The sequence below is a fragment of the Lissotriton vulgaris genome, chromosome 10 (genome assembly GCF_964263255.1).
Source record: "Lissotriton vulgaris chromosome 10, aLisVul1.2, whole genome shotgun sequence".
In the NCBI taxonomy this organism is placed as follows: Eukaryota; Metazoa; Chordata; class Amphibia; order Caudata; family Salamandridae; genus Lissotriton; species Lissotriton vulgaris.
This window is the reverse complement of record NC_141698.1, coordinates 351,791,177-351,863,265: the sequence shown is the minus strand read 5'-3', so window position 1 is coordinate 351,863,265 and position 72,089 is coordinate 351,791,177. Positions and strand designations below refer to the sequence as shown.

Sequence of the window (72,089 nt, the reverse complement as noted above, 5' to 3'; positions counted from 1 at the left end):
TTACCGATCGTGGAAGTTACCGATCGGTGAACGTACCGATCGGTAAACCAACCGATCGGTAAACGTACCGATCGGTAAACCAACCGATCGGTAAACGTACCGATCGGTAAACCTACCGATCGTTAAACGTACCGATCGGTAAAAAACAGTCAAAATTGAAATTGAGATGTAGGGAGGCACAGAAATACCGAATTTGCTCCAAAATCGGTATTTAACATTCGTTAATTACCATGGATTCAAAGCAGGTGGTAACCAGGTGCAGCCCATAAAAAAGGACCCAAAATGCAATTCTGTTTGCACAATGGCTGCATTTTATGTCATTGCAAGACGGCTACGGCTACAGGAGGAAGGAGAGAGGGAATGGCAGAGACAGGAGCAGGTTTACAGGCAGAGGGTGACCCTGTTCATGCTCACAGAGGAAGAGATACTGCAAAGGTACAGGTTGGCTCCAGACACCATCTTGGAGATAATCAGGGACCTAAAACCACTGTTGGAGCACCCCACTCCAAGGGCACATGCAATCCCAACACATGTACAGGTGCTGTGCAGCATCCACCTGCTGGCGTCAGGGAGCTACCAGAGCGTGGTTGCTGCGGTGGGAGGGGTGAGCCAGAGCAGCCTCTCAAGGTTTTTTCAACATTTCCTTGATGCCATGTTGCATAGGATGGAGCATTACATTTCTTTTCCATCCACCCATGCTGAACTGTTTGTAACCATATCTGACTTCTACCAGATGTCAAGATTTCCCCATATCATCGGATGCATTGATGGGACGCACATCCCCATTTGTCCCCCTGCTGCCACGGAATACATTTACCGCAATAGAAAGTCAAGCCACACCATCAACGTGCAGGTGATCTGCAATGCCAAGAACGTCATCACAGACATTGTCGCTAAATACCCGGGAAGTACCCACGACTCATATATATTTCAAAACAGTGGCATCTATGCACGCCTGACTGCAGGGGCATTTGGTGAAGGCTACCTCCTAGGTAAGAGACAGTGTGCAACACCTATTACACCTATTGCAATAAGCAGTACATGTATGCATGTGAGTAAATTGTACCCTTTTCATTCTAGGAGACAGTGCATATGCCCTCCGCTCATTCATACTCACCCCCTACCTCAACCCCTCAACACCCAGCCAAAGGAGATACAACCGGGCACACAAGAGCACACGCAATGTTGTTGAGAGAACATTTGGTATATTGAAAAGTAGGTTCAGATGCTTGCACAAGAGCGGAGGTGCAAGGCAGTATACCCCCATTACCTGCTGTAAGATCATTGCTGCCTGTGCTATGTTGCACAATCTGGCTGTTAAGAAGGGGACTGAGGTGGAGTTATCTGACTATGAGGATCATGACGACGACATTGCTGTGCCTGAAAGACATCCTGCTGGAGTGGCAACACCAAGTGATGGCAGATACAGACGTGATGACATAGCACGCAACTATTTCTGAGTAAGTGAAGACACTGAGCTATAGTGAAAGCACAAGCTTCTGTTTAATTCGATTCGTAAAGTTTTATTGAAGAACAAAAGTGCAACAGTAAGCATTTGACATCAATGCTCACAGTGGGCAAACACACTCAGACAGGTGTAGAATCCACCAACCATAGTTGTACATAGTCACTTGGCTGGTTGCAATGGCACAAATGTGCAAATAACACTGTATGAACTATAAATGTAATGTCCATTGGCAGTAGGCCATCGTTACAGCTGTTCATTTACGCACACGCTTTGCACTGGCAGGGGTCTGTGGCTCATCCTGTTCACTGGGCGCTTGGCCTATAGCCTCACCCTGTCGCCTGCTGCTCCTCCTTGGCTCTAAGCCATGGGGGCTAGCTGTGCTGCTCCTACTGGTGCTAGCTTCAGTGTCCGGCACGTCTACAGCAGAACCTTGTGCACTTTGTGCATTGAGTAGGGCCTCCAGCGCACCGGTCATTCCAGCTATGCCCCTTGTCAACTGGTTGCTATTCTGAGTCAGGACTAACTGACTATTGACGCTACGCCTGCATAGCAGGGATGTGGCTGTAGCCAGCTGCTCCATGGATGTCTCTATTCTCACTGCGCGCTGCCTGTCCCTGCGCCTTGCACCAATATCAGAGTCAAGTTTTGTGCACAGTTGCTGTATGCCTGTTGCCATGCTCTGGTTGACTATCACCAGCTCTTTTATGCCCTTGCTAATTTCTTCCATGTTGATGTTCATGTTTCGCATTTGTCTTTGACAGGCCATGATACCCTTGCCCTGCATCCTCTGAATCCGGACCATGGCTCCCTCCAGGCCTTTGAAGACACTGGAACCCTCCCCATGTGCACCTTCATCCCTTCCTTGCACTGTGCGCCTTCTAGTGGTACCTAGTACAGGCTCTGTGCTAGGCTGCAGTGTGGCAGTGATGTGAGCTTGTAACAAGTGAAGTGAGTCTTCACCCTCCATTTCATCACCACCTGTCTCCATTTCCGGCAGTGGGGGAACAACATGCCTCCTGCCAGGGTGTGCAACAGGTGTTTCTACAACAAGGGATGCATGCATTTCTGGTGATGAGACCAATAGTGGTGACTGCGAAGGAATTGGGGAGCCCTGCATTTCTTCACAGATGTCAGTTTCTTGGGTGGGTGGCTGCCCACTCGGAACACCTGTGTCGTGGGATGCACTGGGCCCTGGCTCCTGACTGCCATCCCTCTGGGGTGCCGCGCCCTCTGCCTCCTCAGACTGCCTTCTGGATGTGAGACCTGTGGACATATGAGTACATATCAGCTAGGTGTAAATGTGTCACAGCCACTACAATTAAACATGTTACATTGCACTTTGTACATGCTGCCTGCCCTTCATTTTGTAAGCATTCATGTGAATAATGTGTTGGTTACAGTGCTGTGTGACATGGTCTTCCAATGACTGACAACATGTATCATGATGCATTGGTACAGTTTTGGACTGGGGTAACTTAGCTGCAAGGGGTGAGGGATGTATGGGGGTGGGAGGGGGATAGCTGTGCATGCATCTTACCTTTTTTTTTTGCAGCTTGCGCAGAGCTGTCCACTTCTCCCAGTCCATGGACACTGTCAGCCTCCAGGGTTGTGGCTACCAGCTCCTCCAGCTCGTTGAGGGGGGGTGCAGTGTTCTTTCCTCGACCTGTTTGCTGTGACTGTCTGTGGCGCTCAGCCAATTTTTTCTTCGTGAGGCTCCTCAGGTCATAGAACCTCTTCTTTAAATCGTCAGTGCGTCTGTTGGTGACTCCCACTGCATTTACTTTATCTTTGATTTCCAGCCAAAGTTTCCTTTTTGTTGATTCTGGCACAGTTAGGGACTGCTTTCCAAAAAGTCTGTGGTGTACCTTTACCACCTCCTCCACAAGGAGCTGTAGCTCCTGTCTACTGAATTTAAGCTTTCTTTTCCTTTCAGCCTGCTCAGTGTCCCTGCTGCTTTCCATGTTGGAGTTTGCAGTGAATACACAAGCTCTGTCTGCTGCTTCTGCTGCTCCCACTCTCTCTGCTCCAACTGCCTTTCCTGAACCTTCTAATTAGTTGCACCTGCCTGTGGGGCCACTCCCTGGAGAGTAGGGGGAGGTGGGTGGCACCTGATTGGCTGTTGTGTTGAGTTTCACTTTTGTTTGTTGTCCGTCGCGGGAATTACCGATCGGTATTTACCGATCGGTAAATACCGATCGGATAATGCCGATCGGTAAATACCGATCGGATAATACCGATCGGATAATACCGATCTTTTAATACCGATCTTTTAATACCGAATTTTAACGATTCGTTAAATAATCCAGATGTTGGTACCTACATCCCAATTACCGATTTTGGAATTCCGATTCGGTAAAATTCGGTAATATTCGGTATTTCAAAATCGGTAAATGTGATCTGGCCCAATTTTTTTTTAAAAAAATCCACAGAATTAAATGAAGATCTTTTGAAAAATTTAAAAATGCCCTCAAGGCAGAGGAAACAAAAAGAAGCAAAGCGACTTACACTCCACCTTGGTAAAGATTTGCAGCAGTCCTCTACTATAAAATCGTTTCAAGTCGCCAAAAAAGCTCCGGGTAAGAAAATGAAATCATTTTTAAAAAGAATTTGCAGACAAAAAAATACCACTTTAGAACATGTTTTAGTGCAGAAGAAGAGAGACAATTTAAAGGAAAAGGAAAGGCCAGTCAAAAAAGTTTCTGCTAGAGTAGGAGATAACCGTGCATGGCAGTAGAAGGGAAAATCAGTTCCGGGACATTCGTAGGCGAATGTTCCCCAACAGGATAATTGTCAATTTGTTAAAAAATATAAAGAAAGGCCAACAGAAAGTGGCATTTTATAAGAAAAAGAAAAATGTAGAGAAAATTATTGATCAGGCTTTCGAAATTAAGCGAAAGTTATTTATTTTGGTAATCAATAGAATTAGGAAACTAAACAAGGTAATTTATGATTTCAAATCAAATAGTAGATGGAAGAGAGTAGTTAATCGTAGTAATTTTTGTGAAGTTTTCTCAGGAGAATGGATGCATAGTTCAAGTAGTGAGGCATTTTTCAATGAGGAGAGTTACTTCCAGGACAATGATTTGGTGCATGCAGTTGACACCAGTGGTCGAGCATATGAGGTGAAAGATGGTTGTCCGGTTGAAAAAGAAAAACTTGTGTCTGCAGATGCAGAAGAGGTGTTAGGTAATGAAGTTTTAGGGAGACGTCCAAAGGGACCAGTGTACACCTGGAAGTGTAGTACTATTTGCAGTGTGCGACAGGATTCCATCAATTTGCTTTATGATTTTGTTTGTACATTTAATAAGAAAAGTTTAAAACAGAAAATGACGTTGTTGCAAGAATTAGATCCTTGCAGAATGAGAGAAGTAACAGGTTTGCATGGGCATTCACTGGCTTGTCTTTCCAGAAGAGTATGCCAGAGTGTTTTTCATCATTTCAGGATGCTAGCAGTGCATCATAATTAGGGCTCCCGGTTTTCCGTTTAAACGGATTTATACATATAAATACAGACGGAAAACTTTTTTTCCTTTGTCTGTATTTATATGTAAAAACGGCAAAATACGAGTAAAACTGAGAATGGATGAGGCTGCCTTCTGGCATGTGCTAATCAGTGAGGAAGCACACCTCGACGCACGTTGAGGATATTTCCTTCTCGGTTATATTTAAGTCTCGATTTGCAAGCTGATCTATAAATAGAGCTCCTCCTGCAGGGGAATCGCATCACTGAGTTGGCCTGAAAGCGTTTTGAAAACCTTAAGGACAAAGAAATAAAGATTAGACTTTGGAGGGCATCTGAGTTGCGGATCTGCAGAGCAGAAGCCGCTGTCGCTGCTTGCAGTCCGAGTTACATTGTTTAAGGGAGTAGGTGGGGGAGCCTTGTTGATGCATACTAATGCACCTCTATTGACTTGTTTCCAGTTTTCAGCAACATCATTACTTTCACGGATGTCTTTTGTCCGTAATTCTGAGCTTCTGGGTATTTTATCAAACTGTGCTGTTCTCCTGCGATAAGCCCAGGAGGTAAAAAGTTCTAAGGGCCAGTTCACACTTTGCACTTCCTTTTGGAACTCCACGGGATGCAACAGCACCTCCCTTCCCTCGCACAGGCAGTGAACAGCCCATTGTCATTCTGACTTCAGACGATTATCACATTTAGAATGACAATGGGCCGTCTGCCTTTAACATGACGTGTGCACTGTAAGGGAGTGGCTGAGGCGAGTGACTCACATAGCGCCAGTAGATTGTAGCAGAAGAGCTTTCCCCAGTCAGCCAGTTTCGGCGTCCAGCAATTAACAAGCTTTGGCAAAGCCAATAGGCCTTGCTTTAAAAGGCAGCGCTATTGGATTTTCCCATGTTTTTGGAGAGAGCTTGAGAGAGGGCAGTGAAAATAACAGGGTGGGAGAGTAAAGAAACACATGTGCACTTAGACTGCTGGTTTTTAAAAAAAAAGTCAGTGAGGTATACAGTGGAAGGATACAACTCACCCAATCAGAACACAGTCAACCCTTAATGCTAGCAGGCAGACTGAAGAATAGGGATAAATACGAAATCAAGACAGCACAACATGAGATAGACCACAAAAGCTTTCAATTACAAGCAAAGGTTTGACCCAAGTGAATGTTATTCACTTAATACAATAGATCTGCCTGCTCACACTCACAGCTGTCCTGACCCAAGACCTTAAAAGGGGAGCAATAATAGGGTGGACAACATGGTGGGTATAGTAGGGGGAGCAGAGAGTGTGGTTAAGAGCGTGCATATTGTGGGAGAGCAGGGAGAGAGTGGGTGCGAAAGGGGAAGCAGGTAGACGGGGTATAAGAAAAGGGGGACAGAGTGAGACTGCGGGTCAGATCGTATGTAAAGAAAGGGGGAGTGGGAAGACAGTGGAGGATACGGAAAGGTGGAACAAAGAGACCGGGATGTAAGTGGCCACAGAAAACGAATCAGGGAGAGAGCAGGAAAACAAGGAGAGACCAGGGGGAGCTAGTAAGAGAGAAGGCCTGCTCCATGGTGTAGCCTCGAAGAGGCTTTTGCTTGCCAAGAGCAGAGGGTTGTTAATCATGGCAGAGCAAAGAGCACACAACATTTTCTCATTATAGTTTGCACTTTTATCCCTGAAATGAGGAACTGGGACAGATCTGTATTATTTCCATACAAGTATTGATGTGTGGACTGTGCACTTCACGGGTCACATCTGACCTTTTACTTCGACAGTGAAAGGTATGGCTTGAGGTGAAAGTTAAGAGCAGATGTGTGGCAGTTATTCACTTTTAATGAATTGAATAATGACAAAATGTGAATCTTAATAATGATGTGGAAAACGGGAATGGAGAAAGTAATGTGATTTCAGTGGTACAAATGTGTACTAATAGGTAGCTGTGGTGTCCCAGGAATGTGTCCAAGGTCACAAAGCCACCACTGTGAGGTTTAAAGAACAGAGGGTGTGATAGCAAAGACAAGAGAACCCCTTTTTGAACCTGACTTGAATGGCACTGAGTGAGCGGCCGTTGGGAGTAACCTCCCAATCATTTGATTGCTTCCCTGAGGGAATTCTGAGAAGAGTGTGGGCAGCTCCATCCATCTATCCATCCACCCCCATCCACTAAGGCTGGGGTTCATGGTGCTCATCATCAAGGTTGACGTGCAGAATAAAGTCGACAATGTGAGAACAACCAGTTGCTGGGCTTGCTAGATGAACCTTGCGGTTGTTGCCAGTGTTTCAATATATTTAAAAGAGAACAAGGGCCCTGAATGAACTTTGGCTATGAAAGCACCGGTAAGGAAACATTAAATAAATATTTATACTATGAAAAATGCAGACGTTTTTACTGTGGGAATTGCAGCTAATGTATGTAGCATGGCACTCGAAAGATGGATCAATTATTACTGTGATGCTAACAATTGCAATGCATTTCTTGTATATTATAGAAATAGTGCAGCACTAAGTTTACTCAATACCTTCAACTTCAAGTGTAGAAAGGCATTTTATTTTCGCTGTGTTTTCAGTTTAAATAAATGTGGAAAAATACTAGCTGTAGCATAGTCTTTTGTTAGTGGAAAAAATAAATGTGGATAAATACAGAAAAAATGGGCAAAAAATAAATATGGATAAATACAGACGGAAATGGCAAAAAAATAAATACCATAAAACCGGGAGCCCTAATCATAATAAAGTGAGGAAATTAGTGAGAATGTTGTATTATGCTAAGAGTCCAGCAATTATGCTTAAACAATTGAGCAGTGCTCTTTTTCATGGTTCAGAACTACATGTGAAGAATATTTGTGAAGAAATTGAGTTCTGTTACTTTGCTAGTAAAGAGAACAATGTTGAAATTGACCCAGTAGAAGAAGGTAATGTGGAGGAGAGTGTACAGATTTCTAATATAGATAAGTTTCACAAGGAAATTTCCATCTTTCAGGTGAAATCAAGTGGGAGGTCTAATTTCACTTGTGTGTGTTGTCGACGGACTTATTATGAGAATCAGACTAAGTTAGTGGATTTATATGCAAAAAGTGAAATGGAAAACAATAGTGAATGGAAGGATTTTGCCACATACTTGATGGTAGAAAATTGTTTTGATTTGGGATCAGACCAACGTATGTGTACTTATTGTTTTAACAAATTAAACCAAAACCAGATGCCTGCTAGAGCGGTTCATAATAATCTGGAATTAGTTAACATTCCTTCTGAATTGAAGGATTTAAATACTTATGAATCTATTTTGATTCAAAGTGTGCATCCCTTTCAGGCTATTGTACGAATGGAGCCAAAGACAGGGAAATTGCCTCCATCAGATTTACAGAGAGGATTAAAGGGAAGAGTTGTTTATTTGCCTTTAGATTTGAAGAAAAACATTAATACAATTGGAGTAGAGAAAGTGGAAGAGGAACCTCTGGTTATCCTAGTTAATGGGGTTCCGACAAAGAGTAAGAAAATCTGACAAGATTTAGTGGATGTTAGGAAAGTCAAAAAGGCAACATTGTATTTGATAAAAAACAATGAGTACTACAAGAATGTATGTGTTGCAGAAGAGGAAGTAAGTGAAGAAGAAGACAGAAAATTGTGTGCTGGACAAATTGAGAAAGTAGAAGCCTCTAAAAATGAAGAAATATATGAACATTATAGTGTTCATCCTTTGCATTCCAAGGAAGTCATGGGGAATGCTATTGAGTTGTTTCAAATGAAACAAGCCAAAGGGAGTCCCATTAGTGTTTCGGAGGAAAGTTTGGAAGCTTGGTGTTTTCCACAGTTATTTCCCACAGGTCGAGGAGGACGATATGAAGAGCGACCTGATCAAATTCCTGCTTCTGAATACCAGACTTTACGATTGTATGCAGAAGATCCTAGGTTTCGTCAATGCATTCCCTAATTGTACATCTACTGTTTGAAAGTGATCTGTCTGAACTGTCTTATGCAGTGAACCACATCCTGAAAAGTGGTGTACAACTGCAAAATATCTCAGCAAGGGACTTTATGGATAAAGTGAATGTGCAAGACAGTATTTTGGATTCTCATCTGATTAATCTGATGGCATGTCAGCGTGGTACTAATGAGTATTGGTACCGTCGTCATGGTGACTTAAAATGTATGCTGAGGAACTTTGGAACTCCCACATGGTTTCTCACTCTCAGCTGTGCGGAGTACGGCTGGGAAGACTAACTTGAATTTCTACGAGAGGCAAATGGAAACATTGAAAATATTGAATTCAAGACACCCGGAGAACTGTGCTCTTTGGATCCAGTGAATGTATGCAGGTACTTCAATCATAGATTTGAAGCTATGATGTCTTTCATCACGAACAAGAAAAGTCCACCTCTTGGAGAGGTGTTGGATTTCTTCTGGAGAATGGAGTATCAAGCAAGAGGTGCTCCTCATATACATATGCTGCTATGGATCAAAGATGCACCCAAATTTGGAACAGATCCGGATGACTTAGTGATGAATTTCATAGAACAGTATTCTACATGTGCTGTTCCAAAGACAAAGGAAGACAAAAGTCTAAGAGAACAAGTTTTACGGTTTCAAAGCCATCGTTGTGGAAAGTACTGTCGTCGTAAATTCAGAAACAAGAACAAGTACTATACAAAATGTCGTTTTGGATTTCCACGATCGGTGATATCTAAAGGAAGAGTGAACAATTTGATGTCTTCGCTGCAACATAATGTGACAAGGAAATCACCCAAAAATACATACAATTTTAAAAGAAACGAAGAGTCCAAGAACATCAACGACTACAACCCAGTGATTTTGTCCATGTGGAATGCTAACATGGATATACAGTTTATGGCTGACAACTGTATGGCTGTGGCTCGGTATGTGACGTCGTACATCACAAAAAAAGAAAAGACAGAACTCAAGGATATGTGGGAGGACATTTCCCATGAAAAGAGCCTCAGTAAGAAGTTGTACAGTTTCAGTCTGAAGATGTTGTCGCATCGAGAAATCGGAGCTTACGAATGTTCTGACCGGTTATCTTCAGCAAGTCTGTATGCCAAATCAAGGAGTATCATTTGGGCAAGTCTTGGTCTTGCTGCAACGCGTAAATGAGTTCTAAAACCTGTACGGGAAATTGAGTATTTGGCCGAGAAGGAGCCAAGCAGTACAGATATTTTGAAGATCAACATGTTGGATACATATTATCCAAATAGAAGCAGTCACCTGGAGAATGTTTGTCTGTATGAGGTTCTACAAAATTACATTTTCAAGAGGAATATCAAAGAAGATATTGATAAAGGAGTGCATGCTGTAATTGGAAGTGAGGGATGTCTGGTCAAGCAAAGAAAATGTCTATTGGTAAATCATCGAAAATTGGATTGCAAATCTCCAGAAAGAAAAGAGTTTTTCTATTTAGCTCTTTTGCAACTTTTCAAGCCTTGGCGTGCAGAAGAGCAACTGCTTGGAGATTTCCTCTGTTACGAAGACTCTTTCAATGCAGCCAAGGAGTCCATAGAATGTCCTGTTTTTCCAAAATATGTAGAAATGTTGAATGCAGAAATCGAGCAGGAAGCAACAATTGCAGCCGAGATTGCTAGAGACAGTTCTCAGGACAGTCAGAGTTCTGTTTCATTGAGTCAGGATCCACTAGGAGGACCAGTTCTCGAAAATGAAGCTGCCACTGCCATGATTGAAGTGGAAAGAGCCATGGCACATGCTCAGGAGGATGCGGTTAACTTAGAAGATTTGGAAAGACAACTCAACGTTGAGCAGAGGAAAATATATGACGAAGTTACCAGCCAAATTGATCATGGATTAAGTCATGAGAAGAAAGAGTGCTCATGTACGTCGTTGAAGCCTGTCCGACTGTACGTGAGTGGAGAAGCAGGAACTGGAAGAAGTTTCCTCATTAAAGCAATTTCATGTTATCTGCAGAAAAGGACTGAGTCATCGCTGTCTTGTGTTGTCACCGCTCCAACTGGACTGGCAGCACATAACATTAAAGGTATTACTTTGCATCGGCTACTGATGCTGCCAGTGGAGCATGATAACAAATTACAATACCACAAGTTATCGGGAGATGCTTGTTGTGAAGTATCTAGAGTCCTGAAGAAGATGAAACTTCTTATCATTGACGAAGTAAGCATGGTTTCCAATGTCATGCTTGCCTTTGTGCATTTGAGAATGCAGGAAGTTCTTAAAACAGAGTATGATGTGTTATTTGGTGGCAAACACATCATTGTTTTCAGGTGATCTTCTGTAGCTGACACCATTGAAAGGACAACCAGTGTTTAAACTGCTTACACATGAAGATACCAGGAAGTGCCTAGGGAGCATTGGCAACGTTAACATATGGTTAAACTTTAATTATGCTGAGCTGCGTGAAAATACGCGTCAGGCAAAGGATGAAGATTACAAGAATATTCTACAAGATGTTAGAATCGGGAAAGTGACCGAGCGTGGAAAAGAAGCTTTACATGCACGATTACTGTCAAATTTGTATCCAGAAGAAGACGTTCTGCCAGAGAATATTTTTCAGAAAATTACTGAGAAGAAATCTGGAATATGTTTGATGCCAACTCTTGCAGAATGTTCCATCTTCAACAACAAAATGTTGAATTTAGAAAACCAAGAGATTTTGAAACTGGAAGCTATTGACAGAATAGAGCATATGGGAGCAACAATTATTTTGTCTGAGAATTTGAAATATACATTGGATTCATTAGAGAAGACTATATCTAAAACTGCTGGTTTTGAAAAGAATCCGAATGTGTGCTTAAATTGCCGTATCATTTTGAGAAGGAATTTACATGTTGAAAGAGGTCTAGTAAATGGATCAATGGGTATGTAAATGTAAATGTATAGGCATTTATATAGCGCACTACTTACCCGTAGGGTCCCAAGGCGCTTCGACCGCTGCGAAACCCTTCCTGGCTTCCCTGAGAGATGGTCCCTTAATGGGTATCTCCAGGGTGAGACCAGGCATCCCTGGCGGGCTGGTGGGGCCGTTAGTGAAGATGAGGCAAGCTAATGCCCAGAGTTGCCGAGTGTGATCGTTGATCAGAGTGGGCACCGAGGCGAGAGAATTATCGAGTCCGCTGACCCTGGTCCAGAAACCTGCCGCGCCGGGAATCGAACCCTGGTCCTGGGCCGTCCTCTGCTCTCGGGTCTGCCGCCTCTAACCAGTGAGCCACACTACTTCACTGTAATGTTGTTGATTTTAAGAAATACAGAAATAGAGATGGAATTGAATTTTTAACAATTAAATTTGATGGCATTGAGGAAGGACAGCTAATTGGGCATTGCACAGCTAGGTTTTTGCTTGTAAAAGACTTATATGTTCGCCGTAAGCAATTTCCTGTTTGCTCGGCATATGCGGTGACAATCCATAAATTAAAGGTTTAAGTGTAGACAGTGCTTTGGTGAATATTGGCAGTTCTGTGCTCAAAGAGGGTATGGCTTATGTAGCATTGTCACGAGTTAGAACTTTATCGGGATTGTACTTGATTGAGTGTGATGTCACAAACATTTGTGCAGATCTAGATTGTGTTAAGGAATACAATAAGTTAAGAAGAGAATATGTGCCACATTTGCCTCAATATCCTTTGTTTGAGAACCGCGTGGTAGGCCGGAAACGAACAAATGTCACCAATAGTAGGACGGTTGTAGCAAAAAGACCAAAAGTCGATGAACCCAAAAATGTAAGCAGAAAGAGAATGAATTCTGTTGAAGAAGTTGTTGGTTTTCAATTTGAAAATAGTTGTGGTGTCAACTGCTATGGTAATGTAGTGGTTAATGTTGTCTTTTCTCTAGAAACTTTAAAAGAACAGATTGTGATCAATTCGGAACAAAGTTTTTGCTGTTTGTTGAATTCTGTGTTAGAGAAATGTAGTGCTGATAGAACAAGAGTAGAAAGTGTGTCTGAAATTCGAAATCTGTTAGACAAATGTTCAGGTCAAACACAATTTTCTCAAAATATTCAGCAAGATTGTCAGGAGTTTTTAATGTATATGCTTAATGTATTGCAAGATGAAGGTGTAGATGTAGATCATCTGTTTGGCCTTTCTTATCAATGGCAGCATGACTGCGAGAATTGTACGTTATCAAGTACTACTAGTGTAGACTCAGAAAGATTTATATATTTAACTTTGCCAGAAAGCATATCAGTATCCTTTAATAAGCTAGTAAAAGCAGCCGATCAAAACATGGAGTGTAGCCAATGTAAGTCTGCAATGCTGTCCACATTATTTATACGAAGATATGGCCAGTATGTCATTTTAATGTTCCAACGATGTAGGCCTGATGGAACAAAATTGACAACTTTAATTAAAAATTTTGTGGCTTCGCAGTTGTCAATATCAGGAAGGACTTTTCTAACTGCAGCATTTATATATCATGACGGTCCTTCAACAACATCAGGACATTACACAACTTATTTGAAGTCTGGAAACGGCTGGTCCTTCTGCAATGATTCTGTTTTAACTTTCAAAAAAAGATTGCCTTTTCACCTTAAAAATTCTTACCTGGTGTTCTTACAACCAACATTTTAGGGAAGGAATCTCAGGGTTTGCTCTGAGGAATTTCAAGAGGTTCTAATGGCTCCTACACTATATGGCCTTGTGGATAACTGTAGTACAGAGCGAAAACTGTTTGTTTTAATAAGCTAATTCAAGCAGCAGATCAAAACAAGGAGTAGAGGTAATGTAAGTCTGCAATGCTGTCCACATTATTTATAGAAACTTATGGGTGAAATGTCATTTTACAATTTCAACTATACAAACCGATGAAAGTAAGTTGTCAAGTCTAATTAAAAATGTTTTGGCTACACAGTCGTCGATTTCAAGAAGAACATTTGTAACTGCAGCTATTATATGACATGATCGTCCTTTGACAACATCAGGATATTACACAGCTTATTTGAAATGTAAAAAAGGCTGGTCTTTCGGCAATGATTACCATTTGACTATGAAGCAATGTTGCCTTTTGACTTGTTTTCAGAAGTGAGAATTTAGGGTAGGTAACTGGACTATAATGATTCTAGGTGTTGATATAATTTAGTGTGCTGTTTTAAATTGCTTTGAATGTCACATTTTTGTTAAAACGATGGAGCTTTTCTTTCAGAAAGTGTCGGGCAGAAAATAATAACAGCACAACAGAGTATAAGCTGTTCATAGGACATCCTTTGACGTCATGGAAAGTAAGTTACTTTTGAGGAGTTATGATTTCAGATTGGTTATATTATATGGGTTTTTTAAACACAATCATTTTGATTGTGTTTTTGTTCCCTGCTGTTATATGATGAATACCTTCATCTCACTGTTTTTAGTGAAATTTGATATATTCTGAGAACAGCAAAAATAAACCATTTAATATGTATAATTAATTCTGTACTTTGAATTGTGATTTTTAATATGTACTCATCTTGTCTCATGCTCACTCATCTTTTACTACCTTCTATCAATTTTAAAATTTTTGTTCTTTCTTTCACAGATTGAAACTATAAAAATAACAAGTGCCTAAGTTAACGTCAATTATAAGGTTTGTTTAGTACTCTTTCCGTTACATCTCTATCACATTTAACTTTTATTAGTTCCACTGCTTCATTTCTTTAACCCTCAGTTTCCTGCCTTTGCTACTTCCCTCATTCCTTTTCTCTCTCTTTCCTTCCCTTAAACTCATTCTTCCTTTTTTAATTTTTTTTTTTTTGTTTCGCTTCCGGTTCGCGTACCGGCGTGCGAACCAGGAAGCGAATCAAAAGAAAAAGAGGTTGCCAGAGTGCTAAACATTCTAGCAATTTTTTATAAATGGGAGGTAGTTCTGAAAAGAACTTTTTTTTATTGTTTTTGTTGTTTTACATTTTTTTTATTTTTATGAACTTTTTTTACTTTTTGTGTATTTTAAGAACTTTTTTATATTTTTTTTGTTTTTTTGGGGGGGGGAACGAAAATCAGTCATTATAAAGGGCTCAACAGGAGCAACAAAAAAAAAAGATAATTTACTTTCTGGGCCGTTTTGTACATTTGTGATTTTCATAAGCTAGGTTGATGAGAGTTATACTTTTCTCTCCATAGGAAATCAATTTGCCGCAAAAAATACAGGTATGTTTCATATCACCAAAGTTCATCTGTATGTTTGGGACCATCTCCCTCGCCTCTGGTCCCGTCACTGCCTGTTCAACAGATGTACTGGCCACAGGAGGGGGGTTTTCCTGTAGGTCACGTACCTGTGAGGCACTGTAATTATTAGGGTGCCACCGTCCATATGGCGATGCATGGTGTAATTGCCATAGCTGTACATTTTATCTGTTCCTCAGGATAGTTCTTTGTCACAGATCAAACATGTGACATAACGGGCATTTACTTTTTCTTGTCCCCGGGGATATGTGAAGAATTGCCAGATGTAATTTACTTTCACATGGGACCTCCTTAGTTCTTCTTGCAAAAACGGTCTGCTCACTTGCTCCTCTTCCTCTTCTTCCTCTTCTTCCTCCTCTTGATTTAAGAGGACCTGAGGAGGTGGTCCATCCTTTTTTGGTGGTGGTGGTGGAGTGGCTCCAGCAGCTGCAGCTACAACACTTTCCATTTTTCCAAATTTCGAAAGTAGGTCTTTCTCTCATAAAAATGAAAGTCAGAGTGAGGAAAAAAGGTGGTGTTTTCATCATTTGTGAAAAAAAAATGTAATAAACCAATGAAAAGTGTTATTTTCAGGTCACATGACCTAGCCTTACATCATAAGCATGGAAGGGTATACTCAGATGTAAGTCCCTTGCTCATTGCAAACGGTGATGGATCAAGGCCTTATCTTTGGACTGGGTAAGAGTGGTCTGCTTAATTCAGACACTCTGTTCATCACCACCCCCTTTTCTGAATCGTATATATATATATAAACATGATCTCAACATTCTCTCACCAGGAGCCCTTATGCTGGATACCAACGGAGCAGAAGAAGAGAGGAAGACCCAGGGTGCAGGTGAGCAGTGATTTTATTCAATAGCGTAGAAGGCCCACCTCAGCATAACGTTTCGACCTTCACAGAGGCCTTGGTCACATCTATATATATATATATTCACTGAAAAAACCATAGGTTTTAGCCCATATATAGTTAGGGATTAGCATTTACAAAACCTTAATTCACTCGCACAAAACCATAGAAATTCGCATATATAGTTAGATGCAATAACTATATATCGCGCACCCGCAACCCACTGCTGATGATGTCACATATTACATCATTCATGACATGGTCAGTGACATCACTGATGACATCACTGATGACATCTCAAATGACATCACTGATGACATCTCAAATGACATCACTGATGACATCACTGATGACATCTCAAATGACATCACTGATAAAATCACTGATAACATCTCATTTGTCATTACTGATCACATCACTGATGATATCATTCATGTGATAATACGATCAACCTCTTCAGACTCTAATATAACCTTAGATACAATCAGTGTAAACAGACTCTCACAGACTGTCACTCATCCATGGAGTTACTCACACACCTAGTCAGTCATGCAAAGAATCAATCACACCTCCATTTTCTCAACTATACAGTTATACACACCTTACTTAATCAAACATATACTAACACGTATTTACTCTCTTATACAATCCCTGATACAAGTTCACAATGATCCATACAGCCACTCACACATTCACTGGCTCTTATGCACAGTTATTTATATATGTCAACTGGTACATGTACTGTGTTTTACATATGTACTTACTTTGACATGTAGCACTGAGAAATCCAATTACTCACCAATGCACTCATGCAGATAGTCAACCGCCCATACATCTGTTTCCACATGCACTTCTGAACCCATACATCTACTGAATCAACTGCTCACACATCTATGCACAGAGTCACACACCTCCCAGCCACCCCCACACACACACTCACTCTCCCATACAAATATTTGGGCAACCAATCAATAACCCATATATTTACTCATATAGCTACTGATCAACACATGCAGCAGTTTACAGAACTACAGTAATAATGATGCACAAATTAAGACAGTTTAGTCACTAACTCATGCACTCAGTGAGACAGATTTAATCATTCTCTCATACAGTCAGTCATGCACCGACTAAATCCTTCATCCAAACACTTATACATCCTCTCATTCTTCAATATGTAAGACATATTTTAACTTTACAGAAACATACAGTCACTGGATGTTGTCATTTGAGATGTCATCAGTGATGTCATTTGAGATGTCATCAGTGATGTCATTTGAGATGTCATCAGTGATGTCATCAGTGATGTCACTGACCATGTCATGAATGATGTAACATGTGACATCATCAGCAGTGGGTTGCGGGTGCGCGATATATATAGTTATTGCATCTAACTATATATGCGAATTTCTATGGTTTTGTGCGAGTAAATTAAGGTTTTGTAAATGCTAATCCCTAAGTATATATGGGCTAAAACCTATGGTTTTTTCAGTGAATTTCAATGGTTTTTTAATAGCAAATATCAAAAGCTGTCAAATGTCAAGTACGTGATAGGTAAAAACATTTTCGTATTTATGCACGCTGATGTGCTTTGAACGCTGCCCCCCCCCCTCTTTTCTCTTAGTAGTACTCTCTCTTTGCAGATAGTGAAGGGTAGTTAACGCAGGCCTTTGCCCCCGTTGTAATCCACCGTGCCTGCTTGTCTCTCCATTTGATTGATTGTTATCCAAGCATTTACTGTTTTAGAATTGATTCTCTTTGGTTCATTCTCTATTTACAAACAAGCACAAAGTCGCAATACTCTGTTTAGTCTTTGCAGATAGTGAAAAATCGTGTAAAAAAACAAAAGTAATCGAGCAAAATCAGTAGGCCACTAATGGGATCTCTTTTTGACCTCGCTAAAATAGAAACATTAGGAACAACCCTTCATGAGAAATACGAAACTAGTGAGATGAACTGAGCTCCACACCATGATGGCTGCAAGACAGCTCGGCTCCGCCACCCACCCCGCCCAAAATAACGATAAACTCTATGCAAATATTATAAATATATACAACACACCAGCAAAGTAACAGGGTAAAACATTTTATTAAATAACTATTTACATAACTATTTTATACTTGTTGTTGCCTGATCCGGCTAGCTCAATCGATCGAGCATGAAACTCATGCACTCTGATAGCAAGCGTTGCTGCTGATGCTATGCAGACAAAAACTGGTTTTCAGTTCGTACATTCTTTAAGATTTTTCCATCCAAGGCTGGTTGAGAGTTTGTAGAACGATGGCTTCAGATTTTCAACATACGGTGTGGTGGCGCGGACTGGGAGGGGGCACTTGCCTCCTGCCCCCTTCCCAAGTCGTGTTACCCTGGTGTGGCCTAAGATCGCCCCCGACATAGGCGGCCGGCTCCCGGGGTCCGGCGGAACATTTTGCCTTTTGATGACTCTTCCATTCTGGACCTTGTCCCACAATCCGTTTGACCTGAAGACACGCTGTAGTGGGGCGCCCCTTTACCGTTTCAGTTGCCATTCCGCCCGCTTTTGCTACACTGTGCCTCTTCCGCCATTCAGCTGTTTACCGCCCGCTCTTGCGACTACAGCGTCTCGCTCACCATGTAGTTGAGTTGCTCCCGCTCTTGCGATGCAGCGATAGGCGGCTGCCACAGGACTCTCAAAATGGCGGCCGGCTCTTCAGATTTGGGCGTGGTCCTCTAAAATGGCCCTGGGACACCTTGGAACTCGGACGCTTGTCTGCTAGGGCTTGGGCCCCATTCTCGAAAGCGTCCACTGAGCCTTGAAGATTCTACAAAAGCCTTGGGGGCCCCCGACTCCCGCAGGCTTCTGGTGGGGAGCGGCTGCCATGATTGCTCGTGGAATGGCCACGACTGAGCTACGAGATGGTGGTGCTCTCATGCTGACGTCAGCTTCAGTCTGAAACATCCAGAAACAAGGTGCGGCTTTCATCGTTTTGGGAAAAAAAAATGTTTTAATCCAATGAAAAGTGTTATTTTTAGGTCATATGATCAAGCCTTCCATCATTAGGAAACCAAAAGTAAAATGAACCAATGAAAAGTTTTATAAACAAGTCACATGACCTGTTATGCTTACGTTACGCGCTGCTATAAAAAGCGTAGAAAATCCGTTGGCACGTGAGGCGGCGTCAGTAGCGGACCGATGTGCGAATAGGCCGAAGGCAGCACAACGCGCCAAGATCCGGATGGAGTCGGGGGCCCCCAAGACTTTTGTAAAATCTTCAAGGCTCAGGGGACGTCCGAGTTCCAAGGTGTCCCAGGGCCATTTTAGTGGACCAGGCCCAAATCCGAAGAGCCGTCCGCCATTTTAAGAGTCCTGTGGCAGCCGCCTATCGCTGCACCGCAAGAGTGGGCGCAACTCAGCTACATGGTGAGCGAGACGCTGTAGCCGCAAGAGCGGGCGATAAACAGCTGAATGGAGGATGAGGCACAGTGTAGCAAAAGCAGACGGAATGGCAACTGAAACGGTAAAGGGGCGCCCCAGTACAGCAGACGAGCCTCCACCTGGGGAGGCCCGTTCACGCCGCCCCCCCCCCCCCCAGGGGCGCCCCACGCCGTTTTTCGGAGCAGCATTGTTGGATGCCAAAACCAGTGCGGCAACTTACTGGACATCACCTGGGTGCCATCCACATCTCAGCGCGTTCTGCTGCCTTGGGACTATTCGCACAACAGACCGCTGCTTACGAGGCCTCCCCCCGCACCCCCCGGGACGCCCCACGCCATTTTTCGGAGCTGCATTGTAGGATACCAAAAACCAGTGCGGCACCCAGGTAACATCACCTGGGTGCCGTCCAGAACTCGTTGTAAATATTTATAAGTTATTAAAGTGTTATAATCCTACTACTTTGTTGGAGTGCTATATATTTTTAATGTGACACATAATTGTAAAAACTTTGATGTACAAAGAGGCATCCCTGGAATCTTCCGCTTCGGGCTCGGACCCACACACCCTCACAGTGAGAATCCCCTCCCCAAGCACAATACAGGATGGTTATCAGATAGTAGGAACGCGTGTGGTGTGACGGATCTCATCGGGTGGGGGCCTTGATCTACTGTAACTCCTTTGAAGAGGGGTGATTCTCTACAGCTGGGGCCATAAACTACATCTGCAGGGCTAGGTGATAGCCTGGGACCGTCCTGGACAATCGGACACAGAGGAAGAGGAGCGTCAGAGGGTGCGGTAGTGAATAGGGTGAAAGGGAGGTGTCGGGCGGGCACAGGGTGTGATTCTCAGAGAAGAACAGCGCAGATGGGAGGAGGTTTCTGGCCCATGCATGAGAGAGAGAGCGGGGGTGACCAGTGCGTGGGGGAGATGCTTGTGAGGGTGGGGAGCCATGCTGAGGATCGGCGGCGTGCAGAGAGTGGGTCTGGTCAAGGCATCTAAAATGGCTGCCGTGCTCAACAAAAGTGTGGCATTGCAAAAAAGGCAAGATGGCGCAGACAATGTTTATCAATAAGGATTAATTTATAACAATTATTTTTAACAAAATATTTACTCGCAGTGCCAAAATGGCGGTCAACAGTTCCTGATTTCCATCGAATCGAACGTTAACAGACGTCACGCAGCAAAAAAAAAAAACGCTCATGCACATCCGCTGGAAGACATGTATCAACATATATGAGCCTCCTCAGCCACTCTCAGAAAACATAAGGGGTCAGGATACGTCTCCCGTACCCCCTTATACCTAGTAATTTAATTAAATCGAAACACAAAATGGCGAATTCACGTTTCACTACCAGTTTGCGACCCAGTTCGCGAACCGAGAAGCGCTTCTACCGCGAAAAATCTAATTTTTATTATTTGCCCCACGGGACCCTTTAATAACCCCAACATCATTCCTAGGGGGTCAAGAGGGGTCTACCTTGCCCCCTTTCATTAAATTCCCCCTTCGTTTTTCTCCTCCTCTTGTCTCTCGATCCTACCGAGAGACAAGATGGCGGCCGCACCGGACTGTTTAGAATGTTCACAGACACCGGAGAGCCAATCAGCTTCGCTACGCAACGCTCCGTTACGCAAAAAGTACGCGATCTGGAGCGCTATCTGGGATGCTGTCACAGATATATCTGTTTTTTTAAACGTTAATTTCTCAAAATCCACTGGAGCACATATATTGAGACCCAGCAAAGGCACATCGGGCTAACAGTCCCTATAATTTTGCCAAGTTTCGTGTAAATCCATTCAGCTGTTCGAGCTAAAAGTGAGGCCAAAGGCCCTATGGAAAAATGAATGGGAAAAACGCGTTTTGGGACCCCCCTTTTTTCTCTGCCCCCCCTTGACGGAACCCCCCCAAATTCTTAGGGGCTGCTCAGAAACAAAATGTGCCATTTTCCTGAAAATTTCAGCCGATTCCGTCCACAAACGCTAAAGTTATTAGACATAGAATTTTCAAAAGTTCCATAGAGAAAAAATCCTAACTATATATACCTACTGCCTATCGCCAGTAGGTAATAGATATATATATATTACACCAACAGTCCTGAATCACAGCAAATACCCAGCAGTCACCTCAGGTACAGACCACAAAAGCACAATGATTTCCACTTCTAGTGCTTTAATTCTCCGTTAGTCAGCATGACGCATTTCGACTGCGTCACAACAGCCTTGTTCACATGACCCCCCGGATACAGATTGAGGGGTCGATTAGGATGGCGGACGGAAACGTGTTCCGTCCGCCATGGTCACGGGAAAAATTCTCCCGACCGCTCCGCGGATAATCCGCGGTAGCGATTAGGATATAAATGACAGCAAACACCGACCGCGGCGGACGGATCACATCAAACACCGACCGCGGCGGACGGATCATATGAAAGACCGCCACAGGCGGACGGTACAACATAAATTCCCTCCACCACGGACGCATACACCGCGGAAACAGGGCCAACCCCGCAATCCCTACGGAACTCACCAGCTCCCACGACTGCCGCGGAATCATCGAAAAATTGAGCATGACTGCGGAAGGACCAAAAGAACACCCCTGCCGTCAAACTGATTAAAAAATGGTGGACGGAAGTAAATAGAAAATACACAAAACAGGACACCCACCCACCTGAAACACCCACCACCAACAACTACACGCCCCAGGCCCCCCTCCCAGTACAAACAAGAGCACCCAAGTCACCACACCCACAGAACACCTGACTGGCAACAACCATTGGGACACAAGAACCACACAGAGTATAAAAGGAATCCCTCCCATGACCACAGTCCTTTGCATCACAGCACAGCTGGAAGAAAAAGGCATAATAGCACAAACAGCAGACACACACAAACACACATACAACCTGAACACCAACACACCTACCACACAAACCCCCACAACACCATCCCTACATACCACACACCTGTACACCACACCCCACACAACCCACACCTTGCACATCACACACCATGGAACCCAAGAAAAACCCTAAGTTCACAGACACTGAGTTGAAGGTCATGGTGGATGAAATCATCCGTGTCGAACCACATCTCTTTGGCAACCTAGCCAAGCAGACCATCTTGGCAACCAAAATAAACATGTGTACCAGGATAGTGATCAGAGTGAATGCTTCAGGGACCGTGCCACGCACCAAACACGAGATCCAGAGGCGGTGGCACGACCTCAAGGCAAGGGTGAAAGGCATCAGGGCCAAGAACCACCTGCGGGCACACCACACTGGCAGCGGCACTCCCCCGGAGCCCATACCATTTGCCGAATGGGAAGAGAAGGTGCTGGGCATACTACACCCTTAGAGACTGGCAGGAATAGAAGAGGGATTTGAGGCTGGTAAGTACAAACCAATGACCACTATCACACAGTACTACAACTCCTAACAGGCCCCCATGTGTACAGAGAGGGTGGGGGGTTGGTCCAGCACTACAACTCCCAACAGGCCCCCATGTCTACAGGGAAGGTGGGGGTGGGTAGGGGGTTGGTCCAGCACTACAACTCCCAACAGGCCCCCAAGTCTACAGGGAGGGTGGGTGTGGGTAGGGCGGTTGGTCCAGCACTGCAACTACCAACAGGCCCCCATGTTCACAGGGTGGGTGGGGGTGGGGGTGGGTGTGGGTAGAGCACTACAACTCCCAACAGGCCCCCATTTTTACAGGGAGGGTGGGGGCGGGTGGGGGGGTTGGTCCAGCACTACAACTTCCCACTGGCCCCCATGTCTACAGGGAGGGTGGGGGAGGGTGGGGGTGGGTGTGGAGTTTGATCCAGCACTATAACTCCCAACAGGCCCCCATGTCTACAGGGTGGGTGGGGGAGGGGAGGGGGGTGGGTCCAGCACTACAACTCCCAACAGGCCCCCATGTCTACAGGGAGGGTGGGGGTAGGTCCAGCACTACAACTCCCAACAGGCCCCCATGTCTACAGTGAGGGTGGGGGAGGGTGGGGGTAGGTCCAGCACTACAACATCCAACAGGCCCTCATGTCTACAGGGAGGGTGGGGGGGTTGGTCCAGCACTACAACTCTCAACAGGCCCCCATGTTCACAGGGAGGGTGGGGGTGGGTCCAGCACTACAACTCCCAACAGTCCCCCATGTTCACAGGGAGGGTGGCGGTGGGTGTGGGTCCAGCACTACAACTCCCAACAGGCCCCCATGTCTACAGGGAGGGTGGGGGGGGGGGTTGATCCAGCGCTACAACTTCCCACTGGCCCCCATGTCTACAGGAAGGGTGGGGGTGGGTGGGGGGGTTAGTCCTGCACTACAACTCCCAACAGGCCCCCAGGTCTACAGGGAGGGTGGGGGTGGGTGGGGGCGGTTGGTCCAGCAGTACAACTCCCAACAGGCCCCCATGTCTACAGGGAGGGTGCGGGAGGGTGGGGGGGGGTAGGTCCAGCACTACCACATCCAACAAGCCCCCATGTCTACAGGGAGGGTGAGAGAGGGTGGGGGGTAGGCCCAGCACTACAACTTCCAACAGGCCCCCATGTCTACAGGGAGGGTGGGGGAGGGTTGGGGGTTTAGGTCCAGCACTACAACTCCCAACAGGCCCCCATGTCTACAGGGAGGGTGGGGGGTGGGTCCAGCACTACAACTCCCAACATGCCCCGTGTCTACAGGGAGGGTGGGGGGGTAGGTCCAGCACTACAACTTCCAACAGGCCCCCATGTCTACAGGGAGAGTAGGGGGTAGGTCCAGCACTACAACATCCAACAGGCCCCCATGTCTACAGGGAGGGTGGGGGGTTGGTCCAGCACTACAACTCCCAACAGGCCCCCATGTCTACAGGGAGGGTGGGGATTGGGTGGGGGCATTGGTCCAGCACTACAAGTCCCAACAGGCCCCCATGTCTACAGGGAGGGTGGGGGTGGGTGTGGGGGTGGATCCAGCACAACAACTCCCAACAGGCCCCCATGACTACAGGGAGGGTGGTGGAGGGTGGGGGTGGGAGTGGGGGTTGGTCCAGCATTACAACTCCCAACAGGCCCCCATGTTCACAGGGAGGGTGGGGTGGTGGTGGGGGTGGATCCAGCACTACAACTCCCAGCAGGCCCCCATGTTCACAGGGAGGGTGGTGGTGGGTGTGGGTCCAGCACTACAACTCCCAACAGGCCCCCATGTTCACAAGGAGGGTGGGGGTGGTGGTGGGGGTTGATCCAGCACTACAACTCCCAGCAGGCCCCCATGTTCACAGGGAGGGTGGTGGTGGGTGTGGGTCCAGCACTACAACTCCCAACAGGCCCCCATGTCTACAGGGAGGGTGGGGGCAGACGGGGGGTTGGTCCAGCACTACAACTCCCAACAGGCCCCCATGTTCACAGGGAGGGTGGGGGTGGTGGTGGGGGAAGGTCCAGCACAACAACACCCAACAGGCCCCCATGTCCCATCCCAGAGCAAGATGGAGTCTGCCTACCATGTGCTGACAACTGCATCTCCCTCTTCAAACCTACATGTAGGTAGCCATCTTCACAGGGGCACCATCCAATAGCAGGACAGGCCCACACATATCAAAATATTGTCTCCCCACCTCAACACCACCATAATGCCCAGTACTGTGTAACACACCAATTTGATGACACCAATAACCATGTCCTGATTCCCTAGAAAATAGAAATGTAACAACAACAAACATGTCATGTCCACAGCATTGATTTTTATATTCTTGTCCCTCAGGTGACCGTGTCTTAACAGGAGAAACCAGCAACCGCCAGCACCAGTCACCCCCTCACAGCCTGGACTTTAAGGTGATGATCCCGTGGACACCTGGGTGCGGAGGACGATGCCGGCCCAACTACACTCCAGGGCCATCAGGCTCCCAGGACATCCCTACCTCCACCACCTTTAACACTGGACCAACAGCAACTACTGCCACTGTGACCTGTGCAACTACCACCACCACCACCACCACTCCTGCCAGTGCCTTCCTGCCTGACCCATTGGACGATGATGGACCATCATCATCACAGGCTAGCAGGGAGAGTGGACGGGTGAGGACACAGGTGTCGCCACAAGTCACAAACAGGAGTGCAGCTGCAAGGCAAGGCAGTGAACAACACCCAGCCCATCCTGGGACAGAGACCCTGGATGCCATTGCCAGAGTGGAAGCCTCCTACGAGCCGTCGCAGGCACAGGCCGATCGTGCACACCAAGACTCCATAGACACCTGCCAGCTGTTGCGGTCCGTGGACACCCGATTGGGACAAATTGTTGACATCATGGGGATCTTTGGAGGGAGTGGTTATCCCGCACCTCACCACCTCCCCATCCCCCAAGTGGCAAGGGCGACAGGGCACCAACACCACCTCCCCCTCCCCCAAGTGGCCAGGGGTACAGGGCACCAACCCCACCTCCCCCTCCCCCAAGTGGCCAGCGGGACAGGGCACCAACACCACCGCCACCATCACCTGAGGCCACTGACAGGGAGGTGGTCCCAGAACAACCTGCCCCCACAGCTGGCACCGCTCCGGCTCCAAGACGGAGGGGCCGTCCGAGGCTGGATCCTGCTGACAGCAGTGGCAATGCACCATCCACCCGCTCAAAGAGGGGCCACCACTGACTTCACATTTCCTTGAGCCTGGCATTCACTCTGCAAACAGTAATCTACACCCTGTAAATAAAAACCACGTAAACACTCCATGCTGTGTGACCTCTATTTTTCAATCACAGGTTTGTCTTAGAACTGGTCATTACCAGGTGCAGGTATCAATGTATTTGAGAATGATGTCCCTGTGGGAGTGACCTAGGGATAATGAGAGAACAACAAGCACAGGTCAGGAAACTGAATCACACCCATCACACCACACCGTACAGCAACATCCCACAAACCACACTCATCACAAATTAGGCAGATCACAGGACACACATCAGGGAGCATTGGATGCACACCATCTCCAACACCCATTGGCAAACAGAACATACCAAAACAGGCACCATCCGCACACCACATCCACACATCACCAGCGAACATACATCGCGCTTTGAACACCAGCACAAGAGGTAGGTACTCACATTCAAGGAAAGTTGTGAGCAATGAGCTGACGCCTCTGGTCCACACCATCTTCCTCCCCACTCTCCTCATCACTGGGCATGGGTGGTATGGGAGGCGGAGCAACCTGTTGCTCTGCAGGGTCCATGATCAGTGTAATGTTATTGCATAAGGCCAGGTTGTGGAGCATGCAGCAGGCAACCACGATTTTGCATACTTTGCCGGGTGAGTATGGCAGGGCCCCTCCGGTTTTATCAAGGCAGCGAAACCTAGACTTCAGCAGTCCAAATGTACGTTCCACCACCCGACGTGTCCTCCCATGGGCCTCATTGTAGCGCATGTCTCCTGGGGTAGTTGGATTCCATAGGGGGCTCAGCAGCCACGGTCGGTTTGGGTACGCAGTCACCTAGGTGGGAGGATGACAAACACATACATTATTACCAAGATTGGTGGGAACAGCATGGCACACATACAACACAGTAGTCATCACAGCATACTCACCTACAAGCCACGCACGTTCTTGATGCAAATTAGCCATCAGTTGGAGGACAATGCTGCTCCGCAGGATGTGGGAGTCATGTGCGGACCCTGGAAATCTTGCACACACATGGGAGATGATGTCAGCCAGGCACACCACTTGCACATTTATAGAATGGTAGTGCTTTCTATTAAGATAGACGGCTTCACGTGTCTGGGGTGGAATCAGACCAATATGTGTCCCATCAATGGCACCCACTACGTGTGGGATCTGGGCCAGGGCATAGAAGTCACCCTTCACTGCATCCAGCTCTGCTGGACGTGGGAAATGGATGTAATCATCCTTGTAAGACATCATGGCATCCAGCACATCTCGCAGTACCATGCTGAACATGGATTGGGACATCCCCCCGGCATGACCAACTGTGTACTGGAAAGTGCCAGTTGCGAAGAAGTGAAGTGCCGCCATCACCTTTGCTGTGGGTGTAATTGCTCCTGGATATGGCCTGTGTGGCTGCAGATGAGGTGACAATTGGCCTACAAGGTCCTGCAACCTCCGTCTGTCCAGCCGTAATTTGCGGATTACCTCCTCTTCAACCATGTCCTCCAGCACAGTGTATGGTCGATGCATATTTAGAGCCCTCCTGTGTGGGAGTAGATGGGATCAGATGTCAATTGTCCAATAACGCACAGCTGTGCCACACCATCACATCTTGACCAACACAATGCAAATTATACATGTTGCAGACACTGATTGTATATGTGACGTGACCAAAATATAAGGCACTACAGCTGACTACACACACAATGTACACCCACAAACAACATCCGGTGTGCAAAAATGTTGAATGTCACGTGCAGACATGTTGAAAGAACTGCCAACATAACATGACTGATTGCCCAAGTGTGGACAAGCATCCCCACAGACAAACCTTGACGTGCACACACAACACAAACATGGACCACACCCTCCTTGTCATCATGCACCCATGACCCCACCTACAGTGCTCTGCATCCTCACATGACAGGCATGGGCATACAACAGGCGATACACAGACGCATACCCAGTATGCATGTATACCCCCATCAATGCGACTTGCACACACAAACCACACACTCACGACAGCTTCTGGATGTGGGTACACAGCCGTGATGTACTGTGTAGATGTGTACCAATACAAACGTGTGACCTCAAAACCAAGACGTAAACACATAGCCATGCACATCTGACGCAACTTGGGCTCACATTACTGGCCTATGTTCACCACCGCCAAGGTCAATAGTATGGCTACACATGTAAGCAATGGACATAACTGATACACGTGTACACAGGCCATTGACATGACATAATGATTTCTGACGCATTCTGGACATGTCCTGACACACATGTACAACTATGAACATTACATGTGTGCGGAGACATGCATTGTGTGTACACACGCCATCCGGGGACGCCTTCCCCCAACACATAAGATGATCCTTGATACTGCAATAGTGCATTACATTTGCTGAGTTTACAAGGACCATCACAGTCACACCCCGCAAACCGCTTGTGCGCACTAACGCGACGGTGCATCATTTGAAAGTCATCACTCACTGGCATCGCAATGGCAGAGAACGCATTCTGCGTGGGCGGGGCAGACTAACACATACATTTGAATGTACAAGTCGAAATGCCAGTTGGTATCCCCCCTTACAGTCACATAGCAGCACCCACCGCAGACCGCCGGGCCTGGCCGCTCACCGACCACCGGGTGCGGGCGGTGGTTGATCCCCGGGTGCAGGTGGTGGCTGACCGCCCTGTGTAGTGATGTCAGCCTGGCATGGTTGCCCCTGGCCGATCACCCACCGCTGGGTGCAGGCGGTGGGTGACCGCCGGGTACAGGCGGTGGGTGACCGTGGGGTGCGGGCGGTGCGTGACTGCCCTGTGTAGTGATATCAGCCTGGCATGGTTGCCCCTGGCCGCTCACCCACCACCGGGTGCAGAAAGTGGGTGACCACAGGGTGCGGGCGGTACATGACGCCCGGGTGCAGGCGGTGAGTGACCACGGGGTGCGGGCGTTACGTGACCACCGGGTGCAGGCAGTGGGTGACCACGGGGTGTGGGCGGTGCGTGACCGCCGGGTGCAGGCGGTGGGTGACCACGGGATCCGGGCAGTGCGTGAGCACCGGGTGCCGGTGGAGTGTCACCACCGGGTGCAGGCAGTAGGTGACCACGGGGTGCAGGTGGTGCGTGACTGCCGGGTGCAGGTGGTGGGTGACCACCGGGTACAGGCGGTGGGTGACCACGGGGTGCGGGCGGTGGGTGACTGCTGGGTGCAGGCGGTGCGTGAGCGCCGGGTGCAGGCGGTGGGTGACCACGGGGTGCGGGCAGTGTGTGACCACCGGGTGCAGGCGGTGGGTGACCACGGAGTTTGGGCGGTGTGTGAGCGCCGGGTGCAGGCGGTGCATGACTGCCATGGGCAGGCAGTGGGTGAGCGGCCTGGGGTGCCCATGCCAGGCTGATATCACTACACAGGTCGGTCACCCACCGCCTGTACCCGGCAGCCACCCACCGCCCGCACCTGGTGGTGGGTGAGCGGCCAGGGTCAACCATGCCCGGCTGATATCACTGCACAGGGCAGTCACCCACTGCCTGCACACGGCGGTCAACCACTGTCCGCACCCGGCAGTGGGTGAGCGGCCAGGCCCGGCAGTCTGCGGTGGGTGCTCCAATGTGACTGTAAGGGGGGCACCAACTGCCATTCCCACTTGCGCATTCAAATGTATGTGTTAGCCTGCCCCGCCCCCACGGAATGCGTGCTCCGCAATTGCGACGCCAGTGAGTGTTGAATTTCAAATGATGCACCATCACGATAGCGCGCACATGCAGTTGCCGGTGTGTGACCGTGACGGTCCTTGCACATGTAGAAAATGGAAACAGGTAACGCGGGGCGCGTAAGCTAATTCAAAAAATAGCGGAAGCCGTGCACCACCACAGCAGGGCCAGTCATTAGCTCTTTTTGAAAGAGGCAGCCCGGGAAAACCAATTGCTGCAGACGTGTGCCACTGATATCAGCTCAGGGCCCTATATATGTGTGAATCTCTGCAGCACACATCCACTGCTTCCAGCCACTGCTGCCTGCACCCATCACCTCTACCTGCTGCTGCTGAGCAATCCAACAACTGCTGCCTGCACCCATCACCTCTACCTGCTGAGCAATCCACCAACTGCTGCCTGCACCCATCTCCTCTACCTGCTGCTGCTGAGCAATCCACAAACTGCTTCTGTTGTGCCACAGACCGGGACCCTGCCATATCGAGAGTGCGAGAGATCTGGTCTCGTCCCTTCACCACAGCCGAGCTGGATGTCCTTGTGGACGGTGTGCTCCGCCACTATGACCGGCTCTACTGTGCCCCCGGACAGGTGGTAAGTGCAGTGGGGGACATGTTGGTGTGCATGAGGTGGTCACTGACTCCAGGCTTCTGCAATCTTGGCGGTGTGCTGTGGGACCTTCCAATGTGCTGTACTGTGCATGGCTCCTGAAGGATACGTGTTGCTCCTATCTGTGTGACTGGCCAAATGTCCACTGACTTTCCCCTTTTGTCTCCCATCATGGTAGGTCAAGCTGCATCTTCGCAAGGCCGTGTGGAGGACCATAGCATGTGATGTACGGGCAGTCGGGGTGTGCAATAGACGACACACACACTGCCACAAGCGTTGGGACGACATCTCCAGGCTCAGCAAGAATGTGGCGGAGATGACACTGGGGCAGATTCCACGATCATCCCGGCTTGCACGACGCACCATGACCCCTCTGATGCTCCGTATCATTGCAGTGACGCATCCTGACCTGTCCGCCCGGTTGAGAGGGGATCAGCAGCAAACTAGCGGTTAGCACACTCAATGTGTTTGTGACTTGTGAGTGCATGCATGTATTGATGCTCAGATGCAGTAGTGACATCCGTCGTGTGTATGTTGTGCTGCAATAGCATGTTGGTGCCATTATCGGACTGAGCGTTGGCATCCATGTCGGCCAGGTGGACATACCAGTTGCATTGTAGTGCAGGGTCCCAGGACATGCCCTTGAGGTCTGTGTTCTCATGGCAACACATGTGTGGTGGTCTGCATGCACTTGCCCTGTTTGTTAGATGTACATGTTTCACAGGCACCCCCGGTTCTTTGACATGAGGATGTCTGGTAGGGGTGGTTCTTGTGCAGGATGGGGGCTACATGTTGGTCAGCAGTCAAGGTGTTTTGGTTTTGCAATTTACAGTTCGTGAGTGTGGCACTTACGTATAACTCTTTTCTCTCTTTCAGCTTTGGCCGAGGGCACTGACCCACAAATGACAGAGCTCAGTGGTGGCAATGCATCAGAATCCGAGATCACACACATGCACACTGAGACTGAAGAGAGAAGCCCCGGAGAGGGGGACAGGACTGTCCCTGAGGACTCACATGTGGAGACACCATCGTCCTCATCTTCAGACGGTGTTGGTGAGTCAGCACTGTTGGTAGACACAGGGAGTGGGCAATCTACACCTTCAGTCGGTACACAGCACACAGGGCCAACACTGCCACCAACTGCAACAAGTACTGCTCGTGCTCGCCAGAGTAGGGGGAGCAGAGTAGCCTTCAGTGCAGGCACTGCGGCCCCTGCCCCTGTGACACAAAGTGCCCTTTGTGCTGAGGCGGTTGATCTGCTGCGACAGCTGTGTGTAGGGCAGACCAACATGATCAATGCATTCCTAGACCACGATAGGAAGTTGGGGCAGGTGGTAGCATTCATGGAGGGGATGCATGGCGATGTTGCTGGTCTCCACAGAACAGTTCAGGCGTTATCCAACACAATGTCTGCAGCCATTCAAAACTTGCAGGGACAAGGTTCTACTTCAGTTCCCCCATCCACACCACTTGATGTCTCAACGGATAGTGACATTTCTGAGCAGACCTCATTTTCGGGAAATTGCACTAAAAGCAGCCACAGGCAGCAAGGCAGGGCAGGAAGGGCACAGACACCATCCCCTAGGACAGGGAAATATTTCACAGACCATGACATCAGCTACCCTGGAGTTGACACACAGGATACTCAAGGGGTGTTGGGAGACAGGGATTCACATGTAACACAGGCATCCCCCTCCAAAGGTACTCCCAAGGGCGCCTCCCAAGGCCAAGGACACTGCAAAGGACAAGGACACTGGAAAGGAAAGGGCACCTCCCAAGGCCAGTGACACTCCCAAGGACAAGGACACTGCAAAGGAAAGGGTACCTCCCAAGGCCAGGGTCACTCCCAAGGACAAGGACACTGCAAAGGAAAGGGCTCCTCCCAAGGCCAGGGACACTCCTCCCAAGGACAAGGACACTGCAAAGGGAAGGGCACCTCCCAAGGCCAGGGACATTCCCAAGGAAAAGGACACTGCAAAGGAAAGGGCACCTCCCAAGGCCAGGGACACTCCCAAGGACAAGGACACTGCAAAGGAAAGGGACACTACAATGGACTAGGACACTACAATGGACAAGCCAACTCCCAGGGACAGGGCACCGCCCACGGATCAGGCACATTCCAGAGACAGGACACATCCTACAGGCAGGGCACAGGGTTCTCCCATGGACACAAGCTCCATCAAGGACAGGCATACATCACCCCTGCATGCCCTGAGGCTGATGTTGGAGAAGGAACGTAAAACACATGTGTCAGCGGTGGAGTCCCCCCATACCTCTACTCCCATCCACACCCCGCAGAAGCAGAGGAAGGAGTATACTGTTGTCGCATCACCCATTACACATGATGCAGAGGGCAGAAGGCAGGGCCACAGCAAACGTCAAGCAGGGTCCAGCACGTCCCCAGAGAGCAGACCCACACCAGCACATGATCCACCTTTGATGGGTTATGTTCATGATGAGGCCACACCACTTACCAGTCCAGTCATGTCCAGGGTGCCTTCCATATCCAAAAGAAACGGAGACACACACCTGTGACACCTGCCCACCCCAATGTCGCTCAAGTACAGCTGTCCCCAGCTCCCAGAGCCACCCTCCCTCCTGGCCCATACTGCCCTGTGGCTCATCATTTCAGTGGTCCTAGTGGGTCAGCTGCAGTTCACTCTCATGTGTCAGAAAGTGGCACTGTGTCTGTTGTTTGCTGTCATGCCTCATGTAGTAGCACTGTGTCAATTGTGCCCTCTCCTGTTTCAGGTACTATCAATGTGTGTGTCCGCCACTCTCATGTCTCAGATGCTGACATGGTATTTGTTGGTCACTGTGCACGGTCATGTCCTAGCAGTGTGTCTGGGTCTATGGCTCAGGTGTCAGTCACTAGAGCTGTGGCTGTGTCTCACACACCTGTATCTGGTGATTGCAGTGTGTCTGGGTCTATGGCTCATGTGTCAGTTACTACATCTGTGGCTGTGTCCCACACTCCTGTTTCTGGTGCTGGCAGTGTGTCTGGGTCTATGGCTCATGTGTCAGTCACTAGAGCTGTGGCTGTGTCCCACACCCCTGTTTCTGGTGCTGGCAGTGAGTCTGGGTCTATGGCTCATGTGTCAGTCACTAGAGCTGTGGCTGTGTCCCACACTCCTGTTTCTGGTGCTGGCAGTGTGTCTGGGTCTATGGCTCATGTGTCAGTCACTAGAGCTATGGCTGTGTCTGCCAATCCGGTATCAGATCCTGCCACTGTGTCCGAGGCTACTAGGTCGAGCAGTCCACCAGATTCTGTGCTGTGAGGTATAGTTCCCATCACTCACATGTCATTGTACTTGGTGTGTAGATAGTCCATTGTAACCACCCTTACATTATTAATGTCCATGGGACGGGACGCTTGACACACGTCCTTGTGCTGCCTCTGATGTACCTGCTCTGTTATGAACACTGCCCTGTTGCTGTTAGGATGCTGCATTGTGCCCTCTCATGTGCTGCCTCTGATGTACCTGCTCTATTATGAAGACTGCCCTGTTTCTGTTAGGATGCTGCATTGTGCCCTCTCATGTGCTGCCTCTGATGTCCCTGCTGTGTGCCATGGACTGTTGATGCACTTAGCCCCTCTCATGTGCTGCCTCTGATGTACTTGCTCTGTTATGAACACTGCCCTGTTGCTGTTAGGATGCTGCATTGTGCCCTCTCATGTGCTGCCTCTGATGTACCTGCTCTGTTATGAACACTGCCCTGTTGCTGTTAGGATGCTGCATTGTGCCCTCTCATGTGCTGCCTCTGATGTACCTGCTCTGTTACGAACACTACTCGGGGTGTACACCTCAGGAAGTGGGGGACACCCAGTGTTGTGTTTAATACCCCTCACACACCAACAGGCCCCTTGGTGTCATGCTTCATCATCGGGGTCTTTGCACCCCGCTAGAGGGATGCGGCGTGCTACGACCAGCGACTGCGCGGGAGCACTAGAGTGGTTGACTATGTGTGGTGTGTGTTATGTGCTTGTGCTGGGGTATACGGGAAAATGTGAGTGAAGGGTGTGGTGAGGATTAAAAAGACACCTGGCCAGTAGGTTTGTGAGAAAAACGTTTTAGTCGAAAACTCTGGCTGGTGCTATTAAAAAGGTGCAAGGCAAGGTTAGTAGTCTTGATTATGGACTCTACCTCTAGTGTGCGTCAACATGTTTCGGAACTCAGTGTTCCTTCTTCGGGACGGGTGCACAACTTCCCAACCCTACTCACGTGTTTTTTAATAAAAAATGTTGTTTTCTAAACTTTTAGAAAAAAGTGAAAATTATTTACAGTGAGAAACTAGGCTATGGTGTGCCTACAGCGGTTTGTCCGGATCATGCAGTTGCATGTCCTGCAAAAAAGAAAAAAGTTTTTGAGTTTGGTTACCACTCGGGAATGGCTCAAACAAGTGCAGTCACTTGGAGCCCCAAACGGTTAAATAAACCTGTAAAAGAAACACATACACAAAAATATATACAAGACACACTTTCGGTTACTAATAGTTCTGAATTCATACTCATTTAGACTGTCATGTTTTGCCTCACGAGCATGTCCAGAAAGCCAGGGTAGGTAGGTGGACTCTATGGTCTTAAAAATCACATCCGTTAATTAACGAATCATAGAGCGCCATAGGCCCCATATATACCACAACCCTGCACGCTAAGCATTACCAGCGGAGTATTGCAGGGAGGAAAGAGGCCTATTTTGGCGGACTTTGTGAGTATGAGTAAAACTTCCTTTACAACGAAACCCACTGAACATACTGAGGATAGTGAGGAAAGGACTAAATCCTTCTTTTCAAACCTTTTACAGATTAGGAGTCCACCTACCTACCCTGGCTTTCTGGACATGCTCGTGAGGCAAAACATGACAGTCTAAATGAGTATGAATTCAGAACTATTAGTAACCGAAAGTGTGTCTTGTATATATTTTTGTGTATGTGTTTCTTTTACAGGTTTATTTAACCGTTTGGGGCTCCAAGTGACTGCACTTGTTTGAGCCATTCCCGAGTGGTAACCAAACTCAAAAACTTTTTTCTTTTTTGCAGGACATGCAACTGCATGATCCGGACAAACCGCTGTAGGCACACCATAGCCTAGTTTCTCACTGTAAATAATTTTCACTTTTTTCTAAAAGTTTAGAAAACAACATTTTTTATTAAAAAACACGTGAGTAGGGTTGGGAAGTTGTGCACCCGTCCTGAAGAAGGAACACTGAGTTCCGAAACATGTTGACGCACACCAGAGGTAGAGTCCATAATCAAGACTACTAACCTCGCCTTGCACCTTTTTAATAGCACCAGCCAGAGTTTTCGAATAAAAATTTTTTCTCACAAACCTACTGGCCAGGTGTCTTTTTAATCCTCACCACACCCTTCACTCACATTTTCCCATATACCCCAGCACAAGCACATAACACACACCACACATAGTCAACCACTCTAGTGCTCCCGCGCAGTCGCTGGTCGTAGCATGCCGCATCCCTCTAGCGGGGTGCGAAGACCCCGATGATGAAGCATGACACCAAGGGGCCTGTTGGTGTGTGAGGGGTATTAAACACAACACTGGGTGTCCCCCACTTCCTGAGGTGTACACCCCGAGTAGGATTCTTCTTGTTTAATTATCAGTGCCCGTGGAGTGAGAATCCTATCTCTATACTCTACCTCCCTCTGTTGATACTTGCTGTTACGAACACTGCCCTGTTGCTGTTAGGATGCTGCATTGTGCCCTCTCATGTGCTACCTCAGATGTACCTTTCTGTTGTATCCAGTGCCCATGCTCCTGCCTACTCTAGGAGAAATTTACTAATATGTGCAATAAAACAATTTATTTGTGTGTAGTGGTTTTTGTGTGTCATTCCTGGTTGTCTCCTTGCATTGTTGATATATTGGTGTTATCGTAAATGCTGTTTCCCCAACATGCACCTCCCCCTTCCCACGTCACAGCCCCGGCAGGTACTCCCCTTCCGGCAGTGATTGTTGTGTTTGCGTACCTGCGTCGTCGTCGGCGACGGTCCATGACGTGCTGGTGGTGGAGCACGAAGAGTATCGGAAATGCGTTCAGAGCTGGGTCCATGATGGAGATCTGCCTGTGGTGGGTATCTATCAGCAATGTTTTGCCTCTGGGCTGTAGTAAATCCGCCGTGTTCAGGCTGGTGGTTTTTCCGCTACGATTTGCTGTGTCTTATCCACTATCGTAATTACGTGGACGATCGGAGACGTCATTCCGTACGGCGGTGTCTCTGGTTGGTTAAGTCTGCCGCGGGGTCGGGTGTATTTCCGCAGCGGAACTTGGTCTTCCGCGACGTACGTAAATTTGACAGTGCTTCCCATCCTTTTTGACAGTGCTTCCCATCCTAAAATGGCGGACGGACTGGATGCGGCTGGCGGACTGAAAAAATGCATTTTCCGCCTACTTCATGCCGGCGGACGTCCTTCCGTCCGCCATCCTAATGACCCCCTTAGTGTTTAAATAGTGACTTCCTGGCTAAACAGATCGGTGATGTGCACCTACCATGTTTGACGCAGACTTTATTGAGGAGGCAAATAGTTTCACTCTGTTTTCCACACCGCTCAGTGACATTCTGATTCACGCTCTACCCAATGAATCTCTGATTAGGGTTCCCTCTAGACTTATTAATGAACTTACCGGGCACTTACCTTCCCCTCCCCTAACTTCATTCCCTTTGTCCTCCCCCTTACAGCACTGCTTCATCTGACAACCCTATCTTGAGGATGATCCTAACTTGATTGGATCGAAACGTCGTCGACTCCCCAGCCCATTAATAAGGCGCTTCCTACATTGTGACCACCCTTAAAAGTCAATACATTCAGTTCCTCTTATGGATCAAGTCACATTGTATTTCATCACTGTAAATATTGTACACCTGTATTTTTTTGCGCCGTTCACGCAGAGCATGTTTGTCACTTGCGTCGCTGTTGTGCACATCACTTGCACCTTGTCTGCACCAATGACAACTTGGGTTGTAATATTTTAACTTCTAGTGCTGATAGTACTGCTTCTTCTAATTTGTTTGCATAAATTTGATGGCTGAGGAACGGCGTCTTCCGGGCTTGTCATGATATAATATTTGTATCAAGGAACAAGGGGCACACTTACGTTTAAAGTACCCAGTGACCTTGTTGATACCGGAGCGGCGGGTATGCATAGCTTTGCTGCTTCCGGCACTTCACAGAACTAGTTTCTAAAAAGAGTGAAGTGGCAGCACTTGAGTGCAGCCCTGATGAAACTGCTCTACGCAATACAGGAGTGAAACATGTCGGCACTGTAGGTAATGGTATGCATGATTAGCTACCAGCCTTTTTAATAATCAATAGCACACGATCATCACCCTAGGAATAAAATTGGCTAAGGGATTGGTGTACTTTGTGTGTTTTTAGGCACTCAGTTATCTTTATGTGTGTTTGTCACCAGCAAATTTCTCTGCACTTCACTTTGTCACTTTATAAGTTGTTTGTTTTGGACACTTCTTTTCTTTCATCTTATTTTCCTTTGAGAAGCAAGTGACCACCGATGATGAGACAGGGGCCTGTCTGGAAATTGCATATCAGTTACCCCGATGGTGGTGTTTCCGTGAGGGGTCATTTGCTTCTTGCACATTTTTTCCTCTATTTAGAGTTAGGTCCAATGTCTAGTGTGGACTACTGTGAACCAGTATACTTTGAGTCACTCTGAGTGGGTGTTCTGTTGTGTTGCCCAGGAGAACAGGTATTTTAAACACGGCGGAGTACAGTGCATCACCTCATTATTATGTGGATAAGAGAGTAGTGGGGAGTAGGACTTTTTTGACCCCCCTTGAGTCACTGATATATGCATACGCCATTGGACTGGGTCTCATTTTGTATTGCATAAATTTGATGCCAATAGCACATACTAATGGATATATTGAGTCTCTTGTTTCTGTTCTTGATAATGTTTTTGCATATCCTGTTCAATTGTCTGATCGATTAATACCTGTTGGGATACTGTTTGTTTAATATAAACAGATCACTTGGCATAAAAAAAAGCGCTAAACAAAATACTTTGCATGTCAGTAATTGTTTGATGAATCAAGCAAAACCAAGTGAATTGTATATAAATAATTAAAATCTTATTAATATACTCACAACACATTTGACATAAATAACAAAGCAGCAAAATACATAGGAATATGTTAAAAACTTTTTAAAAATTACACAGAATCAACACCAGGTTCCTATTCTCCAATTTTGGCCAAGTGGCTTAATGCTTTGTCTGTACATAATACGGTAAATCCTATGCTCTCATAAGTACTTCAGAGAAAGCCCATTGTGATCTGAACAGAAAAATAAAGTGCGAGTGCATAGAATTCTTAAAGTGCAAGACAGTGCAAGGTGCAAAATACCACGGATAAATGGTTATTAAAATTATATATCAAAATTCCAGGATAAAATAGTCAGTAAAAATTATAGCCTAGAGGAAGCTTTGCAATATTAGACTAAAATTAATTGCATCATGGCTTAACCTCAAAACAAAATATTATTTATGTACAAATTCAAGTGCAAGTGCAGACATACTGATAACCTTTTTTCGTTCTCACTCATAGTGGTAGTCACTACACAATTTATCTTTACATACATAGCTCTAAAATTGCCCTCTTATTCTTGAAATGTCCAATACTCTATGTTAGTAACAAGGCCCATTGTATTGCATCTACCTCATGGGAGGTTTAGGGAAAATTGATCATGATGGCGAAACAACTAAGGCATTTTCTAACTTGTTGGAGAGGTTAGATAATGGTACACTTAAGATCCTATAGGTTACTCATCAAAATCTTACAGTATAAGTTACATTTGCGACCAGGGGTTAAAATGAACTGTCCTACTACTAATTAAAGAAAATTATGCAGGTCTTCCCCCTGTATTCAACCCTTTAGGGATCCTTGTGTCTGATAATAGAATGTACTTGGATTCTAACTGCCTGAGTTGTTTCTCTCTGTTGCTACCCCTCACATTCTTATGCACCGAGTCAATAATGTAATAGCTCAGGTCATTCAAATTTTTGTTGTGAACCAATTTGAAATAACGGGCTACTGGGTAACTATCATCTGAGTTAACAGTTGCCCTTAAGTGCTGTAGAATGTGGTTGAAAGCGTGCTGCCAATATTTCTTAACTTACAGGTACATTCTAATATGTAAACCGCATACTCAGTGCAGCACGTGTACAGACCTTGAATCTTAACAGGGTTCATATCAAATGCGGTGCAGTATTCACTGGTGTTAACACCAAACTTACACTCTCTGCATGATATGCATTTATGAAACCCTGTCTTACTGGATAACCAATTCTTAGAGCTAACCACCTCCGGACTCGATTTTACTAGGGCGACCCTCAAGCTGGGGGTCGTGTAACTAGTTAGCATGGAGGAGTCTATATATATATATATATATATTACCTACTGGCGGTCGCCAGTAGGTAGTTATAGTTAGGATTTTTTTCAATGTTAAATCTCAAAATTCTATTTGGAATAACTTTGGCACTGGTTGACGAATCTGCTTGAAAATTTCCTCAAAATGGCCTCGTCAAGTTCCGGTCTTTCCCTGAAAGTTTGGGGGGGATTCGTCAAGCGGGGGCCGAGATAAAAGGGGGGTCCCAAAACGCGTTTTCCCCATGTTAATTTCCATAGGGCGGTCGATTTCACTTTTAGCTCGAAGGGCTGAATGGATTTACACCAAACTTGGCAAAATTGTAGGGACTAGTAGCCCGATGTGCCTTTGCTATGTCTCAAGATATGTGCTCCAGTGGATTTTGAGTAATTTAGGTCCCAAAAATATATATATATCTATAGGCGCGCTCCGGTACGCGCACCGGGGAGCGCACCAGGCGCAACACGCAACTTGCGCGCAGAAAGCTGATTGGCTCTCGGGTGTCTGTAAACATTCTAAACAGTCCGGAGCGGCCATCTTGTGTCTCGGTAAAATCGAGACACAAGAGGTGGCAAAAACAAAGGGAGGAATTGACCATAAGGGGGCAGGGTAGACCCCCTCCTGACCCCCTAGGTTTAATGTGGGGGCTAAAATAGGGTCCTGCGGGGCATTTTAAAGAAATATTTTTTTCGATTTGCGCGGGGGGAGCGCCCGGTACGCGCACCGGGAAGCACACCAGGGAGCGAAGTAAGGGGAAAATCCAAGATCATATTTATGAAGGCCTTGCGCTGCCAGTTTTGCGCCGCCTGTGTGTCACTTTTTGTGACGCACCAGCGGTGTAAAAAAAAAGTGCCTTGTTACGCTATATTTAAAAAGTGACGCATCTAGGTAGATGGGTCACTTTTTAAAACCCTGCGCCACATTATACCTGCGTCCGGTATAATGTATGCAGAGGGGGCGTTCCCCCGCAAAAAGCTTGTTAATAGCGACGCAGTGAAATCTATGAGATTTCACTGCGTCACTTTTAGGATGCTGTTGCATCAAAATCTTGCTTCTGCCTCACAGCAGGTGTAAGACTGACCCAAGCCCTTTCACATGGGCTTTCCCCATGTGAAAGGACGCATTACTGGAGTTGCGTCACTTTTGTGACGCACTCCAGCAATGCGTCACTTTTGTGTTTACAGATACGTCAGAAATACTGACGTATCTGTAACTCCTTGCAACATGATTCGTCATACATTAAATATGACACATCTGGAATGTCGTAAGGAGTGCGCACAGAAAAGTGACGCATCGCACCAGCGGTGTAAAAAAATGCGCCTTGTTGCGCTATATTTAAAAAGTGACGCAGCTAGGTAGATGGGTCACTTTTTAAACCATGCGCCACATTATATCTGCGTCAGGTATAATGTATGCAGAGGGGGCGATCCCCCGCAAAAAGCTTGGTAATAGCGACGCAGTGAAATCTATGAGATTTCACTGCGTCACTTTTAGGATGCTGTTGCGTCAAAATCTTGCGCCTGCCACACAGCAGGTGTAAGACTGACGCAAGACCTTTCACATGGTGCTTTCCCCATGTGAAAGGACGCATTACTGGAGTTGCGTGACTTTTGTGACGCACTCCAGCAATGCGTCACTTTTGTGTTTCCAGATACATCAGAAATACTGACGTATCTGTAACTCCTTGCGACATGATTCGTTATACATTAAATATGACACATCTGGAATGTCGTAAGGAGTGCGCACAGAAAAGTGACGCATTGCACCAGCGGTGTGAAAAAAGGCGCCTTGTTGCGCTATATTTAAAAAGTGACGCATCTAGGTAGATGGGTCACTTTTTAAAACCCTGCACCACATTATACCTGCGTCAGGTATATTGTATGCAGAGGGGGCGTTCCCCCGCAAAAAGCTTGGTAATAGCGACGCAGTGAAATCTATGAGATTTCACTGCGTCACTTTTAGGATGCTGTTGCGTCAAAATCTTGCGCCTGCCTCACAGCAGGTGTAAGACTGACGCAAGACCTTTCACATGGTGCTTTCCCCATGTGAAAGGACGCATTACTGGAGTTGCGTCACTTTTGTGACGCACTCCAATAATGTGTCAATTTTGTGTTTACAGATACGTCAGAAATACTGACGTATCTGTAACTCCTTGCGAATTGATTAGTCATAAATTAAATATGACATATCTGGAATGTCATAAGGAGTGCGCCCAGAAAAGTGACACATCGCTGTTTTCACGTAGCGATGTGTCACTTTTCAGAAATGAGGCCTCCAGTTTATTCACTGTGTCACCTCTATGACCCTTTCTCGCATCAATACGTCCCTTTTGCATACATTACACCTGACCTAGGAATAATGTGGCACAGGGGTTTACAAAGGGATGTATTTACCTAGAAACGCCACTTTGTAAATATGAATAAATAAGGTGCATTTTTTATTGGACTGTTGTGTCACAAAAAGTGATGCTTTGGTGGCGTTAAAGTGACGCATGGCTTCATAAATGAGGCCTTCTACCTTCAACTCCAGCAATGCATCTTTTCTTAACCTTCAACACTCCTGTTCCTTTTCAACATTTTCATTGAATATCAACATTCCCCATATTCACTCTTCTTCTCATAACTTTCTTTCCTAACACTCACCTTCTTCCAGTCCTCCTACTTCACTTCCTTTTTCCTCTCATACCTTTATGTTCTTTCTTACTCATTCTCCTTTCCATTATCAATGCACTCTATTTCACTTACTCTTTTTCATTTTTTTAAGAATACAGCTCTTTGATGAGAATTGGAGGTAGTTCTGAAAAGAACTTTTGGTTTTCTTATTTTTTCTAAACAGGAACAAAAACAGGGAATGGAAACCGCTCAACAGGAGCAAAAAAAAACAAAAAAAATTAGGGGTGGGAAGGGCAGTGATGATTCTCCAATGCTCGAACCATGAGCTGGACACTTTGCTCCCCATAGGTGAGGAGTTGATTGCAGTATCTGCATCTGAGGACACCATGGTTAAATGCAGGTTGAATGTTTGGCACCTGCTCCTGTGATTGCCCCCTCCCAGAAGAAGTTGCTCCTCCGGTGGATGTAGAGGCCCCATCACTGGGAACCTCTTGTGCCAGAGCCCTGACACTTTCTCGGGCAAAATTCTGGGGGTGCTTCCTCTGCACATGCCGGATCATTGTGAAATTCCCAAAAGAGTACTTTTTCAAAGGGTTACCTCTTGACAGCTCTTCTTTGCAGATCCTGCACTGCACTTTTGGAGCATTTACCTTTTTTTGTCCAGGTGGGATTTCAAAAAATTTCCAAATGAAATGTTCCTTAACTTTACGTTGAGGAGGCTCTTCATTGATGAATTCTTGGTCATCCTCACTGCTGGATTGTCTGGCAGCCATTGTAAGAGCAAGAAATATCCTGGAGCAAAAAGGCAGGTCTTTCAGTCACAAAAGTGAAAGAAGAAGTGAAGGAAATGGGTGGGGATTTCATTCTTTGTAAAAAAAACTGTTAGCAACCAATGAAAAGTGTTATTTTAAGGTCACATGGCCCGACGCGCTTACGCTGCGCGCTCCGGAGCGCTTCCGGGTGCGTTTACGCGGCGCGAAGGTAGGCGCTTCCGGGGCGCAAACGTGGCGCGAACGTAGGCGCTTCCGGGTGCGTTTACGCGGCACGAACGTAGGCGCTTCCGAGGGCACTTACGTTGCGCGCCGAAGTGACGTCATCAAACTTTTACAGAAATGCATAATCATTTTCCTTATAAAAAAAAATTATTTTATTTGTATGGTACGAAATGTTTTGCATTATTATTAACTTTTCATTCATATTTTTTTTCACGAACGAAAGTAGCGCTCTGGGTGCGCTTTCAGGTGAGCTCACCTGTTAGCTTACCGGAAAGCTTACCGGAGAGCTTACCTGAAAGCTTCCCGGAGCACGCACCCAGAGCGCAAAAGAAAAAAAATATATATAAAAAAAAAGAATACTTACAAAAAACAGCAAATTGTAAAAAAAAAGGTTAGAAACTCGATATAGAAAGGAATTAGCATTTAAAAAACCTATGAAATTCACTGAAAAAACCATAGGTTTCACACCAGTTATAGTTAGGAATTAGCATTTAAAAAACCTATCAAATTCACTGAAAAAACCATAGGTTTCACACCAGTTATAGTTACCTGGAAATTTTACTGACATAAAACCATTGAAATTCCCACGTTATAGTTAGTTGGACTCACTATAACTTGCGCGTGTAATGCACTGCTGATGACATCACATATTACATCACTCATGACATGGTCAGTGACATCACTCATGACATCACTGATGACACCATCCTTGTGACAGAGAGACTGACCTACTTTCACTGTAAAGTAACCCTTAAAACACATTTTGAAAAATAAAAAATAACATTTAAAAAAAAAGTGGACATACTTATACCAGATACAACAACCAATTCAGTAATTCCACCATTTATATACACATCCACTCGCTCACCAACACTTCTATATAGTCACTCATACATATACTAATTCATCATATGTAGTGAGACACCTATACATCCGTTAACACACTGACAGTCTTCAAAAAGTTGCTCACACACATACTCCCACATGTAAATAAACTTTTGAACATCCATTTATTTGCATATACAGCTATACATACACTACCACCTTACTTCTAAGGAAACTTACACATACTTACTCTCTTAACCAATCACTTATAGAAACACATACTTATTAAAACAAGAACTCTTTCAATCTCTCACTCTCACATATACTCAATTATATACACCAATACTCACAAATACTACATTAAAACATATGTAGTTACTGATAAAGACACTAGTGAGACAGTCATTCACTTACTAACACATACATATACACACTCATTCACCCTTACAATCCTACACATATGCTGTCTTCAAAACACATACAAACAGTGAGTCAGTCATTGATGCATCTTTGTGCTAAGTAACACCCCCACCAAATCAAACAGACAATTATAAAGATACTAAAAAAAACATCTAATAACGCATATACACACACATGTAGCTACTCACCAACCCATGCAGCCACTTATACACAAAGTGAAACAGTGATACATATATTTAAATATTTAAACATTACTCGCTAATATATGTATTCACTAAGATACACTTAATAAGGCAGTTATCCAATCATTTTTTTTTTTAAAAACATCCATTAAGACAATAATTTAAACAAATATTCTTCCATCGACCTTAACATACATATATAAAACCTATTTATTTATCTGAAAGACACACATTCACTGGATGGTGTCATCAGTGATGTCATGAGTGATGTCACTGACCATGTCATGAGTGATGTAATATGTGATGTCATCAGCAGTGCATTACACGCGCAAGTTTTAGTGAGTCCAACTAACTATAACGTGGGAATTTCAATGGTTTTATGTCAGTAAAATTTCCAGGTAACTATAACTGGTGTGAAACCTATGGTTTTTTCAGTGAATTTGATAGGTTTTTTAAATGCTAATTCCTAACTATAACTGGTGTGAAACCTATGGTTTTTTCAGTGAATATATATATGTATATATGTAAAACCTTAAAAACAAATTACATTATAATATATTTTGAAATTATTTATTTCAACTATATTTTTAATTAGACATATGTCATAAATTCTCCATGCCAACAGCAGGCATCCACAAAACCTTAAATGGAGCATACCCTATGGAGAAATGCATAGGGCCAAGAGGAACTGCTCCGAAACCGCAGACTTGGAATTACAGTCGGATGAGATGAGTGATTGTTTCCTGGAAAGAGGATAGCCACTGAAAGTAATTGAGACCGCAAGAACTAAAGTGAAATCCAAAATGAGAAATCACCTTCTAGTAGTGCGTCAGGATGGTCTAGAGCCGAAAACAAAAAGATGACACCACAACTCGACTGATCATCGATTTTAACAACCAAAACAAAGAACTGAGAGAAATTATACAAAGGAATTGGAAGATACTTTTGTTTGATGAAACCTTACAAACTTCTCTTCCCTCGCATCCTAGTATCACATACAGAAAAATTGCGTAATTCGGAGATATTTTAAAACTGACTGTCTCTATGTTGCTTAACTCTCCTGGTTTCTGGAGATGTCAAAAATGTAAAGCATGCATTAATGTTCAGAATATCAAAATATTTCAACTCCTGGTTTCTGGAGATGTCAAAAATGTAAAGCATGCATTAATGTTCAGAATATCAAAATATTTCAACTCCAAAATGGTAAAATCGAACATATCAAGGATCATATCACCTGCCAGTCCAAATTCATGGTCTGTCTACTACTGTGTCTCTGTAAAAAGTCATATGTTGGAAGCACGATTAACAAATTGAAATTGAAATTCTTGCAACACCTGCAGGCCATCAAAAATAAGGACTTCACCTATCCAATGGCCAAGCATTTTCATGACTTCCACTCTAATGACAACCGCCAACTTATTTATACTGGGATCAAAATTATCAAGCAAAAAGAATGAGGTTGAAATTGGACACTAAGCATGAAAAGAGCAGAATCAAGATTGCCTTTGGCTATCGGCACTGAAAATCCACTAGGGCACAATCTGGATGAAGAACTACATATACATCTATAATAAGCTGATTTTTCCAGAGACTCTTTGTGCAATGAGGTTTACTCATGGACAGTTTTGGGATAATGATCCTGTGATTGGACTGCATTTATGTGTGTATATATATTTTCTATACTTGATTTTTTCATCACCAAAAATAAAATGTTTATTGATGCAATCAAAATGCATAATTTATACTTTAGTCCATTTGATGGAGTCAAACAATTTAGATTAGCACAGGTATATTAGTGCGTATTGCTGATCTAGAGTTAAACTATCTTGGGTATGAGTTAACAAAGGATTTACCAGTCAGGGAACTTTTGAATCAACAAGTCATACGCCCTTGCCAACAGTACCTTACTGTTGTAACTGCCATGCACTGTCAGTTTGCTATAGTCACTTGTGTATACAAAATCTCCCCTCTTACTATTATCTAACAATTGCACCTGAAACAGGGACCCTTGAGGGGACGTATAGATGGGAGAGTGAGGTCATCTTTATACAATACCATTGTGATGGTGCATTTATTGACTTCCTTTGCTGCCTCTAGAGATCTGGCTTTTTGACAACTTACTGACATTATGGGTTGAAATTTAAAGTGTACTTTACCTTAAATGGATCTAGGACCCTTTATGTCTCCATGCACTACTCACTTTATTGCAACATCTCTTTGCACTTCGTACTCTTCTAGATCTATGTGTGCACATATAATTATATATTTTTTCACACATTAATTATGATACCGTGTTGTTGATTTCAACTTTTATTCATCATGGGACTTTTCTTACTGATTGCTTCTTGTGTATTAATTGTGGTCTTAAAATCGAATTTGTTTGCACATTATGTTTGCACCAGCACTTTCTGTCATTTGGAGATTATTAAGTGTACTTCACAGTGATGTGTATAAAGCAAAACTTTCAAGAAAAAATAAATAAATAGAAAAATTAAAAACATAAACTCAAAAAAAATGCAAAGTATTTGGAAAAATCATTAACATCAAGAAAATTGGTTTATTTGTTTGAATTATAACACCTTCTATAATTAATTGCAAATGGTAACGTAGTTTGCCATCACGTGTATTTGGGGATGCACAGTCTAGCTGCTGAAAAGCAGTAAAAAGTGAAGAGGGAAATAGCACTTGTGCTTTCTAAGAGATGCTCTAGACTGTCAGACTCTATGGTCCAGTAAAAGGCTGGGAAGCCGAAACGCGTAGACCATCTTTTTAAACCATGTTTTGCACTATGGTGTACTATTAAATACTTCATGAAAATTACCTCTGCTGTGGTGTCCTGAATTCTTGCTATGGTGGAAAAGGTCAAGCATAGTATTAATCCTCGATATATATATGAATATATAGGTGTGTTTTACTTTTAGAAAATAATTAGAATTGTTATATTTCTTAAAACACCATTACAAATATTTTACTTTTATTACATTAGTGTTATTATTTAATATACATAATTTTTACTATTACAATTTATATATCTTTATAAAACAATATTTTATACAATGATGTTAGTGACAACAATATTTTTTCTATATTTTTGAAAGTTACATTATAAGTATAGCATGACAAAATTATTGACATCGATATTTACTTCACAACATTTTTGTACGGGAATATTTTGCTGGTCGATATTTTGTCAGTGTTAGACTTGGCATCTTTGGCGTGATTTCCCCTGACTTTTTGCCTCTACCTCCTGTATTTTTTTATGCTGTGCTGGATTTAGTTTTGCTGGCTTAAATGCTTTGGCCTCTTTGCCACTGCGATCAGTGTAAAAGTGCAAGTTCTCCCTGTGTAAATTGCTGTTACAATTGATTCTTCCTGATTGGCATATTTGATTTACTGGTAAGTCCCTAGTAAAGTGCACTGAGTGTGCCAGGGCATGCAAATCAAATGCTACTAGTGGGCCTGTAGCACAGATTGTGCCACCCACATGACTAGTCCTGAAAAGGTATCTCAGACCTGCTACTGCAGTGTCTGCGCGCAGTTTTAAACTGCCATGTCAACCTGGCAAGTGCACCCACTTGCCAGGCCTTAACGGTCCCTTTTCTTACATGTAAGGCACCCCTATGGTAAGCCCAAGGTACCCCAATGAGCAGGGCACAGTGTATGTGAAAGTAAGGACTTGTACTGGTGTGTGTGACTTGTCCTGATAGTGAAATACTGCCAATTTCGTTTTTCACTTTTGAAAAGCTATCTGTCCCATAGTATCCAATGGGAGTTACTTTGTAACATCTTACATGTATAATGTCCCTTTAGGACAAGATAGAGAAATACAGTTTATGCTCTCTGAACTCAGAAATGAATAAGATATCTTTTAGTAAAGATGGTTTATAAATTGTGTGTTGAAAATGCCACCTGAGTTACTCATTAGTAATACACATAGGCAAGGTTTTCTTTCTTATATGTATAAAGTTGCGCATATTAATGTACACAATACACGGTTAATACAATATTAGGTGTAAAACGAGTGGATTATCTCAGAGCAAGTCTCTTTTCTACGAGTCCTTGCTCCATCAACCTTTTGTGTGCGATGTCTCTACAGAGCCCCGTATGTTCCATACTGCTAGGGCTCGGCTCTGGGGGCATTTCTGCTTGCAAGGATAGTGAGATCATTTCGCTCAGGACTGCCCGCTGAGCTCTGACTGCCGCTTACAAGTGTGGCGAGTGCTGAGCCCCAACCACGCTGAAGCTGGTCCCTCTCCGTTCACCAGAGAACTCTCCCTGATCCTCCCATGGGGGAGACAAAATGAAAAGATGACTGCCAATAGCCCAGATCAAGGGCTGAAATCAGCATTTGTTTTATTGACGCCAACAGGGAGCCCTTGAAGCCCAGATGGATATTAGGCGTCGCCTAGCAAAGAGAACCACCCCAAGAGAGAGAGAGAGCCGCGTCCGACACAGTCCCACCCAGCAGGACGCCGCTTCAAGGTCTGAGGTAGCGGGAATCGTACCAGCCGGAAGGAGCTGTCCCGTTTCTCTTCTCTGTGCCAACTATGTGAGAATGAACCCTGGCCCGAGATTCGGGCCGCACTGGCCGTACCTTGTTTCTGTGTTTGAGTCTGCCCAAACCTTTTCAGTGCTGCCGAAGGTGCGGGCAGCTGAGAGAGTGTGTGCTGAAGGGGGCATGAGCCACCACTCTGACGTAGGTGGCAGATTGAGCCTGAAGCCCAAGCAACACTCAAGCAGGGCCTTGCCGGGAGCCAAGATCACAAAGGTGCATGGGCAGTGCCCCAAGCCCCGAATCACTGCATGCTCAGGTAACCAGCAGGCAGCCTGGTCAATTTATGATATATCCTGGGGCAGACGGCCTAAAAATCCCTTCAAAAGTGATGTGTAATACATTTGTATTGCCTAAAGTCAATACCACAGTGAATTACATGCATGACCAATTATTTGAATTGCTTAAAGTCATTAGCAAGGTGTTTTATGTGCTGTGAGATGATTTATGGTCCCATATTTTTATGAAAAATACAAAGGATTTTGTGATGTGCCTAGTGTGTCACTGGTGTATGTGTGTGTTACACAAATGCTTTACACATTGCCTTACCCTGACTAGAGTGGTGGTGGGTTCTGCCTGGCTTAGATGCATACCCTAGCAAACCAGAAACCCAATTTCTAGCATTGGTTGTCAGCGGTGAGGATAGGACTTGCATTTGCGTAGTACCAGAGTGACTCACTATTGCATTTAGCTCAGTACGCAACCACATGCTGTGTTTTATTTTTGTTCTATTTTTGATCTGACCCTTGGAGTATCCACGCACCATGTCTTTAAATGTTAAATCAGGATGAGAGGCTGCAGAACTGGAGTTAGACTTTGAAATGTTAAGTAGTTACAAAGTAATCAACTCAAGCCATTCTGCAGGAGCCTTGGATGCCCCATGAGGAGCACCTCTAAGACAAAGGACCTACAGAAGGCCTTATGGGCCTTGTGGGAGGCCAGATGTGCTGGGGTGAGACAGATGATGCAGATGGGGATGGGGGTGTGCCAGTGGGCAGTTTCAGATCCCAGGATTTGCCGGTTGGGAGAGCAGCCTCCAGGGCTGGCAGCAATAGTTCTTTCAGGAATTCGTCTCCAGGGGAATGGAGGAGAACCAAAGGGCAAGAGATCATGAATTGGAGGTCCTGAGTCTAAAGGCAGAGGAGAGCAAGGATGATCATGCCTTGGAGGAAAGGAAGTTGTTTTTGGCACATGAATTGCGCATGAGAGAGCTGGACCTCAAGGCTAAACAAGTAGAGTCCAGTACAAATGGTGGCAGCTTACAGCCAGTACAAGGGGGTAAGATTTACATTCCCAAAGAGTTTCATTGGAGATCCCTGCCCCCATTTAATCCTACATACCCCAACTTCCAAGTCACAATTTCGAGTGGCCGCACATGTACCAACAGCTATTCCCAGGAATGAAGGGAGGCCAGATAGCCCAGTTTCCTCAGATGCTGAATTCTTTTTTATGGACAGGCCGAGGGAGAGGCAGGGGTAAGCAGAAGGGAAGAACAGGTATGCAACGGGAGTACCTAGAACAGAGGGTAACCAGGAGCATGGTGAGAGACTCATCACCAGGGACGAGCAGGGATTGACCAACCTAGTAATGGACTTAACCAACATTCTTCTCACAGGTCCCCTGAAAGCACTCCTCAACAAGGGACTAGGTTTTGTGCCTACCAACACTCTAAATGTGTTCAAAATCTGCCAGGAATTGGCAGGTTTCTTGCGCAACATCAGACTCAGGGTTTTCTGTAAAAACAGAGGGGAGAACACAGAACTCAGAGGGGACACCACTAGAGCACCATCCTGAAGAAGCCAATACTTCTGCATTCCCTTCTTCCACATCAGAGAGTACCCTGGAATCCCTATCCAGCTAGTGATTCAATGTATTCTTACAGTCTGGCTCTTTAACCTCTCAAACCCCACTGTCATCACATGCACTAGCCTACAAATAACAAGAGCAATGTATAACTACAGAGAGTGCAGTTTTCACTCTCAGCCAGGTTTTGAGACAAAAGAGGTGAACTTAACCCTCTCTGTAGGGTCATCCCCAAAATCTTACCCCCCCTGCTGTTTTACTGCATTTGTTTGTGTTGGCCTTAGGCCTCTGTGCCCTTTACCACTGCTAACCAGTGTTACAGTGTATGTGCTCACTCCTTATAACATGACTAAATTGCCCTACACCCAATTGGCACATTTAATTTACTTATAAGTTCCTAGTATCATGGTACTACAGATACCTAGGGCCTGTAAATTAAATGCTACCAGTGGGCATTCAGCATATTTTGTGCCACCCACTTAAGTAGCCTTTGTAAACATGTATGCAGCGTTTTGAAAGTTTAAATATCTTTGTTGGCATAAAGATATAATGATGTGCAATATTATTCATTATCATTATAAAAACATTTAGTGAGTTCATTGAAATAGGTATAGGAAACATTAACATATTTGGTATATAAACAAGCATCATTTTATCGAAACAATTAGAAAATGTGAGGTCTATTTGTAAAAGTAGAGAGGAAAGAAAAGACAAGAGGAGAATAAAATGGAAAAAGATGAAAGAATATTATGACATGTAGAGAGTAATCATAAATGTGAGATACAGTATCATTTATATACAGCTTTTACAAAATGTTTCTAAGAAACAGCCTGATAGGATAAATAAGTATTGCAAACTATTTATCTAAGCTATATAGAGATTTCAAAAGAAGCTGTTTGACAGATCATTAGTAATAGGTAGCAACAATTGTTCATGCTTAATAGCTAGTAAAGTTGTTGTCAAACTGTATGTATTTAGCCTATGACTGTGGCACATTAGATTACACTATTGATGGATATCAATAATATCCTTTCTTTTAAAGTTAAGGAAACAGTGATTAGAATGTCAACCAATTACACAAATGTAATATTTTGAGACCACATAACATATACCCCTCCTAAGAATATCTTTTGCATAGAGAAAGTTGAGAACATGATTTATTAGTATCAATATTAACCAATACAGACTTCAAAAAATCTATTACTTTAGGGCAATTAAAAACATATCCATATAAAAACCTTCAAAACAATTACATCTGCCGCATGTCTGTTGTACAACAAGTACAAATTTAGATTTTTCAGTCACAAAGTATAATCCATTGTAAAAGAAGATCAAGGTTTATAGAAAGATAGTCAAATGTGCAGTAGAATTTAATTTCAACCAAATCCCCTGGGATGCGTCCCACATAAGTTCAACTTTAAACTTTAAAGCAATGCCTATATATATTCATGTTTTGACTAAGATCCACTGGAGAGTGTGAAAAATCTTTAAACACTGAAAGTATTTTATCCTGTAATAGTTGAAATTTGGTGATCTGTGGAGTAGGTAAATTCGATTTGTAGGATATATCAGAGAAGGGAAGCAATATGCCTTTATGCAATAACTGTGAAACTGTAATTAATCCCTTATTGGCCAAATTCTTCTATAAAGTGCTCAACCCTTATGCGTGATCTTTTCATTTTACCATGATGTCCTAGAAATCAATTCACATGAGGTCACATTGTTATATACTATATATGGTTTCAATAAATTACAAGCATATGTCAAAGTAGATGGCATCTAAAATTTAGGAGAAGACATATACAGAATATGGATCTATGTAAAGGGGAGGATTCATGAAAGTTCTAAGCTGGCCCAAAGTTTATCAGGTATAGAAGAAGAAGATATCAAGATTCCTTGAATTTTTCTAATGCTAAATGCTTTTTGGATAAGAAAAAACTGGAAAATTGACTTATTCATGAGTCTGTTATGTTAAAAGCACACCTTTTTTTCAATTCCATCAAGTTTCGAGAGAATGCTGTGAATTTGTGTAAAAAACTATTTTTAAATTTTAATTGACAAGATCATACGGAAGAAGTTTATAACAGGTAAAAGCATCATTTCTTTGTATTTTAACAACCCCATCAGGAAATATACAGAGAAGACAATTTCTGTGTATTAGTAAGTCTTATTAATAAATCAGTGATATTTGCTTTATGAGTGTCTCAAAGTGAACTACAGTACCAAATGCCTAATACTTTAATCTTGGAAGTAGTCAATGCTAGTCCCATATGAGAAAAGTGGAATTTTACACAATATTTATTAAGGGGTACACACCTCTGGTTTATTTATATTAAGTTTATACTCAGACACTTGAGAATAGATATTTGAGGCCAGATGTTTGACCAAATTTTGTGGTCGCAAAGGGGATTTTAACCCCTTAGCGACCACAAAAAATATCAGGCCAAAGTACTAACCCTCTTTGGCGAGTCGCTAATCACTTGTTGACTCGCAAAATAGGTTAGTGATTAGCGAATCCCAAAATAGGGTTAGTGACTTGCTATTAGGAAGGGGCGTGCCGAGGTCGTCCCTTCCTAATAGCGACTCCAATACCCATGTAAGAATGTTTTGCAACCACAATTGCGGTCACAAAGCACTTGCAGTTTACCATCCTTCTCAGAAGGCTGGTAAGGCACTCGCAAACGGGAAGGGGTCCCCAGGGGACCCATTCCCCTTTGTGAATGCATGCCCAAATATTTTTTAAGGGCATGCATGGTCTCAGGGACCACTGCCTGCCCTTAAAAAATGAAACTGAAAAGTTTCATTTTTATTTTTTAGATGCATCCCGTTTTCCTTTAAGGTAAACTGGCTGCATTAAAAAAACACTGCTCTATAAGCAGTCCCAGACATGGAGGTCTGCTGACCCCAGCAGGCCACCATCCCTGGGAGTGCCAGCCATTCCCAATGGGGTCTGAAATTGCGATAACCTTATTAATATGCATGAGGCGTGCAATTTGCGACCCCATTGGGAATCACAAAGAATGTCTCAGACACTGTTGTACATTGGATTTTGCAACTCTCAAAGTGCGACTCGATATTTGCCGCAATTTGCGAGTCGCAAATTCCAATGGTCGTACATCTGGCCCTAAGTTCCTTAAAAAAAGCTGATATATAGGATTCTGGGCATGGCATAAACAATACCATATCATCATCATAAGCAATGTTTATGTGTTTATCTTTAATTTGAAGACCAGTGAAGGTTGGAGAAGATTTTAGTTGAGTCAATAAAGGATCTGAAGCCAAAACAAAAAGAAGCTGTATAATTTACACCCACACCTAGTACCTCATTGCAGAGGAAAATAGGGCGATAAAACATTGTTGGTGTATATAGAGGACATGGGGCAGAGTATACTACAAATACGTCATCTATAAACTTAGGACCAAATCCATGCAAATGCAAAGCTTTATGCAGGAATTGTTAATTAACCGTGTTGAATTCTTTTTCAGCCTCAAAGATAAGGCTGCTAAATTTCAATTTAGGAGTGGGATTTATGATGTTTAGAAATGTGTGAGAATTACCTGCTATATTTCGTCTTTTTACAAAATATAACAATTAATTCAGGAAAAAATACATGCTTTTTGACCAGTTTTTTTCCAGAAAATTATACACAAAAGGCTTTATCCCCTCTGTTGTACTCCTCTTTCCTACTAATTAATTCATAATATATATTTCTGCTAGTAGAGGCTCAGGTTCCCCTAGGCAAAAGTAAACTCATTCTGGAAAAACGGTCTAAAGTGCTCAGTGTACTTGTGGCTAGTTGTGGCAGTAACCAAAGGTTGGTTTAAGATGTTATGCAATAACTGTTGTGAATGGGTCATTTTATACCTGGTGATTAACTAAAAAAGTAATACCTGATGGAAAAGATGGGGATGGTGGAAAAGCCATTAGAACAAGGTATAATCATCCATCCCAACCGCTCCCTAATTCTTGAACAAACGTTCCTAATATGGTCATAATGTTCTTATTGTAATGTTCTAGACTACCGCGAGAAGTGGGATAGTATGGAATCAGTAAAATCTGTTTTTCCCTGGTACTTGTTTTATGATACTTCAAATAAAGACAAATTCTCTATCTGATTACAGAGATAAGAGCAACACAAGCTTTGAGAACACATGCTTTATTAGTAATGGTACAGCCTTTACCTCCTTGTACTTGAGCCCAGGTAGACATCCCTGCCATTGGCTGATTAAATGGGAAACAATTAACAAATACGCATTCCCACAAGGTAAATATGTAATTAAATGTATATTAAAATGCGATTAAGCTGAGGTCATTCTTTTGTGGTAGGGACCTAACAAAAAGCAACTGACCTGAAACAGAGAACACACCAGTGAATTAGTCAATACACTTCCGCATCCTGCATTTGGTCTCACCAATAACATAGTCCTGAGAGGATTTCAAAGGTATTCATAGCACTTTTTTGGTCTGAATATGATGTATCGTACATGGATTAATAATTGTGAAAGTAGATGGGACTGTGAAAGAGAGGGACTGCAAATGGAATATTCTAAGTTTGTTTCCAAACTAAGACGGGATATTGAAAGGCATTTTGAAGTTTGAAACATTTCTATGATGATATGTCAATTCAGGGAGTTTAAAATATGGTGAAATACTTCCGGCACCAAACTAGGGGCCAGATGTAGGTAATCCAGATTTACTGATTCTAAAATACCGAATTTTACTGATTCTGTATTTTAGAATCGGTAAATTGGATGTAGGTAATCATTCGGTATTTTTTACAGAATCGGATAGATTCGGTTAATAGCGAATCGGTATTTACTGATTCAGTATTTCTCATTCATCCCTGTGGGCCTCCAGGCCCATAGGAATGAATGGGAATTACTGAATCGGTAAATACTGATTCGGTAAAAGGGGAAACACAGTCAAGGGTGGCAGGGTGTCACTTTGACACCCTGTTGCACCTCTGAATAGTGCATGGGTGCACATGTGGCACACATACATGCCCTAAGGGCATGTATGTCTGCCACATGGCACTGTCATAAATTGCTTTTTTCAGGGTTTTTGATATTTACCACCAACTTGTAGTTGGTGGTAAACAACGAATCCTGAAATGGGAAAAACACTCATTTCAGTGCTCCCTACATTAAGGATTCAGTAACTTACCGAATTGGTATTTTAAGAATTCTGTAATTTACCGATTCCTTAAATTACCGATTCAGTAAATTACCGAATCCTTCATTTTGGCCTCCTACATCAAAAAAGCCTAATACTGGTCGGTATCGGCCGAAATTCGGTAATTTCTGCCGTTACCGACCAGTATTAGGCTTCCTACATCTGGCCTTAAGAGAGTCAAGTGAGAACACAAAGTCCTCCCTTTCGATATACAAATGCATTGCTTGATACTTTGATACATACAGTCCTTAATGGTTTACCATCTATTGTGCGTGCCAATTGGTACAGGTTTTTTTTTCTTTCAATCAACTTTAAGAAATTTTAGAACTAGTCAGAAAACGTTTATTTTGTTCAGAGAGCAAAAACGTTTTACTACTCTGTGGGAAATGGTTGCTAACACCTCACTTTGAAATGAAAAAGACCACAAATGGATAAAGGAGGGAAAATGTAATAACCTTTTCAAGTATGTAGACTTATGTTTGAAGAAGAAGACATTCAGTACGTTCTAAAAACATCGGCTTGTGGTGCCTGTCAAGCAAAGCACATGATAACCATTATCTGCGGTCCCTACACATATATGAGCCCAGTGTTCCTGTTGGTGTTCGGGCGCCTTCGGTTCAGGATATTGGTGTAACTGTTAGGTCTCGGCCTGTAGTACGTTCTATTGTGTCTCCTTCGGTAGCTCCAGCTGGACCTCCGAACACGAGAACTCTGCAAAAGAGAAAAACCTTTGTCAAGGCATCAAGATAAATACACCCACATACTCTTTGTCCTTGACAAGTTGCCATAACAAGGCCTATTCAATGTACCAATGGAAAAGCAATTCGCTGCCAGCAGCTCTAATCCCAAACTTTTACTCGAGAATAGGGTAGAAAAGACAAAGCCTAGAACTGTGGGGCGTATTATCAAGGCAGGCTATAAGAGATTATGTTTTCGGCTGCTAAGCAGCGATAATTCTATCGCCCTATTAGCAAGCTGTCGCTAACAGCAGTTAGCGACAGCTTGTAGGCGATAGCGAGTGGTTTGGGGCCCGCTTTGCATGCCAGCGATATTTATCGCTAATGACATGCAAAGTGGGCGTACCCAACCTGTTAGCGACGGAAAGCAGTCGCTAACATCGCTATCGTCTATTATGAATGCAGGCATAGCGATGGAAATATTCGCGCTAAAACCTAGCGCATGCTCAGACCAGTTCTTAGCCTGTATATCCAATGGGAGGTGGATATTCAGGCTAAGTCCCTGTTAGCGATAATGCCTGAATATCGCTGGATTTACAGTGATATTCACGCATTTCACCGCTATCGCCGGAAATGTTATCGCTTCAGAGATAAACGTTGCTAATAGCACGTTATCTCTGCGATAAAATCCGGCGCTGCTCGGCGATAAAAATAATGTTGTTAAGCCTATTTAGCGATAAATATCGCTAGTTGTTGATAATATGCCCCTGTGCTACCAGAAGTCCAGACAGCGAAAAAAACAGCGAAAAACAAGAATGTAAAGTAAGAGTTGCCCCTTACACCCCATCTTCATCTTTAGCTAGAACCGTCAACCGTGACAAGATGAAAAAATAAAGAAATGGAAAGACACATTTAGAAACAATGTTTAAACATTTACTTTAAACTATAGGCAAATTAACAGTGATCTTTATCAAGTGTTCTGTAAACCTCTGGAATAGAGCAATGCATGTGGTTTCTGAGTGTGTGTATATCAGACAATGCAAAGGGATAAAACTTTCGAGGATGTAGTGAATTTAGGAGGCACAGTGCTAAACAAAAAACAGTGTACTGTGGACTATGGGCAATGGAGCCCTGCAGAACTATACCTAAAAAGAATGCATGACACCTATCCGAGGACGCAGGTTTTTCACTGTTTCTTACCTGTTGGTTGCCCCTGTTGGCCAGTTACTTGCAATTAAAAATGTGTAACGTTTCTCAAATGGGTAACAGTGAAGTAAGTAAAATCTTTATTGTATGATTACCTAAAATCATTTACAAAAACAATGTGAATTTCCTCATAAAACAGACATCGAATAAAAGATATAAAATAGTTGAAACATTTAAAGACCAAATAAAAATAACAAAGTCAAAGGGTGTTACGTCCCAGTGATATCGGAGCTCGAGTCACTCATTTTATTTTGTATGGACAATGCAAAAAGTGGCATTGCTAGGAGAACCAAAAGCTGTGGCTGCGTGGGCGTGAAGTATTGTGCCATGCAGACATGTATAATTACATTATACATCAGAAGATTGCATGGATTACTACAGGGTTGTTTAGAGGCCCCCAGTATTTTGCAACCAGACCAGTCATACATGTATCTCAGAGGGACTCATGCCTGAAAGACAAGTAAGTAAGCCTTAAGTGGGTAACAGTGGCTTTGCAGGAAGATGAAAACTGACGCTTGAGAAGCAGGGTGACAACTGCAACTTGCTTCAAGTGGAATGTGAACAAAGGTAGAGGAGGGATTGAATCCTGCCCTCTCCAGACCTAGTCCTTTTTCAAACAAGTGAGTGCAAGGTAACTGCTATGTACCCCTTTGTGAAGTCATCTGTACCGCTGTATAGCATTATACTAGACCGCTTAATTTTACTAAAATGCAAATAATATACCTTACATACAGGGACTTTTAGGCACCTCTCTTCATCCATTGGTCTGTTGAGTCAATCAAATTTTGAGTCCACTACAGTATGTAGCCTAGTTCAGAAACTGATTAACTTAACTTTGAGGGACTGCATGTTATCCTCTCACAATGAGCACATCCGCACACAAGCTAGTTCCCTTCAGTGCCTGTGTTTTTTGCTGTTATGTCACTGCATACCAGATTGTGTCTATTTGAAACTTCTTTCTTTCTTTCTTTCTTTCTTTCTTTCTTTCTTTCTTTCTTTCTTTCTTTCTTTCTTTCTTTCTTTCTTTCTTTTTTTCTTTCTTTCTTTCTTTCTTTCTTTCTTTCTCAAAGGCAAGAGGATTGCAGCCAATGCAAGACTGATTGATTCTTTTTAGATATGTATTAGCCAAAAGCTTTTGAATTTACTTCAAATATGTGTATAGCATAGACACTTATAGGGGTTTCAGCCTGACTTTGTTAATTAATCTGTGGTTGGTGCAATTTTCATTTTTCTTCCTTCCACTCCAGCAAACAATAAGGAGCAATCTTTCAGCCCACTTCAGTATAAGTTATGGCATGCTGTCCTTTTTACACGGAACACATACACACACAAACTTGTTTCCTACAGTGCCACGGAATACTATGGTAAAGTGGGATTTTTGGGAGACCAAAACACTTTTTGGCGTGTAGCAAATGTTTTTATTAGATTGATGCCATTTTAACATGGGAGAAATGCAGTATCCTGTTCTCAAGCGGATTTATGTTTAAATACAAAATTAGCAGAAACATCTCACCAAAAAACCTTAGGAAATACACACAATCGCAAGTTATTTATTATTTATTTATTTATTTTGTGTACTTATAGAGCGCTACCTGTCACCCAGAGGGCATCCTGGCGCTTTGAACTTCAGGCGATTACACTTTTCACTGCTCAAACAATTTTAGGAAACGCTTTCCTGAACGGCAAGTAATCCCTGTGGTTTCTCAAAGAGAGAGGCAGGGAGTTCCAAAGTTTGGCCGCTGCAACACTAAATGAGCGGCCACCCATCCTGACTCTCTGAAACCTCAGGACTACAAGTAACTGTGCCGAAGAAGAGCGAAGGGGCCGCGATGCAGAGTACCAAGCAAACATATTCTGCAGAGGTACTGCAGAGGTACTGGGCCCTGTTGGTGAACTGCCTTAAACACCAAACACACGGCTTTGTACAGCACTCGCAGATGTACCCGGAGCCAATGTAGATCTATTAGAGCTAGAGTGGAAGAGCTAGACCTAGGGCGGGAAAGAGCCAACTTGGCGGCCATGTTCTGCACCCATTGTAATTTCCCCAACAGATTTTTTGGGGCCTCCAGAAGTAGCGCATTACAATAGTCTAGACGACTTAGTATGGTACCGCGAACTACTTCCGGCCTGGCCTGGGGGGGGGGAGAAGGGGCAGAACTTTACGCAACATGCGTAACAGCATCATGCACGTAGAAATGGTTTTATTGACGTGCATGTCAAGCTGTAAGTTCGGGCCAAAGATCACCCCCAAGTTACGAGCTGATTCCGCCGCCGACACTGGCTCAGGAAAGGTAGCAGGCCAAAAGTTCTCTGGGAGTTGGCCCGTAGCCAGTCCGCTGTGGCTGCCATACAGCGGTGAAATGTCTCCAGCGGGACCGCATTGTTTCCTTCCAAGGAAAAGACCAGCTGGGTGTCATCGGCGTAATTAAAAACCGAGACACCAAAAGATTTTATGAGCTGGACCAAGGGGCGGAGGTACAGATTAAAAAGTATAGGGCTGATGGCCGAGCCCTGTGGGACCCCCTGACCTACTTTCCTTGGCTCAGAACAGAATGGAGGAAGCGATACCAATTGTTGCCGGCAGCCAGGGTAGGATATCAGCCAGTCTCTTGCGGCCTCTGTGATCCCGCACTCCTCTAGTCTCCTGATAAGGGTCCGATGGCAAACCGTATCGAACGCGGCCGACATGTCGAGCAGCACTAAAAAGGCTGCCCGACCACTGTCGATACGCGAACGAAGAGTGTCCAGTACGGTTACCAGTGCGGACTCCGTCCCGTGCCCGGGGCGGAAGCCAAACTGTGCCTCATCGAACCATCCGATGTTCTCCAGGAAGCCTGAGAGTGAGCGGGTCACCCATTTTTCCATGATCTTAATAGGAAACGGGAGCAAAGAGATTGGTCTGTAGTTGGAAAGGCAAGCAGGGTCCAACGCTGGTTTCTTGAGCAGAGGTGACACTACTGCTAGCTTCCAGCACTCGGGAACAGATGCCAGCTCCAGCGACTGGAGACAGATGGATTACAAAGGCTGAAAAAGTTCCGCGTGGAAGACCTTCCAAAATTTAGGAGGCACTGGGTCGAGCGGAGAGCCTGAAGACACCGTATGTGCCAGGCTGTATAATTCCTCAAAAGAGGGACCGGGAAAGATTCTCAGTTGAGGTCGACTGGAGAAAGTATCCGGAGCTCCCAAACCAAGGAATGGGTTGATCGGCTGGGGTCGACTGGGTGGCCCGACCGGAGCTCCCAGACTGGGGCCAGAGACACCCGTCTGGGGTCGACTGGGCGGGTCAGCCGGAGCTCCCAAGTCGAGAATTCCCGATGTGAGGGCTGCATCAGTCGGCTGGGGTCAACTGGGTGACCCGTTCGGAGCTCCCAAGTCCGGGCTAAAGCCAACTGGCCGGGGTCGACTGAGTGGGCTAACCGGAGCTCCCAGATCGAGAGCAGGGAGCAGAGGATTTTTTAAACCCTCTAAGATCGTTGCAGTCTTCTCCTCAAAGGCACTCGCCAGGGAGTCGCACAAGGCCTGTGACGCAACAACCATGTTGGCCACACACTCTGGATGGGACAAATCCCTGACAATTTTAAACAGGGCTTGAGATTTATTAGGCGCCAGATTCAAGGTGGATTCCAAGAAAGCCGCCTTAGCCAGCTTGATCTGCGCTTTGTAGCCATGCAGTGCGAGCCTGAACGAGGCCTTTGCTGAGGTTGAATACTGCTTCCTCCAAGCTCTCTCAGCACGTTTGCAGCTCAACTTCAACTGCCGTAGCTCTTCCGTGTACCAGGGAAAAGCCCGGTTCACTCTCCCTCGAGACTTACGAAGGGGCACCACCTTGTCTAGCGTGTCGGTAATGGACCGGCACAAAGTAAGGTAGCTTTCCTCCACCGAGCTACACAAACAGAAGTTGTCGGGTAAAAAAGAAGGCAATGAGGATGTCTTAAATAGTCGGGACCAAGGTCTACCCAGTTTCGACAGTCCTAAACCAGCTGCTTCAGAGGAATAGACCCCTATACAAAGGGAAAAAGCTACCAGAGCATGGTCGGTCCAGCATTGGCGTAAAATATCGTTGCCCACTACTGATTGAGCGTCAGCGAAAATCAGATCCAGGACATGACCTCCCCTGTGGGTCGCAGAACTGACCAGTTGCTGCAACTGAATATCGCCAAAAGCTTGGCAGAGTGTCATAAATGCCCCATCCAGTGGACCACCCTGCCATAAGTTGAAATCCCCCAGGACCAACAGCTTAGAGTGGGTATTAGATAGATCAAATATCAGGTCAAGGAAATCTGATAGGGAGGGTGCAGAGCCCGGTGGGCGATAGCATAGCACACCTGTGAGTAATGTTCTCTCCAGAACTTTGATAGAGAATCCGATCAGTTCAAAACCCAAAACCTCATTAATTTTAAGCTGGAAGAGACCCAGCGATTCTCTGAAGATGATACCAATTCCACCACCTCTGTTATTCAACTGAGGGGTGTGAATAATTTTAAAACCTGGGGGGCAGGCTAGTCCCAATTCAACTAGACAATCCTCCCGAATCCAAGTTTCAGTTAAAAACAACACATCCAGCCCTGTGGATTCGATCAAGAATGCAATCTCTGTATGATGCTTGCAAAGCGACCGAACATTAAGCAGTCCGCAAGACAGAGATTGAGACAGGGATAAAGCAGTAGCCCTCTGAGTTGGGGGCGCCAGAATCGGTTTTAGATCCAAAAGGGCAGTCCGAGAATAAACTAGGCGAGGAGAGTGCGGAGGACCAGAGGAAGCGGCCCTGTGCGCGCCCGTTGCGCGAACGGGCGCAAACGGGCTTACCTCTGGCGCACCTCCGGCGACCCTACGTCGCGCCCGCTGCGCGTGACCGCTGCACGCTTGGTACTCCATCCTTATATGGTATTAGACCGAGCGGAAGTCCACCTCCTGCGTCCCTTGCCCTCCGCAAGATGGCGCCCGAAGTGCTCCCAGCCTTGACCCACCCAAGATGGCGGTCGGACCCACTACACTGTCTGTGTCCCGCCAAACGCGGGTGAAATCCACATTAAAGTGCAGGTAAGCCTAAACTAATTCCCCGGCCTAATGAACCGACACCTAGCTAGCAGCGCAAATTAAAAGAGCCCTAGCAACTCTGTAGCGCGATGACCAACAGCGCGCATACATTTAAAAACAGCACAGCTTAAAATTGCAACTGCAGTAAGAAGCGCGCAAGCCAAAAGATCTGACCTGACTGCACCCCGGTAGCTTTAATAAGCTTACCAAGTGCGGAAGTCCGCCTCCTGCGTCCCTTGCCCTCCGCAAGATGGCGCCCGAAGTGCGCCCAGCCTTGACCCACCCAAGATGGCGGTCAGACCCACTACACTGTCTGTGTCCCGCCAAACGCGGGTGAAATCCACATTAAAGTGCAGGTAAGCCTAAACTAATTCCCCGGCCTAATGAACCGACACCTAGCTAGCAGCGCGAATTAAAAGAGCCCTAGCAACTCTGTAGCTCGATGACCAACAGCGCGCATACATTTAAAAACAGCACAGCTTAAAATTGCAACTGCAGTAAGAAGCGCGCAGGCCAAAAGATCTGACCTGACTGCACCCGGTAGCTTTAATAAGCTTACCAAGTGTGGAAGTCCGCCTCCTGCGTCCCTTGCCCTCCGCAAGATGGCGCCCGAAGTGCTCCCAGCCTTGACCCACCCAAGATGGCGGTCGGACCCGCTACACTGTCTGTGTCCCGCCAAACGCGGGTGAAATCCACATTAAAGTGCAGGTAAGCCTAAACTAATTCCCCGGCCTAATGAACCGACACCTAGCTAGCAGCGCAAATTAAAAGAGCCCTAGCAACTCTGTAGCGCGATGACCAACAGCGCGCATAAATTTAAAAACAGCACAGCTTAAAATTGCAACTGCAGTAAGGAGCGCGCAGGCCAAAAGATCTGATCTGACTGCACCCCGGTAGCTTTAATAAGCTTACCAAGTGCGTAAGTCCGCCTCCTGCGTCCCTTGCCCTCCGCAAGATGGCGCCCGAAGTGCTCCCAGCCTTGACCCACCCAAGATGGCGGTCAGACCCACTACACTGTCTGTGTCCCGCCAAACGCGGGTGAAATCCACATTAAAGTGCAGGCAAGCCTAAACTAATTCCCCGGCCTAATGAACCGACACCTAGCTAGCAGCGCAAATTAAAAGAGCCCTAGCAACTCTGTAGCGCGATGACCAACAGCGCGCATAAATTTAAAAACAGCACAGCTTAAAATTGCAACTGCAGTAAGGAGCGCGCAGGCCAAAAGATCTGACCTGACTGCACCCCGGTAGCTTTAATAAGCTTACCAAGTGCGTAAGTCCGCCTCCTGCGTCCCTTGCCCTCCGCAAGATGGCGCCCGAAGTGCTCCCAGCCTTGACCCACCCAAGATGGCGGTCGGACCCACTACACTGTCTGTGTCCCGCCAAACGCGGGTGAAATCCACATTAAAGTGCAGGTAAGCCTAAACTAATTCCCCGGCCTAATGAACAGACACCTAGCTAGCAGCGCGAATTAAAAGAGCCCTAGCAACTCTGTAGCGCGATGACCAACAGCGCGCATAAATTTAAAAACAGCACAGCTTAAAATTGCAACTGCAGTAAGGAGCGCGCAGGCCAAAAGATCTGACCTGACTGCACCCCGGTAGCTTTAATAAGCTTATCAAGTGCGGAAGTCCGCCTCCTGCATCCCTTGCCCTCCGCAAGATGGCGCCCGAAGTGCTCCCAGCCTTGACCCACCCAAGATGGCGGTCGGACCCACTACACTGTCTGTGTCCCGCCAAACGCGGGTGAAATCCACATTGAAGTGCAGGTAAGCCTAAACTAATTCCCCGGCCTTTATGAACCGACACCTAGCTAGCAGCGCGAATTAAAAGAGCCCTAGCAACTCTGTAGCGCGATGACCAACAGCGCGCATAAATTTAAAAACAGCACAGCTTAAAATTGCAACTGCAGTAAGGAGCGCGCAGGCCAAAAGATCTTATTAGAAGTGAATACATACCTCGGTAACAAAGCTTTCGCAAATGATCACAATTCCATTTCTTTCTGGGTCCACGAGGAAGGCCGCTGAGCACACTTTTATTGCCTGCAAGCAAAAGTAACATAGCACTCAATGTCAGCATATTTTACCTGCATGGGTCAAAAAGTGAGATATGGCGTGGATGGGGGAGGGGGACCTGATGTATTAAACATGTGATGGTGCATAACATGACACACTGCTTCAGATGACTGAACCATGTTTACTGTTAGGAATATTAAGTTAAATTCCATAGGTATGTAGACAGTGACAATCGAAAAAAGACGACTGAGTCCATTTCTTTGGCCTTGGAGTGAGCACAGGGCCTGAGACTAGTCTAATTTAATTGGTGGGTATGTTTCGTTCATCTGCCAATATCTTAGCTACAAGGGAACTCAGGGGCACATGTCCAAGCCCCTACCGCCACGGGAACGTCACGTTTTATGACGTTCCCGTGACGATAGGGGCCTTGCCTTATGTACAAGGCAGCATTAAGCCACTTAATGTGGCTTAACCCTGCCTTGTACATAAGGCACACTTTCACGCTATGTTAAGCGTGAAAGAGGCGTGCACTGGGTGTTGTGGTGGCCGTTCCACTGCAACACCCATTGTATTTGACGCTGCCTCCTATGTACAAAAGGTGGCATACATAGGAGGTAGCTCCAAAATTAAGACCAGGAAAATCCTGGTCGTAATGTGGCGAAACGGCGCAAAATGTATTATTTCTCCTCGTTTTGGCTTTTTCCATGTTTGCTGCCTTGTGCAGCACACATCGAAAAAGCAAAGTGCCATGGTTTGTTTATGTACAGGAAGGTGTTCCTTCTTGTACATAAATAAACCTTTTAAAAAAATGCCATTTGGTAACTTTCCTGTGTGCTGCATGAAGCAGCACACATGAAAGTTACAAAATGGCATTTTAGGATTGTTTATGTGCAGGAAGGGACACCTGTCTACACAGAACCAATCCTCCCCTGCACAAAGGCACTCTTGCACTCTGGCACAAGGGTGCATGTGTTGGCGCTAAGGTGTTAAACTTAGCACCATCGCAGGGGGAAACGCATGGCTGTACCACATTGTAAATAAGGTGCAGCCTTGCGTTTCCGAAGTGGTGGAGCGTGTCATTAAGCCCAGGAGGCTAACGGCATGCTTTTCCACTTTATTGTACATATTTCCCTCAGTCTTTGGAAGCTTTATAGAGAGGAGGTGTTGCCTATGCAATATGATTTTAAATGTAGAATTAACAATTCTGTCTTGCATGCCTTGCGTCTGTACTTTGTTACCAGCCGCGGCCGCTGTAGGTAAGAGCGGTGGGGCTGGCTGGCGGGGGGATTTCGAGAGACCACCACAAGAGAAAATTAAATAAATACATAATTTTCCCTCGTGGTCATCTCTCGAAATCCCCCCAGCCTGCCCCACCGCTCTTACTTGCAGCGGCTACGGCTGTTTGTTACTGTGTATGGTTTTAATCACATTTGTTACTCTTGACCTGATCAACTTCTTCAGTGTGGACATTACCTCGGGAATCCTCTGAGCACCAACAGAGGAGGATATTGAAGTGAGACATATGGTTAATTGTGTTTGTGAAACATTTGCTCATTGGGGAAAACCCAATGAACATGTGCTTTGTTCTCTGTCTTTTGTTCTCTTTAGAAGGGTAAAATCATGACTTTGTGCTGTACCCATGTGAATAAAACCACACCCGTTATAACTTCCTTCCCCATCGAGGATCTCTCTCCACTCTCCTTCCCTGTTAAACCCCTCCCCTACTTCTCTTTTATACACCCTGCTCATTACCCCCTTTCGTACTTTTGCCACTCTATCGAGTTCTGCTACTTTGTAGGGTACGTTTCTGCTCTATACTTGCTTACATACAGACATGATTTTCATCTCAGATGGTGACATTCTCAGTAGTCAAATACATGCATTTTCTGTGGCTTACAGGCTTAAAGATGGAGGACACCAAATTGTAGCATGGAACACATTAGAATGAGATGATTAGAATGAGGTTAGTTTGTTGAACTTCCAGCTGATTAATTATATGTATGCTGTGGCAGCAAATACAACTTTTAGGAATTGAAGAAGGACTCTGGTACTCCAAGGAGTAGCCACATGACAAATGACCTATCATTTTCCAGGCCCATACGAATGAGTTGGAGATTGCGTGAGCAATTTGCGAGTACCAGTAGGTCATTCAATTTCAAAGGTACATGGGTGTCAAAATGACACCCTGTTGCACCCCTGAAATTGATCTGTGCACATATGTTGCACACACACATGCCCTAAGGGCATGTCTGTGCGCAACATGAAACTTTGAAAAATGCACAAAAGTGCATTTATTCAAAGTTTTTGCAAATTATCATGAAGTTCAACATCATGATAATTTGCTACTCCTATTAGCGAAATCGCTAAATTTTTAACCTTAATGCATTGCATTTAAGGAATCTCAATTTGGGATTCCTTAAATGCAATCACAATTTAAGGAATCGCAATTTAGAGATTCCTTAAATTGCGATTTTTGCATTTGGGATGATGCATCCCAAATGCAAAAATACCGGTCGCAAAGGGGCATATTCTGATTTGCGACCGGTTTTTCCTTTGATGCATGTGCCTGAAAGCATATTGTGATTGCGGCAAAGCCCTTTTTTACCTACAAAATCAGACATGTAATTTATGCTACAGTCAGAGACCTGTAATCATAATGGGTCAATCTGATCACGGAGCAATCCTTTAAGAGATTACTTTTGAAAGAAGATCCTTATATATCCAGAGTTCGATATTACACAACGGCTTCATTGGACATCCCTCAACTGAAGCTGATTCCATTGAGTGTGGGAACTCCTGAAAACGGAACTTTTCAAAGATGTATTTTACCTGCAAACTATGGAAATATTTCCAAGAGCTATTTTAGATGATATATAACTATAATGGTTGTTTTCAAATGATCTCATGCAAGGTGATAATGCCTAGCTTTACACAGGTCTAGTCACAAGCTGTTTATTACCCCTCCATATCTTTTCCTTTCCGGCCTACATTAAAGTGGTGATGGACGTATATATGCAGTCTATGGGTTGTTGTTCAGCAGATTGCTGCTAGTCCTGTTTCCACCGCACTTCTGTTTACCATACTGTCAGTCTCAATTATGACAGTGACTATGAACAGAGTACTGCATCCTGAACATATGATATCCAAGACACATGGGACTTAGGGCTTTATTATGACTTTGACGGTCACGGAGCAGGGCCGCCACCCTGCGGCCCAGCTCAACACTGCCAAAGCAATTAGAGACCGCCTGCCAGAGTACAACTTATTTGATCCACTGTCGTTCCTTTGAAAAAGGCACCACAATGGGAGCGTAAAAGGCAGTTCCTGCAGGGCATGGACTGTCAAGATAATACCTTGCAGTAACTAGGGATGCTTGCACGCAGGGGGGCACAACATGTGCCCCACTGCATGCACCTCATGTGTAGAGGCAACAGGGGACCCTGTAGAGCCCCCTTTGGTTCCTCAATGCAATGAAAAGTGTGGCAGTGAGGAAACTCCTAATATGCTTGGCTGTGGCACAGCAGAACCACCAGCATATTAAGGGCCTCAGACCGCTGCAGCACCACAAGGGTTCAAGGATCCATGGCGGCAGCAACGGTCCCATGGCGGTTCAACTGCCACCCTCCTAATGTGGCGGGCGAACTGCCAGTCTGGCGGTCTGTGGTCCGCCACCTCAGGTTTGGTGGTCCATGAGACCAATGAACTCAGAATGAGGTCATTAGAGACTTGGAGCAATGGTCTAAAAGTAGAGGTGACATGTTTGCTTCTGCCCAGTGAAAGGAAAAGACAAAGGCTGTTGATATATGATATAAGGATTTAGAGAATTAACATTAGAATTGCTCTAAACCCATGCATTCACAGAGGTAAACCTATGACCAGCAATGTGTAAAACTCAGATTTACTTACCCCATGCTCTTGGAAGTTGCATTCTTCAATGGTTTTGTTCTCTGACTTCAGGCACTCGGTCTCCTTCACCATAAACTGCAGCTGTAGGGTGCTTTCAGACTCATCCTTGGAAGAATTAAATATAAAACGATGGTAATATCAGAGCTGCTATTCTGCTTGAGATTAGACTCAAGTAGTGTATGCAAAAGGAGCTTCAGCACCTCATTTCTTACACATTTCATGGTCACCTATGCTGATTTGGCAGAAAAGTGGAACTGCTACAATATTTCATAAACTCAAGGTAGTAAATCTAAGTGGAGGCAAGTTACGGAGAAACAACTTTCTAATTTTCTTAACTGAATAATTTTCTTATTTTCCAAATAAGGTCATTTAATAGTCAACCATTCGTGGCTCCAATGCATTATATTAGGTACTCACCAAGTCATACTGGGGATCAGTTTCTACAAGTTTAAAGATGTAGTCTTGGTTGGATCCCTTGTTGAAGAAGTCAACAGCGTCTTCAACGCGCCAGGAAACCATTGGAGGTGGAGGGATGGTGGCTGTTTTAGCCACAGAAAGCACAGTGAAGACTGCGAATAGGGCCTGCATCCTTGGGGTGCTCTGCTAGGGACGAAGCCTGGTGTGCCACTGACACCCATAGAAGCCACCCATTTTATCTGGGCTGGTGCTTCCCCTTTATTTCTGACTTGCGTCCAAGAACTAATGATAAACATGGCTGATACACTGTGCATCCCAAACTCTGATGAAACGTTTGTGCCTGTAAGTTACAAGATTGCAACACCAAGAAGTGAGGAAATGATAAAGACTTTGCACAAGCCAGATAGGAGAGTTTCAGGTGCTTTATAGCTTCTGCATTTTTTGCATTGCAAAAGATTAAAACACAACAGCACTAACATTAAGAATTAGATTTTTCAGAAGGATCTTCGGTCCCCACCTGGCATGTCCCATATCGAATGGTTTACGTAATATGGTAGCGACAGATGATATTTTGTGAGAATTGTTGATTAGCAAGCGAAAAGCCAATGCTTGGATTGTGGGTTCCCATAGACTTTCCCTTTGTCCCCACTAACTAATTCATTAAATCACTTAGGGCCCTGTGTGTTCACTAGGTCACAACACTGGTGCCTACTGCCTTCCATTTTCACATGATGAATGTCTCGATGCAGTAATTGCTGGAGTCAGCGATCAGAATCCAAACCTAATCCCGTGCCAGGGTAGGACTGAAAGATGAATGACTGTTAGCTGGCTAGGACCTAATACATTACATACACTGTTTATGCCACTAGTTCCATTGACAAACCCTCTAACAACCACAGCAAATATTCCAGTCCCATGGTTACACTTCAGGGTCTATTTACTAAGATTGTACGCCCTATTTGAGTCACAAAAGTGATGTAAAATGACAGTAAATCTTTTTCACCCATTTACTCTCCAGCGTAAAACCTGTTTTCTGCAAAAATATCACTTGAAAGTAATTCAAAGCAGCACATAGCGCTGCTTTTCCTTACTTAGAGTCAAGGGGCGTACCATGGGTGATGCATGGCCATTCCCATGGAACCTCCCAATGTTTCTCAAGCTAAGCCTTATTTACTTAAAAAAGTAGACAAGGTTTAGCGTCAGAAAATAGCGCCGATTTCAGATATGCACAATGAAGAAGAAATGCTTTTATTTCTCCTTTTCTTTCCAGCCTTTTCATATGTGCTGCACTGTGCAGCACACATACAAGGTGGGCAAAGGTTTTCAGTTAGTTTAAGCATAATATTTTCTACTGAAAGGGTATCATTCCAGTACAAAACCTATGCTAGACTTGTAGAGACACCCTTGCACTATGGTGCAAAGGTGAGTACACGGATGCACATTTCTGTGCTGGCATTAGGGAGATGGGAGGCGAGTGCCATATTGCTGTAAATATGGTGCTTTCCTGCTCTCTCCTTCACTCGCAGCACAGCATTTGCGACTGCTGTACTGTGCCGTGTGACAAACCAGTAAATTTATCTCTTAATCTCTGCATTTCTGTGTGGAGTGCAAACCTAGCTTTCATGCACTGGAATGCTGTGCAATTTGGACAGTGCATTCAGCTGATGAAGGGGGAGGGCTGTGTGGGCTGATGCGGGTGGAGAAGGGAGCAGTACTGGGTGGCGGGATGCCAAGGACAGGAGGGAAAGGACGTGCACAGTGATTCAGTGTCCACCATGGAAGTCAATGACTATCTAACAGAACCAAAGCAGTGGATTTTCTAAATTTAGTCTTAACCAATGGTGTGTGCTCTGTGCACATTACATTGTATGGTTTTATGCTCACTGCTCCACTACAGACACGGTTCAACTTTATGCACAGCATACCTTTAAGGACAGTCTAGCGCAAATGGCTCTCAGTGGGACTACAAGCAACCCTTGACACATTTCAAATCTAATTGGGGTGCATCATCATTATTTATTAAGGCATAGTGATATACAAGGCCAGCATCTGGACTTATCAGTGACACTCACAGCACACAGTGTTAAAAACAAATGTAGCTGGACATTTTACTGACATAAAACCATTGAAATTCCACGTTATAGTTAGTTGGACTCACTATAACTTGCGCGTGTAATGCACTGCTGATGACGTCACATATTACATCACTCATGACATGGTCAGTGACATCACTCATGACATCACTGATGACACCATCCAGTGAATGTGTGCCTTTCTGAAAAATACATATGTTTTATATATGTATATGTAAAGGTCGATGGAAGAATAAATGTTAAAATAAGTGTCTTAATGGATGTTTTAAAAAAAAAATTGATTAGTTAACTGGCTTATTAAGTGTATTTTAGTGAATACATATATTAGGGATTATTGTTTAAATATTTAAATGTTTATATCAGTGTTTCACTTTGTGTATAAGTGGCTGCATGGGTTAATGAGTAGCTACATGTGTGTGTATATGGGTTATTAGATGTTTTTTAAGTATCACTATGAGTGTCTATATGGTTTGGTGGGGGTATTACTTAGAACATAGATGCATCAATGACTGACTCACTGTTTGTATGTGTTTGGAAGACGGCATATGTGC

General features: G+C 44.8%; 1 protein-coding gene across 1 annotated transcript; it reads right to left on the bottom strand.

The window, feature by feature from the left end:
- Positions 1 to 56,390: 56,390 nt before the first annotated feature.
- On the bottom strand, positions 56,391 to 69,683 carry LOC147685235 (cathelicidin-related peptide Oh-Cath-like). Its single transcript, XM_086941131.1, has 4 exons — positions 69,446 to 69,683; positions 69,029 to 69,133; positions 65,066 to 65,149; positions 56,391 to 56,900 (listed from the first exon to the last, which is right to left on the bottom strand). Exons 1-4 carry the CDS (start codon positions 69,614 to 69,616, stop codon positions 56,757 to 56,759), a joined length of 504 nt encoding a protein of 167 aa, XP_086797257.1. The 5' UTR covers positions 69,617 to 69,683; the 3' UTR covers positions 56,391 to 56,756.
- Between the last annotated feature and the right edge of the window lie 2,406 nt (positions 69,684 to 72,089).

What these genes read in the sequence shown, in the direction of transcription:
- LOC147685235 (XM_086941131.1), bottom strand. Translation starts at nt 69,616, where the DNA reads ATGCAGGCCCTATTCGCAGTCTTCACTGTGCTTTCTGTGGCTAAAACA. An exon ending in CTGATCCCCAGTATGACTTG is followed by an intron (nt 69,134 to 69,445) that starts GTGAGTACCTAA and finishes AATTCTTCCAAG; the next exon opens with GATGAGTCTGAAAGCACCCT. An exon ending in GCGAAAGCTTTGTTACCGAG is followed by an intron (nt 56,901 to 65,065) that starts GTATGTATTCAC and finishes TCTCTTTTGCAG; the next exon opens with AGTTCTCGTGTTCGGAGGTC.